Source organism: Dendrobates tinctorius, unplaced genomic scaffold (assembly GCF_039654945.1).
Source record: "Dendrobates tinctorius isolate UK_male_01 unplaced genomic scaffold, ASM3965494v1 ptg000165l, whole genome shotgun sequence".
NCBI classification, from domain to species: domain Eukaryota; kingdom Metazoa; phylum Chordata; class Amphibia; order Anura; family Dendrobatidae; genus Dendrobates; species Dendrobates tinctorius.
In genome coordinates, this window is record NW_027361832.1 from 1,263,244 (window position 1) to 1,335,332 (window position 72,089).

A 72,089-nucleotide genomic window follows, 5' to 3' on the forward strand; every position below is an offset into this window, starting at 1 on the left:
ACTGTCCGTCCTCTCCCCCCCCGCTCTCCGGACCCCCACTGTCCGTCCTCCCGACCCCCCCCGATCTCCGGACCCCCACTGTCCGTCCTCCCACCCCCCCCCGATCTCTGCTCTCAGACCTCTGTCCGGACTTGCCCTCTCTGCTCCGCAATGATTGACAGCTCCGCTTGTGTATAAGCCTCGCCGCTGGAGTCACGTGCGTTAACGACAGCCCGCCCGCTGCATCTGATTGGTAAACGGCCCCCGGCGACGTCACGGCCCCGATCAGCTGTTTGCAAACTGAGTTGTACAACAACAAAAGCTTCAGTTGGAAGAGGAGAAGCAACAAGAAAAGAAGCGTCCGCTCCCCGGCGCCCTGCAACCGCTGACACCCGCTGACAGGCGCCGAGTGCTACCTCACTAACGGTAAGCGGGTAACAACGGCGGAGCGGTGTGAGCGGTGACTTTCCTATCAGCTGCCGGACCAGTTATGTCTGACCCAGAGATGGAACCCGCGCGGAGATCTAGAACGTTTACCTCCAGAACGCACCGGCCGTTACCCCTCCTCTTCCCTCTCTCGTGTCCCCCCCCCTCTTCCCTCTCTCGTGTCCCCCCCCCTCTTCCCTCTCTCGTGTCCCCCCCCCCCCTCTTCCCTCTCTCTAGTGTTCCCCCCCCCCTCTTCCCTCTCTCTAGTGTTCCCCCTCCTCTTCCCTCTCTCTAGTGTTCCCCCTCCTCTTCCCTCTCTCTAGTATCCCCCCCTCCTCTTCCCTCTCTCTAGTGTTCCCCCTCCTCTTCCCTCTCTCTAGTATCCCCCCCCCCTCTTCCCTCTCTCTAGTGTTCCCCCTCCTCTTCCCTCTCTCTAGTGTTCCCCCTCCTCTTCCCTCTCTCTAGTATCCCCCCCTCCTCTTCCCTCTCTCTAGTATCCCCCCCTCCTCTTCCCTCTCTCTAGTGTTCCCCCCCCCTCTTCCCTCTCTCTAGTGTTCCCCCCCCCCTCTTCCCTCTCTCTAGTGTTCCCCCTCCTCTTCCCTCTCTCTAGTATCCCCCCCTCCTCTTCCCTCTCTCTAGTGTTCCCCCCCCTCTTCCCTCTCTCTAGTGTTCCCCCTCCTCTTCCCTCTCTCTAGTATCCCCCCCCCTCTTCCCTCTCTCTAGTGTTCCCCCCTCCTCTTCCCTCTCTCTAGTGTTCCCCCTCCTCTTCCCTCTCTCTAGTATCCCCCCCTCCTCTTCCCTCTCTCTAGTGTGTTTCCCCCCCCCTCTTCCCTCTCTCTAGTGTGTTTCCCCCCCCCTCTTCCCTCTCTCTAGTGTGTTTCCCCCCCCCCTCTTCCCTCTCTCTAGTGTGTTCCCCCCCCCCCTCTTCCCTCTCTCTAGTGTGTTCCCCCCCCCCTCTTCCCTCTCTCTAGTGTGTTCCCCCCCCCCTCTTCCCTCTCTCTAGTGTGTTCCCCCCCCCCTCTTCCCTCTCTCTAGTGTGTTCCCCCCCCCCTCTTCCCTCTTCCCTCTCTCTAGTGTGTTCCCCCCCCCTCTTCCCTCTCTCTCTAGTGTGTTCCCCCCCCCCCCCTCTTCCCTCTCTCTCTAGTGTGTTCCCCCCCCCCCTCTTCCCTCTCTCTCTAGTGTGTTCCCCCCCCCCCTCTTCCCTCTCTCTCTAGTGTGTTCCCCCCCCCCCTCTTCCCTCTCTCTCTAGTGTGTTCCCCCCCCCCCTCTTCCCTCTCTCTCTAGTGTGTTCCCCCCCCCCCCCCCCCTCTTCCCTCTCTAGATCTCTCCTGTTGCTAGTACTAGTAGCTGCCCCTCTCCATTGTGTGACAGTCATTATGTTGTGGTTGTTAGGACTCCACCTCACTGCTGCAGTGTCCTGTAACTGGTGACGTTGTGTAGTCAGTGACGTCCCGCCTGCACTCCTCCTGCTTTACTTTGACCCTCAGGCTATGTGCACACGTAGATTTAGGCGCTGCGGATTTGGAAAAATCCACAGGTGATTTCTCAGGTCAAAAGACCTGCGGATTAGCCTGCGGTTTAGCTCTGCGGTTTCACACTCTACAATGGAGAAGGTGTGAAACCGCAGCGGAATCCGCACAGAGAATTGACATGCTGCGGATTTGAACCCATAGCAAAACTGCGCGGAAAAATCTGCAGCATGTGCACAGCGGTTTTCAGTTTACCGTTGAAAACAATGGTACTGTACAATGCACCTAAATCTGCTGCGGACCCGCAGAGCCTGAAACACTGCGGATCCGCAGAGGAATCCGCACCGTGTGCACATGGCCTCAGAGCTCTACTATAGGTCACAGCGCGTTGTCTTGTTAGTTGTGAGATCCTTGACCTTACTAGTGCTTGACTTTGTCAGCATTTATCTAGTGAGTATCTATATGGCGACACTTCGGTTACTTTTATAAAGTTTGCATTGTGACATTGTATCCAATGATACGGCAGCATGGTGGCTCAGTGGTTAGCACTGCAGTCTTGCAGTGCTGGGTCGTTGCTTAAAATCCCACAGCGCTGTGGAATATGATGGCACTATATAAGGAGCATAATTAATGATTGACAGTGTATAATACCGCCATGACACTGAAGAATCCAGACCCGGTGCATAGTAATGATAAGAGTGGCGCTACCGCAAGTTGGAGACAGACTGCACACAGTTTTGGATTCGTGAGATGACTGTGTCGTAGCTTTTTCTTCTACTTATTACTGACACTGACAATGTTTGTATTCCTTGTGATGTAGACTCCCGGCTCGCAGAGCGGCCTTTCTTCATTGTATCCTGCGTGGACATACATGACGGTGCGGTAGATGCCGTGTAGTCTCATAGACTCCTGCAGTGTTTATTGGCCTCCACCAGAATGTCTGCGTGTCTTGTATTTACTCATTTCTACATGTGCGGGATGTAAATCTAGAGATCTGTGGATGTGTCCAGTCTGGACAAGTCCTGGATAGATGTAACACGAGCGAAGAATCCTCCTGATCCCAGGCTTTTACTTCCCAAATCGCAACTCCTCGGCTACGTATAGCAGATATCTTTGGAAACAAATCGTCTTTCCGCTTGTGGAGACTTCAGACCGATGTTATCTTTGGACTCTATTGTTTTGTCTTATGTAGACAGGGGATTTTCAGGAAAAACAACAAACCTCATTTAGCTGGAAACTTTTCTCGCCCAGTTCACAGCTCATTCTTAAGGCCCCATCTCGCATAGCGAGATCGCTGAAACGTCACAGGTTTTGTGACGCAACAGCAACCTGGCCAGCGATCTCACTACATGTGACATAGCGGCGACTGGCCCCCCGCTGGATATTGCTGATCGTGCTCGAATGTTTCTGATCGTCTGTGTCCCGCTGGCCAGCACGCATCGCTGTGTTTGACGCCGACGAGAGACCTCGTTGGCGACACAGAACTCAGGGATGCAGGCGGGAGTCGTCAGAATAGCTGCTGTGTGACAAGGTACTAACGACCGCTGAGGTCGTTAGACGGATCGCCGGATCGTTGCTGCGTCGTTGAATAGATCTGCCTGTTTGGCAGCTTACTAGCGACCATGTAGTGACGCACCAGCGATCCTTACCAGGTCTTATCGTTGTCGGGATCGCTGAGGCGTCGCTATGTGAAACGGGCCCCTTAAAGAAGTCGTCCTCCTCGTCCTCACAATTGCTCATTTTGCCTTTCTACCCAGTTAATTGTTCTCTTTTTTTAATAGGACTATGACACTGACTGACTAGCTAATTCCTTCTAAGCTCTATGTAGAACCAGAAGGTCAATTTTCCCTGCATGAGTCATAAGTTATGGCACAAATCCCTGGCAGCGTCCAACCCACAGCATCCAGATGTTCCAGCATAGTGGATGGGATTTCAAGAAATCCCATCTCCACTCTGCATGCGCATGCACATACACTTGCGGAGACTGACATGCGGCGCGTTTCTCCAGACGACAGCATGTCTATTTATCATGCGGAGACTCGATTCTCCGCAAGTGAAATTTTACCCGTACAATGTATAGGATGCGGTGAATCCGCACAGTTCAGTGAGCACATGCGGATTCACCTGCGTTCAATAGGCGGCAGCACTTTGGACTCAGCGAACTTGCTGCGCATCCAATTCTTGATTGATTGCCCATATCCTTAAAGAGGGGAATGGTAAATACAGGGACAAACTTCCTGTTTCGAAATACAGAAGAATTAGTTGGGTAGAAAGACAAGATGAGCAATTGTAAGTACACAGTGCTAAAAACAGGTAATATGATTGCAATATATTAAGAGGATATCTACTTTGATGGCAGTACTTGTTTAAGGCAGATATCTTTCCACTTATATTCAACAATAAAAGGCTTTATTCACACATTGCTTTTCCACTGCAATAAAACATTTTTTTGGGGAAAAGGCAATTTGATCACATTATTTAGGGGAAATTTATTTTTATTCTTTTGATCAAAACAGCTGTATTCACATATGGCAGCCTTGAACTAACGTTATGAAAAAGGTCATGAAAAAATACACCATTTAAAATGTAAAAACAGCAAGGAAGGTTGAATTGGTCGGGCGCCGTTTGCTTTTGCACACTGGTCGGGCGCCGTTTGCTTTTGCACACTGGTCGGGCGCCGTTTGCTTTAATACAGATCACTAATTAATTTAATTAAACTGTACTTGGAGTCAGGATAAACAAAATCAGTGGGTTTCACATTCTGTTGTACCTGCATTTTCTACACTAAAGTATGCAGAAAAAATTGATGGCTGCATTTTTGCACTTATTGCTTTCTATGGGTGAACAAATGCTGAACGAATTTACATGCAGCAGTTTCCCAATTCACTAAGGAAAAAAAACAAGCATGTACATGCGTTTTATGAAATTTCATAGCTTTTGCTGCTACTGTAAAAAGCAGCTTTTAATTTGTATTAAAAAAAGTAGCGCAAAATGGAACATGTGAACACAGCCTAACAAGTCGATCTGTGCTGTTTTAGGGCCCCTTTGTTTGGGTTGATGCAAACGAATGATATTTAGAGTAACTGTTTTTTTTTTTTTGTTTTTTTTTCATAAATCAATATTCAACATTAAAATAAGCAACTTTGTAATATGTCTTCTCAGAGAAATCTACTTCTTTCTCCTCCTGGATTGATCTTTCGCTCTCATTTCATGCGTAAACTGTGTAGTCACATTTTCTTATTAATGAGATGACTGTTGGTGCTTATAAAGTTCTATGAAGAGAGGAAGAGCTAGAGGCGGATACGGTCTGTCATTTACAGTGCTCCATAGAATTTTAAGAGCACCAATTGTCATTAGTGGGAAAATCTATATTTACTGAAGATAAACGTTACCTGTGAAATGAAAGCTCAATCCAGGAGGAGAAAGTGGATTGTTCTAACAAGATAAAATCATTTTATTTTCACATTTACTATTGACTTATTATGAAAAATAAATGACAAGACTGATACTCTGCTAAAGGGGATTTCCACAATCAGAAAATCCCCTCCCCCCGGCTGTTTGTGTAAGAAAAGCAAAACGGAGTTTCACTCGCCCTCCGCAGGGCCAGCGCTGAGCCGCTCCTAATGTCTGCAACCAAAAACTGCACTCAGCAGCTCTGCCCAATTTCACAGCACAAGATGCTGAGCTCACTGATTGACAGCGCTGCAGCCAATGTGATGTCTGCACTGGAGATAACAAGGCCACGTTCACACCTTCAGTATTTAGATGGGGTGAAAGATATAGAAGTGGTGTTTCTAATATACTTTTTCCTCTGATTCTTCCACTCCTGGTTTTGGCTTACAAATAGACGTGTGAATGTGGCTTTAGACATCTGGAGACCCGGTGTCTGCCCATGGGAGGGTGCGTAAAGCATAAAGACCCATATAGAGATTCCCCTCTCTTCTCAAGTAGCACAATACTGAAGTTATTATGCGGTGCTAACATGACATTTGACAGGGGGCATGTACAGGGTGGCAGATTAAACTAATTATTATTATTATTATTTATTGTTATAGCGCCGTTTATTCCATGGCGCTTTACATGTGAGGGGGGTATACATAAAAACAAGTACAATAATCTTAAACAATACAAGTCATAACTGGTACAGGAGGAGAGAGGACCCTGCCCGCGAGGGCTCACAATCTTCAAGGGATGGGTGATAATACAGTAGGCGAGGGTAGAGCTGGTCGTGCAGCGGTTTGGTCGATCGGTGGTTACTGCAGGTTATAGGCTTGTCGGAAGAGGTGGGTCTTCAGGCTCTTTTTGAAGGTTAATTACTATTTCCGTTACAGATGTGATTGATGACATCTGGTGGTTACAGGTGACACTTGAACATTGTACAAAGAATTGTGCGTTGGAAACGCAGAACTCAACAAGTTGATCACTTTTTCGGATCTGTGCAATAATCAGGGCTGTGGAGTCAGTATAAAATGGACCGAATCTTAAAATACACTGCACAAAAAATAAAGGGAACACTTAGGCTGAGTTCACACGTGGCGGTTTTTTCGCGGCGGTTTTAACCGCGCGACTTTGCTGCGAAAACGCAAAAAATAAGCATCCCATGCATTCCTATGGGATTCTGCAATGCTGTGCTAATGCTGCAGTTTTTACCACGGCGGAATCGCTTCGCGGTAAAAACCGTAGCATGCTCATTAATTTGCGGAATCGCGGCGATCCCGCACCCATAGGAATGCATTGTTCCGCTTACTTCCCGCATGTGGCTGTGCAAACCATGCGGAAAGTAAGCAGAACATTTGCGGATGGTACCCACGGTCTGGAGGAGAGGAGACTGTCCTCCGGGCTTTGGGTGCCATATCCCTATAAAAAATATTGTTATTCTCACCCTCCGACGTCCCGCGCAGTCTTCCAGCTTCTCTCCACGCTCTCGTTCCCAGTAGTCTCGCGGTCATTCGTGCGACGTCATCGCGAATTACCGCGAGACATCGCGATCCCGCGAGAGCGGACGTCATCGCGGGCATTTTCGCAAAGGATTACTGGGAACGGATGCGCGGGACGTCGGAAGGTAAGAATAACACCATTTTTAATTTTTATTTTTTTTTTTTTTTTTTTTTTTTTTTTTTTTTTTACATTCTATCTTTTACTACTGATGCTGCATAGGCAGCCTCAGTAGTAAAAAGTTGTTCACACTCGTCAAACACTGTCAATCAGTTCTCCAAGCGATGCTACAGATCGCTTGGAAAACGCTGGCATTTTGCAAGCTAAATACGCTTGCAAAATGGTAGTTTATCCACGGGAAAATCGTGGGAATTTAAAATGCGATTTTCCCACGGACTGGAATTCCGGAATTCGCGCGGTAATTTCCGCGAGTTCCGGTACGTGTGCACTTAGCCTTAAAGAACAGAATAGAACTCCAAGTAAATCAAACTTCTGTGAAATCAAACTGTCCCCTTAGAAAGCAACACTGACTGACAATCAATTTCACATGCTGTTGTGCAAATGGAATAGACAACAGATAGAAATTATTGGCAATTGTCAAGACACCCTCAATAAAGGAGTGGTTCTGCAGGTGGGGACTACATCTCAGTACCAATGCTTTCTGGCTGATGTTTTGGTCACTTTTGAATGTTGGTTGTGCCTTCACACGTGGTAGCATGAGACGGACTCTACAACCCACACAAGTGGCTCAGATAGTGCAGCTCATCCAGGATGGCACATCAATGCAAGCTGTGGCAAGAAGGTTTTCTGTGTCTGTCAGCATAGTGTCCAGAGGCTGGAGGCGCTACCAGGAGATGGGCCAGTACACCAGGAGTAGTAGAGGGGGCCGTAGGAGGGCAACAACCCAGCAGCAGGACCGCTACCTCAGCCTTTGTGCAAGGAGGAACTGGAGGAGCACTGCCAGAGCCCTGTAAAATGACCTCCAGCAGGCCACAAATGTACATGTGTCTGCACAAACGGTTAGAAACCGACTCCATAAGGATGGTCTGAGGGCCCAATGTCCACAGATGGGGGTTGTGCCCACAGCTCAACACCGTGCAGGACACTTGGCATTTGCCACAGAACACCAGATGAAAGCAGATTCACACTGAGCACATGTGACAGACGTGACTGTCTGGAGAAGCCGTGGAGAGCTCTCTGCTGCCTGCAACATCCTTGAGCATGACCGGTTTGGCAGTGGGTCAGTAATTGTGTGGGGTGGCATTTCTTTGGAGGGCTGCACGGTGTTGCCCATCTGTGGATGTCGGGCCATCAGACCATCCTCATGGAGTTGATTTCTAACCGTTTGTGCAGACACATGTACATTTGTGGCCTGCTGGAGGTCATTTTGCAGGGCTCTGGCAATGCTCCTCCTGTTACCTCCTTGCACAAAGGCTGAGGTAGCCATCCTGCTGGTGGGTTGTTGCCCTCCTACGGCCCCCTCCACTTCTCCTCCTGGTGTACTGAGATGTGGTCTGTGGCCCCCACCTGCAGAACCACTCCTTTATTGAGTGTGTCTTGATAATTGCAAACAATTTCTATCTGTCGTCTATTCCATTTGCACAACAGCATGTGAAATTGATTGTCAAACAGTGTTGCTTCCTAAGTGGACAGTTTGATTTCACAGAAGTTGATTTACTTGGAGTAAGGATTCTGTTGTTTAAGTGTTCCCTTTATTTTCTTGAGCAGTGTATATAACTGGGCACAGTAGTTCAGTGCAGGATCTGCTGTTAACCCCTTAGGCCAAAGGTTGGTTTGCATGTTAATGATCGGGCCAATTTTTACAATTCTGACCACTGTCCCTTTATGAGGTAATAACTCTGGAACGCTTCCATGGATCCCGGTGATTCTGACACTGTTTTCTCGTGACATATTGTACTTCATGTTAGTGGTAAAATTTCATTCAAATAACTTGTGTTTATTTGTGAAAAAAATGGAAATTTGGCGAAAATTTTAAATTTCGCAATTTTCCAACTTTGAATTTTTATGCCCTTAAATCACAGAGATACGGCACACAAAAAACTTGATAAGTAACATATCCCACATGTTTACTTTACATCAGCACAATTTTGAAACCAAAATTTTTTTTTTGGTAGGAAGTTATAAGGGTTAAAAATTGACCAGCGATTTCTCATTTTTGCAACACCATTTTATTTTTACGGACCGCATCACATTTGAAGCCACTTTGAGGGGTCTATATCAAAAGTGACACCATTCTAAAAACTGCACCCCTTAAGGTGCTCAAAACCACATTCAAGAAGTTTATTAACCCTTTAGGTGCGTCACAGGAATTTTTTCAATATTTAACAAAAAATGAATATTTAACTTTTTTCACAAAAAAGAAACTTCAGGTTCAATTTTTTTTATTTTACCAAGGGTAACAGGAGAAATTGGACTGCAAAAGTTATTGTGCAATTTGTCCTGAGTACGCCGAAACCTGATGTGTGGGGGGGAACCACTGTTTCGGCGCATGGTAGACCTCAGAAGGGATGGAGCGCCGTTTGACTTTTTCAATGCAAAATTGGCTGGAATTCAGATCGGACTCCATGTCACGTTTGGAGAGCCCCTGATGTACCTAAACAGTGGAAACCCCCCACAAGTGACCCCATTTTGGAAACTAGACCCCCCCCAAGGAACTTATCTAGATATGTGGTGAGAACTTTGAACCCACAAGGGCTTCACAGAAGTTTATAACGTACAGCGGTACAATTAAAAAATCATTTTTTCCACAAAAATGATCTTTCCACCCCCAATTTTTATTTTTCCAAGGGTAACAGGACCCTAAAAGATATTGTGCAATTTGTCCTGAGTACGCTGATACCCTACATGTGGGGGTAAACCACTATTTGGGCGCATGGCAGAGCTCGGAAGGGAAGCAGCGCCATTTGACGTTTTTGGCTGGAATTGAGATCTGACATCATGTCGCGTTTGGAAAGCCCCTGATGTACCAAAACAGTGGAAACCCCACACAAATGACACCATTTTGGAAACTAGACCCCCCCCCCCCCCCCCCCAAGAAACTTATCTAGATGTGTGGTGAGCACTTTGAACCCCCCCCCCAGTGCTTCACAGAAGGTTATAACGCCCGGGCGTGAAAATTGAGAAATCGTGTTTTTTCCACAAACATGATCTTTTAGTCACCAATTTTTTTTTTATTTTCCCAAGGGTACAAGGAGAAAGTGGACCCCAAAAGTTGTTGTCCAATTTATCCTGAGTACGCTGACACCCCATATGTGGGAGAAAACTACTGTATGGGCACACGTCGGGGCTCGGAAGGGAAGTAGTGACATTTTGGAATGCATACTTTGATGGAATGGTCTGCAGGTGTCATGTTGCCTTTGGAGAGCCCCTAATGTACCTAAACAGTGGAAACCCCCCACAAGTGACCCCATTTTGGAAACTAGACCCCCACGGAACTTATCTAGATGTGTGGTGAGCACTTTGAGCCCCCAAGGGCTTCACGGAAGTTTATAACGCCTGGGCGTGAAAATAAAAAATCATTTTTTTTCCACAAAAATGATATTTTTGCCCCCAATTTTTTATTTTCCTAAGGGTAACAGGAGAAATTGGACCCCAAACGTTGTTTTGCAATTTGTCCTGAGTATGCTGATACCCTATATGTGGGGGTAAAACACTGTTTGGGCGCATGGCAGTGCTTGGAAGGGAAGGAGCACCATTTGACTTTTTCAACGCAGAATTGGCTGGAATTGAGATCAGACGCAATGTTGCATTTGGAGAGCACCTGATGTGCGCAAACAGTGGAAACCCCCCCCCCCCCCCCATTATAACTCCAACCCTAACCCCAACACACACCTAGCCCTAGCGGGAAAATGGAAATAAATACATTTTTTTTTTTTTATTTTTCCCTAACTAAGGGGGTGATAACGGGGGGTTTGATTTACTATTTATGGCGGGTTTTTATGTTTGGCAGCTGTCGCACGCTAAAAGACGCTTTTTATTGTAAAAATAGTTTTTGCATCACCACCTATTGAGAGCTATAATTTTTCCGTATTTTGACCCACAGAGTCATATGAGGTCTTATTTTTTTGCGGGACGAGTTGACGTTTTTATTACTACCATTGTCAGGCATGTGACATTTTTTGATCGCTTTTTATTCCAATTTTTGGGACGCAAAATGAACAAAAACCAGCGTTTCATGAATTTCTTTTGGGGGGGTGCGTTTACATCGTTCCGCTTGCGGTAAAATTGATAAAGCGGTTTTATTCTTCGGGTCGGTACGGTTACAGCAATACCTCATTTAGGTCGTTTTTTTATGTTTTGTCGGTTTTATGCAATGAAAACAATTTTATATAAAAAATAATTATTTTTGCATCGCTTTATTCTACGAGCTATAACTTTCTATTTTTTTGCGGATGACACTGTGTCGGCTCGTTTTTTGCGGGACAAGCTGATGTTTTCAGCGGTACCATGGATATTTATATGCGTCTTTTTGATCGCGCGTTATTGCGCTTTTTGTTCGGTGGTATGATAATAAATCATTATTTTTTTGCTTCGTTTTTTATTTTTTAAGGGGTTCACTAAAGGGGTTAACTAGTGGGATAGTTTTATAGGGCGGGTCGTTATGGACGCGGCGATACCAAATGTGTACTTTTATTTATTTTTTTTTTTATTTTTTTTTATTTTCAAAAAATGAATTTATTGGGGAATATTTTTTTTATTTTTTTATTTTTTTTTTTTTTACTTTATTACATAGTCCCAGGTGGGACATCACTGTCCTGTGACAGATCGCTGATCTGTCACATCACAGATCACTGTGACACATCAGCGATCTGTCACAGGCACTACTGCAGACTTCCTCATGCCTGCGCTTTGCAGGCAGTGAGTAAGTCAGCTCCATACAGGCCCCCTTCGCCATCTTGGATCTGGGGGCTTGTATGGAAGGAGTCCCCCGCAGCAGCGCTGCACATTGCGCTGCCGTGGGGGGCTCAGGGAAGCAAGGAGGGAGCCCCCTCCCTTGCCGATGCTTCCCTTTAACCCCCGGTACACCGCGATCGTGTTTGATCGCGGTGTACAAGGGGTTAATGTGTCGGGGGCGGTCCGTGACCGCCCCTGACACATTGTGCCTGGTGTCAGCTGTGATAATCGGGTGACACCCGGCCGCGATCAGCGGTGCTCACCACGTGGGTGCCGCTAATCGCTATGACGTACTATCCCGTCCCTGGGAATTAAGTCCCAGGGCACATGGACGGGATAGTACGTCTAATGGCAGAAAGGGGTTAATAATTTCATAAGAATTTGGGAAAGTTATGAAATGTTCTGTTCCTGATCTCTGCTTTTAGATGAGATGAATCTGTGCTGCACTTTATGGGCGTGCTCATGAATCTGTGCTGCACTTTGTGGGCGTGCTCAGTAGTGACCAGCGCTGTGGAGTTGGGGAAATTGAGGAGTCTGAAGCTTGGCTTACCAACTCCACAGCCCTGGCTATAATATTTCACAAATCCACTAAGAGTCAAATTACATTGACGGTAGTTGTTGGCTTTTGTAGGGCTGTTCCGGTCTCATCGTACTGATCTGCCTCATGTTCCCATGGGTCCTGGCGACCATTAATTCACTACTCTTCTTAAGATTACACTCAATTACCCTGAGGCACAAAGTGCACACCTGCCATCTGTATGTGACTGGAGGATGTCTCCAGATCTGGGTGGTCTGCACCGTACCCATTGTAATATGGACAGGGGCTGTCTCTCTACTTATGGCCCACCTTCCAGTTGAAAAGTTGCGATACAACAGCACACTAATCTGAGATCTTCACTTGGTGGAGTTTCAAGATTACACAGGTCATTGTTGGCTTCACAGCATAAAGTTTCTTCCAAGTTGTCTGTCACCTACAGTGCAACGTTCTCCGGAGGAGGGTCACTCCCCCGACACTGGCTGATCACTAGATCATTATGTGCTGGAGACTTGGCCAGGTCAGCGAATGTCCCTCTGTGACCACCACCTGTCCTTGTTGTCCTGTACTCTCAAGCACATCTAGTCCTTTGGGGGTGAAGGTTGACAACTGTTCAGCAATTCCAGGACTGTCCTTCAAAGTAATACAGCATTTTTTTTTATTTTTTTTTTTCCCCCGGTCTGTTAATTATTTTTCAACGTCCATGAATTTCTTAAGCTAAACAAATTTACACCAATTATTTTGACTGTAATTATCGTTACACAGTTTACAGTGACTGCAGCTGATGTCTTCATGCCAGAATTATGGGCTGTAGACCTGAATTGCTTCTAATCATAATGACTTATGGTTTTCCAATGTGTTCCCAAACAATTTTTTTTTTGCCTCTCCCATGATTCTTTTAACTTTTTAGGTTTTCTGGACGGCTTAAGTTGGCAACCCTGTTGGGGTCACTGACTATTTAAAAGGCTACCCTAGCTCCTCTTGCTTTAACTTCTATGTCACTGATGAACTCCTTGATGGACCAGCCTATAAGGTCTCTGTAGGATAATGGCAGATGTCTCTGGTACCTCAACTTGTCTAACCACACCTATATCACTGTCATGGTCCTCCCGGCCCCCTCACCCTGATGATTAGAGGGCAGTAGCATAAAGGGCCTGTCACACTAAGTGATATCGCTAGCAATATCGCCACTGGTTTATGTGACGTTATAGCGATATCGCTATGTGTGATACTTACCTCTGACCGCTCCCCCTCTGGTTATCGCTGATCGCGCGAGAACGGCCTGGGCCGTTTCTCATCGTCGGCTTCCTGTGGCGCCGACTAGCGACGTGTGGACGCGGGCGGGAGGACGCAGGATCGCCGCATCTGACAGGTAAGTAGCGACCCCCAACCACTGCTATGTCGCTGGTGAGATCTGCCTGTTTGGCAGCTCACTAGTGACCACTTAGCGATGCACCAGCGATCCATATCTTTGTCGGGATCGCTGGTGCATCGCTTAGTGTGACAGTACCCTAATACATCAGGGACACCCAGTGTCTACGGTAGTATTTAGTGTGTAAACAGTAATGCCATATAGTATCTAAAATAAAGAGATAATGGTGGTACCATAAAATGCACGGATCATGCCAAAACCTGTGGCTGTGACAGACTTCTATAGACATTATCATACAGTGTGCAAATAATGTCCTCCAGGAGCCGCTAGATAAGAGGTCAGTAATGCCCGGTATCTGATACAGGATGGAACTGACAGCTGGGGAGAAGGTGGCGATCAGGAGAGGTCAGTCCTGGGTCACATTAGTTTTATGATGCTAATTTGTTTTATTATAACTTTATAGAGATCTGTGGATTTTTTTTTTTTATTTTTTTTTTTTTTTTCTGTCACATGTTTATAGAGAATACTAGCTGAAGATCCCGGCGCTGCCCGGGCATAGTAACTAAGTGTGGTTAGTTATAGCAAAGTATAATTATCCTCCATCCCATAGTCCCGTGCCCATATACCCATCACACATATCCACGATCCCATAGGCCCGTGCCCATATACCCATCATACATATCCTCCATCCCATAGTCGAGTGCCCATATACCCATCACACATCCTCCATCCCATAGTCCCATGCCCATATACCCATCATACATATTCTCCATCCCATAGTCCCGTGCCCATCATACATATCCTCCATCCCATAGGCCCGTGCCCATATACCCATCATACATATCCTCCATCCCATAGGCCCGTGCCCATATACCCATCATACATATCCTCCATCCCATAGTCGAGTGCCCATATACCCATCACACATCCTCCATCCCATAGTCCCATGCCCATATACCCATCATACATATCCACCATCCCATAGTCCCGTGCCCATCATACATATCCTCCATCCCATAGGCCCGTGCCCATATACCCATCATACATATCCTCCATCCCATAGGCCCGTGCCCATATACCCATCATACATATCCTCCATCCCATAGTCCCGTACCCATCATACATATCCTCCATCCCATAGGCCCGTGCCCATATACCCATCATACATCCTCCATCCCATAGTCCCGTGCCCATATCTCCATCATACATATCCTCCATCCCATAGTCCCGTGCCCATATACCCATCATACATCCTCCATCCCATGACATTCATCCACTCAATGCCGACTTTTATTCCCCATTGACTTGCATTGGGGTCGGGTTTTGGACGAAACTCCGACTTTTTTTTGTTCCCCTAGTCGGACCAGTTTCATCCGACTCAAATTTTGTTTCATGAAACCCGATCCGACCAAAGTCGCTCAACTCTAGTGTACATTTTTAAAGGGATTTCCAGGCATGCGGAGGTTGGACAGGAGCACACTGCCAGTTAGAGCGTAGAGCTAGTAACGCCAGGGCCGCAGGCTTAATACCAGTTACAGCTTTTTTTTTTTTTTTTTTTTTCAAGTGTAAAGTGCTGTGGAATATGTTGGCGCCATATGAATAAAATTGACAATAAATATATATATCATAGCTGCTATCCATCAGAAACTCCTCTGCCCCTGTCACAATTGTGTTATATTACAGCTAGGCTCCATTCATTTCATTGGGGTTTACTTGCACTTCCAGACTTTTTTTTTTTTTTTTTCTTCTAACCTATTGAAGACTTTATGGCCCATTTTAGACCGTGTAATCGTGGCGTGTACATATCCCGATCCACTATATCAGGGTTGATCGGCGCTTGTTGGCACGAGTCATCCCCAACCAGTGGGAATAGAGCGATCTTCAGGCGATGTGCTGCCGATATCGATCTCGAACTGACAAATGATCTGGAAAAAGGAATTGGAACTGGAACAGAGATATTCTGTACACTGTGGTCGCTGTGCTGTAGCTCCGCTCCTCCGCTTCAACGCGCGCGGAGCAGGTGTGGCACCGCCACCGATCTGAGGCCATGTTCACACGTTCAGTATTTGGTCAGTATTTTACCTCCGTATCTGTAACCCCAAACCAGGAGTGGGTGATAAATGCAGAAGTGGTGACGACGGGTTTCTATATTTTTCCTCTGATTTTTGCCCTCCTGGTTTCGGCTTACAAATTCTGAGGTAAAATACTGAATGTGGCCTACAGCTGTTATCATCAGTACATGATCTGCTTGAATAGAATACCCAATAATGTGGGGTTTTTTTTTCTCTCTCCTTCATAGCTGCTTTCGAATGGTTAATTATTTTGCTGGCATCATTCCTGCATATGAGGCAGTAGCTGCCAGAGCAGGAAGGTGATTTCTCCACGGCCAATTTAATCCTTCTGCTTAGTAATTGTTCAAGTCAGACATTTTTTTTTTTTTTTTTTTTTTTTTTTTTTTACTTCTGTATTTGCACTGAAGGGAACAAGGTGTCCTAGAAACTAGAGCCAGCCTTATAACCTGTGACGTGCTATTTATTTTTGTTTTTTTTCGAATTACTGCATTGTCAGACATCGCCAATCTGCAGCCACATAGCCTGACTACACAGATTTAGCTTAAAGGGGTCCTCCCATCTCCCAAGATCCTATCCCAATATGTAGTAGGTGTTATATTTATTACCCTCCAATTAGAAATGTAGTGTAATTTTTTCTGATTCGCTATGTCTTTCCTCATGTGCAGATATTGCAGGACCTTAGGTATCCATGGTTACGACCACTGATGGTGACAGCTAGTTGCTAGTGGTCATAACCATGGATACCTAAGGTCCTGCAATGCCTGCACATGAGGAAAGAGACATAGCGAATCAGAAAATCTTAACTACATTTCTAATTGGAAGTTATTAATCCCCTTTAACCCCTTTCTGACCTTGTACGCAATAGTACGTCCAAGGTCAGATCCCCCACTTTGAGGGCTCCGGCGGTGAGCCCGCATCAAAGCTGGGACATGTCAGCTGTTTTGAACATTAGTTAAATGGCACTGTCAAACACTGACAGCGGCCTTTAACAAGCACTTCTGGCTGCTGGGCAGGAAAAACGCGCGTCGCTGACCCCCGTCACGTGATCGGGGGGGTCATCGGTTCGTCAGTATAACAACTAGTGGTCTCCTGGAGACCTCTATGGTTGTTGATTCTGGATTGCTATGAGCACCACCTGGTGGTCGGTGCTCATAGCAATGCAGTAATTTGGCTACATATAGGCGATCTGCTCATCGCCTATAAGTAGCAGAGCCGATCAGGTTATGGCAGCTTCTAGCCTCCTGTGGGAGGCTATTGAAGCATGCCGAAAATTTTTTTTTATATATATTTATTTTACCGGGGTTGGACAAAATAATGGAAACATCAACAAAAGTTAGTTTAATATGGTGTAGGTCCACCTTTTGCAGCGATTACAGCCTCAATTCTCTGAGGTAAGGATTCATACAAGATGTGAATTGCTTCCAAAGGAATTGTAGCCCATTCTTCAGTTAAAACACCCTCCAGTTCTTTGAGCGACGATGGTGGCAGAAATCGACGTCTAACTTGAATCTCTAAAATCGGCCATAAATGCTCAATGTTGAGGTCTGGGGATTGTGGGAGCCAGATGAGATGCTCAACTTCATTGCAATGTTCCTCGTGCCATGCTTTAACGATTCTAGCTGTATGAATTGGTGCATTATCATCCTGAAAGATGGCGTTCCCCTCCGGGAACAGTGCTTGAACCATAGGTCGCCCAAATGCATAAATAATCGCGGCTGTTAATTCTTCCATGAAGGGATATCATTGGCCCGGCGGATCTCCACGAAATAGCACCCCAGATCATCACAGAACCTCCACCATGTTTTACGGTTGGGAGAAGGCAGTCTGGATGGAATGCTTCTTTCGGCTGTCTCCAAACGTACACTCGGCCAGAGGTCTGAAATGGGGTAAACGATGATTCGTCTGAGAATATCACATGTTTCCACTGCTCGAGGGACCAATTCTGGAGGTTTCTACACCACTCTAAACGCTTGGAAACATTTTGTCATTGAGAGCAGCGGTTTTTGAATTGCAGCTCTTCCATGGAATCCAGATTTGTGCAGCTCATGACGAACAGTTTTCGTGGAAACTGTGTTCATTGAGCTCAGCAGTGATTTTCGGAGCCGTGGTCTTGCGATCCTCTCACAATTCGCTTTAGAGTCCGACGGTCTCTCTTGGTCAACTTCGACTTTCGGCCGGACCTGTGCTTTGCTGCGGACGTTTTTCCTTCTCTTTCAAACGCAGTCATTACTTTGGAGACAGTACCTCTTGACATGCCAAGCATTCGGGCACTTTCTGTTACACTAGTGCCTGCCATACGAGCACCAACAATTTGACCTCTTTGAAAATCCGAGAGGTCTTCCATTGGTGTATCAGGTTTTCATCAATGTTCTTACAATTCTGCAAAACAGCTAATTTACATACACATATCACATAACATAAATCAACTACAAAACATTACCATATGTCACGGTTTATAACATGTTTGAAGATTATGATGCCAAAATGTTAGGTGTTTCCATTTTGTCCAACCCCTGTATATACACATTGTAAGGTAGCGCTGTCATTCAAGGTTGGGGACACTCGCTTGGCAGCCAAATAATCAGATCCAGCACAGGTTTTCCATAAAACAGTAACAATCCATACAGTTTATTCAGGCATCATAAACCCACAGCAGCAACATAAAGTTCATATAATCAGCATAGCGTTCATGACAGAGCTTCCCTCTGTTACCCTGTTGTCACACAGGTTACGCAATGTCCAGTACTCAGGCTCTTCAGCCTCACAGATATCTCACCCCGTCAGGGTTACCTCATGGCTGCTTCAGCTCACTGCAGACGTTCATTCCCTCTCCCTGGGAACTGTCAGACACTTGCAGCCATTACTCACCGCATTGACGTGCTGTCAGGCAGGAAGCCCCATCTCCCAGCGGGACCTTCCACAACGGACCAACTGGGTCCAAGCATTCACTCCATGTGACCTACCCTGGTCACCTTATATCAGGGGTCTCAAACTCTCGGCCCTCGGTCCAACTGCGGCCCTTGGGACAATAGCTTGCGTCCCTCACCTCGGCTGGGATCACACATGCGAGAAATACGGCTGAGTCTCGCATGTGAAATCGCAGTCACACGTAGTACCATTCATTAAGGTCATGAATATGGACGCCACTCCACACTCATAAGCGTGGCGCCCATATTCATGAGCTTAATGAGCGGTACCACGTGACGTGTGACCGCACGCTCATACAGGAAGAAGATGTCGGCGCTGGACCATTGGAGCTGCAGCAGGAGGAGGTGAGTATGATGATGGCTAGACAGTCACAACAGCCTGCTGTCAGCAGGCAAGGCGTATGAGTCACACTCACAACACATGCAGCAGGAGTAGCCGAGCAGGCACCGGACCGCACCACAGACTCGGGTGCACCGGGTTCAGAATGGGCGGTGGGGTGTTGCGGTTTATTGCTCTAGGAGGCGGGACATTAGCCGACCTTAGTGCGAACTTGCACCATTACCCCGGGCTCAGAAGCGGAGGCGACCACGGAAATTGCTGCTCAGCGTGACACAAAAAAAGCGGAAAAGACGCATCGGCTAACACAAACAGTGACACCAAGTGGAATTATCTATTACACAGCCCCAAACATGTCATTTTCAAAGCCTGCAGTGAAGAGAGGTTGGTGATGAGCACAGACAATTTCAGGAAAAGTGGGAAGTGCAATGTTTCTTTGAGCACAGGGGCATCCCGACTTGTCTTATTTGCACAGAGAAAGTTGCAGTGCACAAAGAACACAATTTGAAACGTCATTACATAACTAGACATGCTGAGGAGTATGCAAAATACCAGGGAGATGAAGAGCCAACCGGGTTGCTAATCTTAAAAAGATATCTACTGAGGCAACAAGACTTCTTTGAGAAAGCAACCAAAGAGAATGATGCAGCAGTCGAAGCTAGCTACAAGGTTAGTGAGGCCGTACTGGGCCGCAGGCCATCGAAGGGAGGACGACATGACAGGGTTGAGGGGAAACTATAGGGAAGGTTACATGGAAGGGGTTAAGGGATTTGAATGATAGCGAGGGGACGAGGCTCCAGGGTGGTAGGAGGGGTCATTTGGGGGGGGGGGGGGGACTATAAGAAGGCGTAGCCATTTTGGTGGGGCAACCATTTTAGGTGCCCCATTACAGTGAAACAAGCTGTGACCGTACGTGAGCGATGGACGTTGAAGCGATCCTTCAGCAACTAAGAGTAGCTGCTAGCTCCAGGGGTGCAGGAAGGCTACAGGCTTCCCTTCAAGGCCTGTTGCCGGATGGGGGGACCACACAGTCTCAGAGCCAGAGTGATGGGCGACGACCTCAGAGAGCCAGGCCTCCGGAGAGCCTCAGCCCAGAGGTAACCCCCCCCCCAGGTTCCGGGGACCCTCCGGCTGGGGCCTCGTGCCGCAGGCCTAGGGCTCGGGCACCGAGAGTCGGGAGGAATCCTGTATCGAGGTGGGACCTGCAGCGGGGGGAGGTGACGGCTTCCCCCTCGACATGCGCGTCTGTGGCCGCAGTGGAGCCAGGAGCAGGTGCGGCTGGTGCCCAGCCAGGAACGGGCCCAGCTCTGCAGGATCAGGAGGGAGCACGAGGGCCGGCTTATTGGGCGCCTTCACAAAGGAGCTGACGGGGGGAGTTCCGCCCACGCAATGGCTGCGTACCTGGACCAGAGCGCAGAGGCATCAGGACCACCCAGCGTGCACGCTGCTGCACGGCTGAACAAGGGCACACCAGCGGTACAGGCATCAGAGCGCAGAGCGGTTGGTGAGTGGCAGCGTAGTAGTCCCGCCCACCTGCCGGCTGCTGCTGTGTATCAGGAGGACGGGCAGAGTAATATGGCTGCATAGGACAGGTCAGGGGGGGAGGGGAGGGGTGCAGGACATCATAGGGGTCTTCTGCCAGAAGGGGGGGGGGGATGGCGCAGCTGGGAGGGGGGCGGGGAGTTACATGGCCCCTGGGCAGCATTCTACACACCCTGCGCTGTCAGGAGGACTGGACGTAATACAGCAGCGCTTGATGCCCACGGACGCAGCGGTCAGTCCTGGCCGGCTGTACGGAGCTCCCGCAGATGCGATTCCCAGGAGCAGGGGAGAATCGAGCACGGACCAAGCACAACAGGATTCTGGACTGGCGGCCGCTGGGAACACAGCACCCAGGCAGCTAGGTGAGAGGAACTCCATAGCTTACTTACAACCGTCATTAGCCTCATTTAAATGCACAGGGGGAATCGTCTGCTGGGTGGGATAATGCCGGCATGGGTATGGTTTTCCAAGGTTTGAAAGAATTGGTTAGGTCGTGGGAAGCGGGGAGAGGTCAGGGGGGATCGTCACCGCTGTCAGCCTGGTTAGGGTCGGTAAGGGATAGTGGCCTATTGGGGAATAGTGTGCCGCCGGTTCCGTTATTGGGGAGTAGTGGGACGCCGGGTTCATTAAGTACGATACCAAGCACAGTACCGAGGGAAGCATTGATGGGGGACGAGTCGGTGGGAAGAGGATCTATAGGCGAGGGGGGTGAGAGAGATGAAGCAGTGCGCCTGGATGATGCTGCAAAAGGGGAAGTGTACATTTGTTTCGAAGGGCCTTCTGGGGGTGCACTTGAAGCAAGAGGTTAGGGAAAAGATATGGAAAGGGGAGTATGTAGAAATTTTTTCGTTACTTCTGCTGGATCGCTTTAATTTGGATAGGGTTCGGAGGGATGATTCAAAAAAGGAGGACGAAGAAAAGAGGAGGTTTCGGCTCATCCACCGAACATTCTCCAAATGGTTACAGGCATTTGCTATACTAGCTAGTGTGATTGGGGGAAAAATCACCGGAGAGTTGTTCATCCCTTTTTTGTTATATGGATGCAATTGGGGAGGCAGTTTATGGGGGGTCAAGGTTGGCTTAGATATGATGAACAATTCCGTCAGCGGAAAGCAGTTAGATCTAGCATCCGCTGGGAACATAAGGACATTGCACTATGGATGAGAGTAACGGCTCCGGTCAGATCAGGGCAGGGATTGCAGCTTTTTTCCGGGGGGCTCGGGACAGTCAGGGCACTCGGTGGCGTTGCAAAAGGGACTGCTTTTCCATCAATGATGGTGCATGTAAATTCGGGAAAAAACGTAAGTTCAAACATGAATGTTCTTCCTGTGGAGGTAGTCACGGGGCATCAAAGCGTTTTAAGGGAGGGAAACAAAGAGGGCCTGAAGGACTTGAAAAAAGGGGTGACTCCAGTTCGCCTGTCAGAGATGGATCGTTTTCTAAATGGGTACCCAGATAGGGAGGCGGCGGTCTTATTGCACGATGGATTTAAGGACAGGTTTTGGATTCCTTTTGTTGATGAGTTGAAGTTATCAACCAAGAATTTAAAGTCTGCCAGAGAATTCCCTGAAGTGGTCACGGAAAAATTGAATAAAGTGGCCTTAGGTAGAATGGCTGGACCATTGGGTCCCCTCCAGTGGATAATTTGAGAGTTTCACCATTGAGGGTAGTACCAAAAAAAGAGCCTAACAAATTCAGGTTGATACATCACCTCTCATTCCCAAAGGGTTTGTCGGTTAACGATGGGATTGACCCTCAGATGTGTTCAGTTTCGTTACACATCATTTGATTTGGCGTTGACTTGGGTCAGGGAGTTCGGCCAAGGAGCTCAGTTGGCAAAAACAGATATTGAAGCGGCTTTTCGCCTGCTGCTGGTTCACCCGGACAGCATGCATTTGTTGGGGTGTTTTTGGAATGGGGGTTTTTACGTGGACCGTTTGCCAATGGGGTGTTCGCTGTCATGTGCGTATTTTGAAACGTTTAGCACATTTTTAGAATGGACGGTTAAAGAAGTGTCGGGGCTTAGTTCCTGTATTCATTACCTAGATTTTTTGTTAATGGGTTCAGCGCAGTCGACTGCTTGTTCTGTTTTGCTTCACACAATGGAGAGTGTGGCCAAAAAAATTTGGGGTCCCATTGGCGGCAGAAAACACGGTGGGTCCAGTCACGTCACTAAGTTTTTTTGGGTATTGAAATTGATTCCATCGCAATGGAATGCAGGATTCCAAAGGATAGTGTTGGATATGAGGGCTACGGTAAGCCGGATATGCGGCTTGAAGAAGGCAACTTTGAGAGTGGTTCAGTCATTGCTGGGCAAGCTAAATTTTGCTTGTCGGATTATGCCGATGGGGAGAGCTTTCTGTCGGAAGCTTTCTTTGGCTACAGTTGGGATTACGTCGCCTTAGAATTTTATACGGCTGAAGAAAGAGTTAAAAGGTGACCTGAGAGTTTGGGCGCTTTTTTTGGAGTCTTACAACGGGAAGTCAATTTGGATTGCTCCGGTGGTGTCTGCTTAGTCACTGGGCATTCTTGTTTCAGCCGGTGAACGAGGTTTTTGCATGTTCTTTAGCGGTATGTGGTTGGTGGAGCAGTGGCCATCGGAGTTGGTAGCCAATCGGGTGCTGTGCGAGGTGTTCCCGTTGGTTGTGGCTCTGTCATTATGGGAAGGGTTGGTACATGACAGAAAAATTTGTTTCAGTTGCGAGTCGATGGAGTCACTGAGGGCCATAAATTTGTTGTCCTCCTCTGATCAAATCGTGGTGAGTCTTACAGCACCTGGTATGGGTGGGTTTGAGTTCCAACCCGGGTTACAGCAGAAATCCAGCCTGAAAAAAATTACCCTATTCTTGAAGCTCCTTTTTTTTTTTTTTTTTTTTTTTTTTTTTGTTCGCAGTGGGATCAATTTCGGGAGCTGGCACCTCAGGCGGAATCCATGGGGTTTGCATGTCCGGAGGAATTATGGAATCTTCTGTCAGGGCAGTAAGAGAATTGTTTTCCAGGTCGTTGGCGGCTGGAACGTGGTCACACTATTCTAAAACCTGGGGTATTTGGGAAGATTGGAAGTTAAAGTTAGGGGGGGAGTTGGAGGATGAGAGCAAGTTGCTATTGTTATTAGGACATAGTTGGAAATCGGGTTGGTCGGTTCCGAAGCTTAATTTTTTGTCAGGATTGGCTTTAAGTTTAGGGGGTTACGGGATTTAACTAAGTCATTTTTGGTTCTGCAAGCGGTAAAGGGATGGAGAAGAAACTGGAGGGTTTCGGACAAGAGGCGTCCGGTGTCCTATGAGGTACTGTTGGTTTTGGGCGAGCATTTGAGAGACGTATGTGCCTCCCATGGGGAGGTTGTTCTATTTAAATTGGCCTTTTCTCTAGCATTTTTTGGGGCTTTTCGGTTTGGGGAATTGGTGAGCCCTTCCCGTTTTTTAAAAAAGGGGGGCTGCTTAGACAGGATGTGGATATGTATGGGGATCGGTTAGAAATATTTTTGCGTTCTTCTAAGACGGATATGGAATGTAAGGGTTGTAAGGTGGTACTTCTCGAGCTGAGCGGGTCTCCTTTATGCCCTGTGAGCTGCATGAGGAATTTCAGGTCAAGATGGGGAACGATTACTGACCCGTTGTTAGTTCATGAAGATGGCTCATTCCTATCTCCTTTTCAATTCATAACAATATTCAGGTGTTTGGTAAAAGGGGGCATTCCAGCAAAGGATTACAGCGGGCACTCATTTCGGATTGGGGCAGCTACGGAGGCTGCCTGGAGGGGACTGGGGGAGGACATGGTAAGGAGGATTGGTCGCTGGGAATCTGAGGTTTCGTTCATATGTACGCCCAAATTTGGTCTAGTGTTGGTCCACAGGGTCTACTTGATGTGGTTATGGTATTTTTGTTTTCTTCTTTGTTTCAGAGACGGGACAGCTGCTCGTTTGGATTATTGGTCATTCCTTTGTCTTCTGGGCAGCGTTGAGAGCGGACGTTCATCCGGATGGGAGGCAGCTTGGTGTACCAAGGACTTTAGCAATCTTGAGGTGGATCGATAAATGGGGTATGGTGTGGAAGCAACTTTTACCTGAATTTCATAGGTTCGTTCGCCTAGATCGGACTCCGGATGTATTGCTTATCCATTTAGGTGGGAACGATTTGGGTAAACGACCGTGCAGGGACTTAATCAAGGCTATTGAGTTTGACATGTTTAGGCTGTGGTCCATGTTTCCCAAGCTTTTGGTGGTCTGGTCGGACATCATTCCCAGGAAAGTGTGGTACGGGGCGAGATGGGTCCGAGGTGTAAATAGGGCCAGGATAAAATTAAATCGAGCAGTGTCCCGTTTTATGGTAAGGAATGGGGCGATAGTGGTGCGCCACATGGATTTGGAATCGGGCGAAGGGGAATATTGGAGGAAGGATGGTATCCATTTGAATGCGATCGGATTGGATTTATGGTGTTTGGCAATTCAAGAGGGCATCGAGAAATGTTTAAAGTGTGGCGGGACACAAATGTTTGAGGGGGTCAGAACATTCGTGTTGGTGTGGCGGGAGTGGTCCTCGAGGTTGGTGGTGCCAGGAAATGGTGGTTTGGAGGGGGTGGGGGGGGTCTATAAGGTCCTGGAATCCCCCCCTCCTTGGGTGGATTAATGTGGCATGGAACATAATGGTCACACCGAGGAATAGAATCGGAAATACGTGGGTATTTCAGGCGGATAGTGTCCGGTCGAGTCTATTAGTGTCTCTGAGCTGGTGCTTAGCGGCTAGAGGCACGACTTGTCTTGGGGACAAGGTTTCTGGGGTCACTAACATGTGGCGGTTACAATTCTTGGGCCTCGAGGACCGCCCCTCCTTTGTGGGCATTGTTTTATAAATGTTATGTTTAAAATGTTAATAAAAGGCTGCTGTGGCCAATTTATCCAATAAAGGTGTGCGAGTCATAACTTGGTGGGTATGGCAATCTTAAAGTAGAGGGGGAGGAAATCTATAGGAATCGCGAATACCCATTGTCATGCTAAAGAAGGAAAGCCATTCAAAGAAGGTGAACTTGTAAAAAAAACTGCATATTACAGGCTGCAAGTATTCTGTCCAGAAAAGAAAGGTCAGTTTAGCAACATCAGCTTTTCTGCCAGAGCTCTGCTTGCAGAACACATTACTTATTTTTTCCCAACTTCTACATTACACCACATGAAGAAAAAAAGGCAACATAGTGTCACTCTACACAGTAATAGGACCGCCCCCCCATTTAAAACAGTATACTCAAAAAAAAAAAAAAAAAAAAAAAAAATCACTGCAGTAATATCCCTTAATTAGCCCCTATGGTAATAATACCCCCATCCTGACCCCCGTGTGTCTCGTTCCTGGCTTCAGCAATATGTTCTCCCATCCCGCCCTCATGAGTATCCTTTGTGCCCCATATGATCTCCCCTCCTGCCCCATCTGTCTGAATCATATCCATCCTGCCCCATGACCCTGCCCCATCTATCTCCAATCATGCCCCGTGTCTCACATTCTGCCCCCTCCTGTGTCTGTCACATTCTGCCGCCATGTCCAGCATTCTGCCCCCATCTCAGTCTGCCTTGGGCCCCCCGGATCGCCGCTCTAAAAGCCAAAAAAAAAATAAAAAAAAATTCTTCTTACCTTATCTGGCCGCGCTCCAGCGGCGAGGCTCCCTCCCTCTCCCAGTCCCACGTGGCACCCTGCTTGAATGAGCAAGTGGAGGAGCAGAGCAGTGTGATGTCAGGTGAGGGCGGCGCTGTGGCTGGACCATTGTGCAGGGGAGGGGATTGCGGCGCTGGCTGGATCATGGTGCAGGGGGGCCTGCCCCGGGGGCCCTGCAGGCGCTGGGTCTTCATTTAAAATAAAGCTGCAGAAGCCTGAATAAAATGTAGGGAGGCCCTATTGCAGACCAGGCTGCCAGCGTGGTTGGGGGGGCCCCCCTAATCACTGGGCCCCATACACATGTAAGGGCTGTCATGCCCTGATAGCGGCCCTGATAGCCGCATATTTGATAGGGCATATTTTGTGACACTATAGCCCTAATATTTAAAGTAAAATCAGTTGTCATATTCTAGGTTCTTCAAAGTAGCCTCCTTTTGCTTTGATTACTGCTTTGCACACTCTTGGCATTCTCTTGATGAGCTTCAAGAGGTAGTCACCAGAAATGGTCTTCCAACAGTCTTAAAGGAGTTCCCAGAGATTCTTGGCACTTGTTGGCCCTTTTGCCTTCACTCTGCGCTCCAGCTCACCCCCAAACCATCTCGATTGGGTTCAGGTCTGGTGACTGTGGAGGCCAGGTCATCTGGCGTAGCACCCCATCACTCTCCTTCTTGGTCAAATAGCCCTTACACAGCCTGGAGGTGTGTTTGGGGTCATTGTCCTGTTGAAAAATAAATGATGGTCCAACTAAACGCAAACCGGATGGAATAGCATGCTGCTGCAAGATGCTGTGGTAGCCATGCTGGGTCAGTATGCCTTCAATTTTGAATAAATCCCCAACAGTGTCACCAGCAAAGCACCCCCACACCATCTCACCTCCTCCTCCATGCTTCACGGTGGGAACCAGGCATGTAGAGTCCATCCGTTCACCTTTTCTGCGTCGCACAAAGACACGGTGGTTGGAACCAAAGATCTCAAATTTGGACTCATCAGACCAAAGCACAGATTTCCACTGGTCTAATGTCCATTCCTTGTGTTCTTTAGCCTAAACAAGTCTCTTCTGCTTGTTGCCTGTCCTTAGCAGTGGTTTCCTAGCAGCTATTTTACCATGAAGGCCTGCTGCTTAACAGTTGTTGTAGAGATGTGTCTGCTGCTTGAACTCTGTGTGGCATTGACCTGGTCTCTAATCTGAGCTGCTGTTAACCTGAGATTTCTGAGGCTGGTGACTCGGATGAACTTATCCTCCGCAGCAGAGGTGACTCGTGGTCTTCCTTTCCTGGGGCGGTCCTCATGTGAGCCAGTTTCTTTGTAGCGCTTGGTTTTTGCCACTGCACTTGGGGACACTTTCAAAGTTTTCCCAATTTTTCGGTCTGACTGACCTTCATTTCTTAAAGTAATGATGGCCACTCGTTTTTCTTTACTTAGCTGCTTTTTTTCTTGCCATAATACAAATTCTAACAGTCTATTCAGTAGGACTATCAGCTGTGTATCCACCAGACTTCTGCACAACACAACTGATGGTCCCAACCCTGTTTAGAAGGCAAGAAATCCCACTTATTAAACCTGACAGGACACACCTGTGAAGTGAAAACCATTTCCGGTGACTACCTCTTGAAGCTCATCAAGAGAATGCCAAGAGTGTGCAAAGCAGAAATCGAAGCAAAAGGTGGCTACTTTGAAGAATCTAGAATATAAGACATATTTTCAGTTGTTTCACACTTTTTTGTTAATTATATAATTCCACATGTGGTAATTCATAGTTTTGATGCCTTCAGAGTGAATCTACAATTTTCATTGTCATGAAAATAAAGAAAGCTCTTTGAATGAGAAGGTGTGTCCAAACTTTTGATAGAGAGAAAATAAAATATATATATACGCCTTATCGTGTCTGTAACCGAAATTGAGGGCCAGTGATTGGTCGGCCGCCAGGCCGCGACCCAATCAGCGGCAGGCGCAGGCCTTAATCTGTTTCGGACGAAACTCCGACTTTTTTTTTTTTTTTTTTTGCCGTAGTCGGACCTGTTTCATCCGACTCAAATTTTGTTTTGTTTCATGAAACCCGATCCGACCAAAGTCGCTCATCTCTAGCTGTAAATGCTGCTGTATTTTGCCCAAGTTTCACTTTCTTCCATCTTAGCAGGAATGGAAAAGCAACCAAATACCTCTATGGCTATGTTCATGTTAGGGGGTGGTGTTATGGACAGTAAGAGACACGCTGCCACTTTAATCCACACCCCCCCCCCCCCCCAAGATTGCAGAGTTTAAACTGCCAAGAGATCTGGTTTTGGCTGCAGTAAAAGCAGCAGAAAAAGCTTGTGTGAACATGACCTGTAAGTGAGCTGCAACATTACTGGTGTGTTTTTTTTTTTTTGTTTTGTTTTGTTTTGTTTTTTTTTTTTTTTTTGTTTTGTATTTTTTTCCCTGGTTATAGCAACAGGAAATGTGCTTCCTGGAAGGGGTTGTCCACTACTTGACGTATTAATGGTTTATCCTAGAATAGCTCATTAGTATTGTGTTTTGGTGGTCCACAAAATAAACCCACCCCGATACAGCACAGCGCCGTGCACTGTGAAGTGGCTATTCTCGGTACTGCAGCTCAGCACCTTTTTGATGTGAACGGTGTCAGCTATATCAAGCCTTCTGGCTGCCGTGATTTTGCAGCTAGCCTCTTAGGCCTGTTTCACACTTCCGTTTTTTCAAATCCGTCAAAATCCGTTGTTTTCCGTAAAAAAACGGATCCGCCATTTTTTTGCAGGATCCGTTTTTTTTTTGTCCCATAGACTTCCATTACGGTTACCGCGGATCCGTCAAAAAAACGGAAACGGATCCGTTTGGCGGACACAAAAACGGAAGTGTGAAACAGGCCTTAGAAGCCCGATCTTTTCTGTGGTTCATCGGAGATCTTTGTCTGACATAAGCCCTTTTAGCTGTGGCCTTGCTGCTTTTGTTTGGGTTACTGTGGACGCCATTGAGACCAATTATGCTCTGGTTTCTGCCCGGCCTCCCTCCTGTTCTGGCCTTTATGTAAATCTACCATAATTGTTGTATAATTAGTTCTGCCTATAATGTACCCAAATCCACTCCCAGGTTCTTTTTTTTACTGTCTGGATAAGAACAAGAAAGTCTACATTCACAGCGATCGGAGCAAACAGGCCTGCGGCTCCATATTGCTTCCACCTTGAGCCTTCCATCCGGTGTAAGACGCTGACGTCTGCAAGTGCATAGGCAAATGTCGCCCATTGGACCCTGTAGGAAAAAAAAATATTTGCTGTAGAATGAAGGGAAAAAAAATCCAGCCCTTGTGTATGTGTGGGGAAAACAAACCAACCATAGACGCATTCAGTGCGAGGGCCGGGACCTTATTTGGTGAATATTCTGACACCATTACTTCTGACATGTCCCAGATGAGATATTATATGGATCCAGTCTGGGTAGTGAACACTTTTTTTGTTTAAATTAATTTATCCATGAATCATTTTTATACCAAAAGTCCTGAAAGTTTAATATCGTTTTTAAATGACTTTATATTTATGCTCAAATCAGGTGTTGCCCCTTTGTGCTGTGTGGGGTGGACTCTGGACAGAACCTGACTCCTTCCCTAGGAGCTTTCGAGAAAGTAAGAGTCTAAAATGGCCAGTGTGAAATTTGCAAGATTATGTTTGTTTTTTCCTTTTTTTTTTTTTGTTTTTTTCTTCTATGTAATCTGAGAGCAGCATGATGTATTGACAGAGACCCTGATTCTAGCTATGTATAACTTACTAGGCTTCTCGCTGTCATTTTCATACAATCCCTATTTTCTCTGCTTTGTATAAGCCTGCCCACATCACAGGTTGGCAGCTTGCTAACTATGTACAGCAAGCTGCCAATCAGTGATGATGGGGGGGGGAGTTTGCACGGATTAGCTGGACTTCCTGGCACTGTGAGGATGTTCCAGGAGCAGGTGGTCACGTGACCGCAAGTGCGCCACTTGTATATTTCTGGCCACATGCTGCCTGGACTGTTTCCAGCATCATACAGTGGGGCCATTTGGTAAATTCAAAAAAGTTCATTTTTATTTTTCTCATTATTGTACACTCTGCACCCCTTCTTGACTGAGAAAAAAGTAGAAATTTTTGCAAAGTTATTTAACAAAAAAAAACCACCCTGAAATATCACATGGTCATAAGTATTCAGACCCTTTGCTCAGTATTGAGTAGAAGCACCTTTTTAGCTAGTACAGCCATGAGTCGTCTTGGGAATGATGCAACAAGTTTTTCACACCTGGATTTGGAGATCCTCTGCCATTCTTCCTTGCAGATCCTCTCCAGTTCCGTCAGGTTGGATGGTGAACGTTGGAGGACAGCCATTTTCAGGTCTCTCCGGAGATGCTCAATTGGGTTTAGGTCAGGGCTCTGGCTGGGCCAGTCAAGAATTGTCAGAGTTGTTCTGAAGCCACTCCTTTGTTATTTTAGCTTTGTGCTTAGGGTCATTGTCTTGTTGGAAGGTTCACCTTCCTACAAGTCTGATATCCAGAGCACTCTGGAAGAGGTTTTCATCCAGGATCTCTCTGTACTTGGCTGCATTCATGATTCCTTCAATTGCAACCAGTCGCCCTGTCTCTGCAGCTGAAAAACACCTCCATAGCATGATACTGCCACCACCATGTTTCACTGTTGGGATTATATTGGGCAGGTGATGAGCAGTGCCTGGTTTTCTCCACACATACCGCTTAGAATTATCACCAAAGAGTTCAATCTTCGTCTCATCAGACCAGAGAATCTTATTTCTCATAGTCATGGAGTCCTTCGTGTGTGTGGTTTTTTTTTTTTTTTTTTTTTTTTTTTTTTTTTATAGAAAACTCTACGCAGGCTTTCATATGTCTTGCACTGAAGAGAGGCTTCCGTCAGGCCACTCTGCCATAAAGGCCCGACTGGTGGAGGGCTGCAGTGATAGTTGACTTTGTGGAACTTTCTCCCATCTCCCTACTGCTTCTGTGGAGCTCAGCCACAGTGATCTTGGGGGTTCTTCTTTACCTCTCACCAAGGCTCTTCTCCCACGATTGCTCAGTTTGGCCGGACGGCCAGGTCTAGGAAGACTTCTGGTGGTCCCAAACTACTTCCATTTAAGGATTATGGAGGATTACAGAGTGTACATTGAGAAAAATGAACTTTTTTGAATTTACCAAATGGCTGCAATAAAATAGAGTGAATTATTTAGAGTGGTCTCAAAACTTTCTGTACCCACTGTATAATTAATTTGCATTGAGTGAGGCTGGGTCCATCTAGTCGGCACATGACCGCATGTATGCTAATCACATACTTGTGGTCATTCGCCTACCGCTCCCAGCACTGGCGAGACCTCGCAGTGTGCACTGTGAGGATTTGCAAGCCTGCAGTTGGAGTGACTGCAGACTTGTACCCTAAGGCCGGACAACCCCTTCAACAACGCACACTCGATTGGCTGTAGACCACTGTAAAATTGGTTCAGTCATAGGAAGTCTTGAACTTAAAAGGGCTGTCCACCACTCAGACAACTGCCATATTTCCCCCATGTAGAATACCAGCTAGACTCTCTTCAGATGGGCGCTATTCCAGAGATATTGGTATCTGCTCTCCGGGGGCTTTGATGACGTTGGGTAACGTGAGCCCTGCAGCCAGTCAGCGGCCGCTTCACTAAATTCCACTTTTGCTGGAGCGGTGCTGGAGAGGGGAGTATACAGTTAGGTCCATATATATATTTGGACAAAACATTTTTTAATTTTGGTTCTAGACATTACCACAATGCATTTTAAACAAAACAATTCAGATGCAGTTGAAGTTCAGACTTTCAGCTTTCATTTGAGGGTATCCACATTAAAATTGTATGAAGGGTTTAGGAGTTTCAGCTCCTTAACATGTTGGTCCCTGTTTTTAAAGGGACCAAAAGTAATTGGACAGATTAAATAATTGTAAATAAAATGTTTATTTCTAGTATTTGGTTGAAAACACTTTGTTGGCAATGACTGCCTGAAGTCTTGAACTCATGGACATCACCAGACGCTGTGTTTCCTCCTTTTTGATGCTCTGCCAGGCCTTCACTGCGGTGGTTTTCAGTTGCTGTTTGTTTGTGGGCCTTTCTGTCTGAAGTTTAGTCTTTAACAAGTGAAATGCATGCTCAATTGGGTTGAGATCAGGTGACTGACTTGGCCATTCAGTAATATTCCACTTCTTTGCTTTAATAAACTTCTGGGTTGCTTTGGCTTTAGATCATTGGTCGTCGTTTCATACTACAGATGGACAATCAGTTTGCCTGCATTTGGCTGGATCTGAGCACACAGTATGGCTCTGAAGACCTCAGAATTCATTCGGCTGCTTCTGTTCTGTGTCACATCATCAATAAACACTAGTGACCCAGTGCCACTTGCAGCCATGCATGCCCAAGCCATCACACTGCCTCCGCCGTGTTTTACAGATGATGTGGTATGCTTTGGATCAGGAGCTGTACCACGCCTTCGCCATACTTTTCTCTTTCCATCATTCTGGTAGAGGTTGATCTTGGTTTCATCTTCAAAGAATGTTCTTCCAGAACTGTGCTGGCTTTTTTAGATGTTTTTAGCAAAGTCCAGTCTAGCCTTTTGATTCTTGATGCTTATGAGTGGCTTGCACCGTGCAGTGAACCCTCTGTATTTACTTTCATGCAGTCTTCTCTTTATGGTAGATTTGGATATTGATACGCCTACCTCCTGGAGAGTGTTGTTCACTTGGTTGGCTGTTGTGAAGGGGTTTCTCTTCACCATGGAGACTATTCTGCGATCATCCACCGTCTTTTTGCACTAATGAGTTCACCAGTGCTTTCTTTCTTTCTCAGGATGTAAAAAAAACTGTAGATTTTGCCACTCCTAATGTTGTAGCAATTTCTCGGATGGGTTTTTTTCTGTTCTTGCAGCTTGAGGATGGCTTGTTTCACCTGCATGGAGAGCTCCTTTGACTGCATGTTTCCTTCACAGCAAAACCTTCTAAATGCAAGCACCACACCACAAACCAACTCCAGGTCTTTTATCTGCTTAATTGAGAATGACATAACAAAGGGATTCCCCACACCTGTCCATGAAATAGCCTTGGAGTCAATTGTCCAATTACTTTTGGGCCCTTTAAAAACAGGGTGGCACATGTCAAGGAGCTGAAATTCCTAAACACTTCATCCAATTTTAATGTGGATACCCTCAAATGAAAGCTGAAAGTCTGAACTTCAACTGCATCTGAATTGTTTTGTTAAAAATTCATTGTGGTAATGTCTAGAACCAAAATTAGAAAAATGTTGTCTGTCCAAATATATATGGACCTAACTGTACATGCTGTTATTGTGCATGACAGGGAGACAAGGTGACTTGAGAAGGGGTTGTCCTACAAGTGGACCACCATTTTTAACAAAAGTGATGACATTTGCTAACTGCCCATTAGAAACCTGACATTAATTCTCCTGTGACGCACGTCTAAGTAAAATGACATCGCTTGGTTTTCTAAATTCTTTTCTACCAATCACACCACATTAGTTATTCGCCTTTTGTCTTATTTCAGATCAATTCTGGTTTTAGAAGGGTCATTTGCACTACAAAAGCGAAACATGACTCCCACAGTTGGGAAACCCTATATCCTGTATTTTGGCTGGAGAATAGCAGATCCGGGCAAGGGTTGGGCACTGATAGTTATGCTGTAACGGATGTGCCCAGCAGTTTACCCAGCCGTTGCATGGAAAGAGGCAATGTGGAGCGAGCGGAGCGGTCACACTACTAATTACTGTTTCTGCATTGTGCGATCCAGTTATAACTCAGAAGTGTTTTGGATACATTAATGTGAATGTAATTACGCCAATGTTTCCTCTGTGCATATTTTATTTATTTATTTTTTTTTTTTAAAGGACATATGGGAAGAGTTAACCTAATCGGAGACATGCTCGCCTTTCAGCTCTCCCGTGGTTCCAGCATAGGAGGCTCTGGATGTGGTGTCAGCCTTGTTTAGGAAGTCTGAGCATCGCTCCTGCCAATGGCTGCATTACTCGGGTAACTAGAAGAGCGCATCGGACAAAAATCTGACCTGCTCTTTTAGCCATCTGACCGCTGCAGCCAATGACTTTTTTTTTTTTTTTTTTCTCCTTCGCCTCATTGGGGGGCACGGGTACTGTGGGTGTATGCTACCGCCATCTGGAGGCTGACACTAGGCAAACACAAGGTTAGCTCCTCCCCTGCCGTATACACCCTCGCCCTGAATGTGGGCGGAAACCAGTTTGTTGCTTAGTGTCTATGGAGGCACACGTCTGGTCTTTTTCTCCAGACTCTTTTTCCATGAAGATTAGACAGGGGCAACGAATCCTATTGAGTCCAATTTCCCCAAACCATCAACGGGCGAGTACGTGCGAGTATCCTCTCCCGCGCCGTGGGACATGATTCCGGACCTAGCCCTGACCACCCCTAGGTATGGAAGCCATGTGGCTGTACAGAGGCACAAGACGGTCCGAGCGGCCCCCACTGCTCCACCAACGCTAGACGAAGGTGCTGCAAGGCAGTGGACGGTCCTTCTCCTCGGCCTCGGAAGCTGGATGGATTGAGGGTGCCTGCACCGCCGGGATTCCCCCCCCCCCCCGCCTCCGTGATGGCTTGCATACCTGTTGGCGAAGGTACAGGGCGTGGGTGAGCTTGGGTCCGGCTAGGCCGTGCGTGGGGCTCCTGGGCAGCAAGAGAGATGCGGCGCTGCAGGCAAGAATAGGCTCTCCTTTCCCGTTCCTCTCCTCCTGTGACGCTGGGTAGGATTAGCACAGGAGCATCGCCAGCGCAGTTGCGGCGCGGGCGGGTGTTAATCTAGCCCGCGGCTTCGACCGGTAAAGTGGTCGGCCTGCCCCACAGAGAAGCACAGACGCCGGAGCGTTGGCGTGAAGGGGACGCAGGAGCAGTGAGTGCAACCAAGTCTGCGGGAGCTTGCTAGGACGCAAGGGGTGCCCCCCTCTATATAATAAAAAAAAAAAAACCAGCAAAGTGCCTGGCAGAAGCAATATGGCCGGGAAAGGAAGGATGCACTCTTTCCTCTACACTGCATGCATCTCCTGTAAGGCTGCGTTTCCGCGTGCGCAGAGCAACAAATTGTGCGAGGCCTGCGATTCCAAACGTGCCCAGAAGCCCCCCCCCCCCCCCCCCCCAGCAGCTGAGTCAAAGGAACAAAATCCTCCGGAATGGGCCCTATCATTATCCCAATCTATGGTATTGCTTACAAGGGCGATTGAGTCTCTTCGCGCCCCGAATGGAGGCAAGGATAGTGCCTCGCTTATCTGGGAGGGGTCCTCCACCTCACAAGAGCCTTCGGCCTGCAGGGGCTGCTCTCATGCCAGGCAGGTGCGAAGGAAGCGGACCCACACGAGGTCTCCCGGTCTATATGGTCCTTCGGAATCTGGCAGTCCAGCATCTCGCTCTCCCTCACCAATGTTCGGGAGTAGGCAGTGTTCGGATGGTGACTCAGACGGGCCACTGGACCTTGATACCTCAGGGAGTCGAGAGACAGTGGACAGCCTCATTGAAGCTGTCAATCAGACCCTGGGGGTAGAAGATGAGGTTACTTTGGCTTCGAGCCATAAAGTAGCCTTTAAACGGGCCAGGGACCCCACAGAGTGTTTGGTACTCACCCGGAATTTGAGGATATAGTGCAGCGGCACAGAACGCCCAGATAGGTGTTTTTCGGGCCAAAAGACCATAGAGGCAAGATATCCATTTGCCCCGGAACTCCGTAAAGGATGGACGGAATCGCCAGTGGTGGATCCGCCAGTGTCACGCCTGGCCTCGAAGTCTCTGTCGGTACCGAGTGGCTCATCAATTAAGGACCCCACTGATAGACTCATAGCCTAGCTCGATCAGTTTTTGAGGCATCAGGGTCCGCGCTTGCTCCCTCGTTTGCGGCAACGTGGGTAGCCAAGGCCATGATGTCATGGTCAGAATCATTGAGTAGGGCCTTGCAGGCTAGAGATCATTGCTTCCTTAGATGCGGCCAATTGTGCGGTATCTGCAGTCGCTAACGCGGTAGCAATTAGCAGAGCCCTTTGGTTAAGAACTTGGCGAGTTGATTCTGTCTCCAAGAAGTCTTTGACTTCCTTGCCCTATCAGGGAGAAGTTGGATCAGCTCATCTATGACGCGACAGGGGGAAAAAGCAGCTTCCTCCCGCAGCAGAAAGTTAAGCAGCCTTTTTGCCTGGGCCCGGCACGGTTTCGGGCCTTTCGCAATACCGGGTGGACGACTGCCACCAGTTGGGCTGGCCCAAATCGCTCCAACCAGGATAGGGAGCGACAGGTCTCATATAGACCCAATCCATTGGGGAGGATGTGCGTGCGCCAGCCCAGGTCGAGAGGAACCAGGCCGCAGAAGTCCTCAGCCAAATGACTCGCAGCACTTTGTAGGCGATATCAGCAGGGTAGGTGGCCGCCTGCTTTTCTTTTGCCATGTCCAGGTCAACGTAGCACACAACTCATGGGTGGCGGAACTGGTGTCTTCGGGGTTCAAGATAGTTTATCAGGTACCCCCCCCCCCCCCAAGACGTTTTTTTTCTGTCCCGACTTCCCAGGGTGAAGTCCCAGGCGAAGGCGTTGCTAGGGGCCATCGATTCACTCCAGTACAACGGGGTCATAGTTCCCGTACCAGAGCATGAGAGCTCAGGGTTTTTATTCCAATCTGTTCGCAGTCCCCAAAAAGGACGGGACGGTCAGGCCTATTTTGGACCTGAAGCCCCTGAACAAATTCATCAGGGTCAAACATTTCAGGATGGAATCTCTCCGTTCAGTTATTTCGGCCATGGGGCAGGGAGAGTACTTAGCCTCTGTCGACATCCAGGATGCCTACCTGCACGTCCCCATTTTTCCACCTCATCAAAGGTTCCTTCGATTCGTCATCAATGGCCGTTGAATCTTGGATTCTGACCCAGGCTGGGTTCGAGCGTGGAGTGGTCGCTACAATGGTTAGCGCCAGGAAGTCTACCTTGGCAAGAATCTACCATCTCACCTGGAAAATTTTCTTCGCTTGGTGCCGAGAGCGGGGGTTTTTGCCCCTAACATTCTCTATTCCCAACATCTTGGCCTTTCTCCAGTCAGGCCTAGACGCGGGACTGGCCAAGAGCTCCCTTAGGAGACAGATTTCGGCGTTGTCCTGGGACCTTAACCTGGTCCTGAGTGTCCTGCAAGAAGCTCCTTTTGAGCCGTTAAAGGATATATCTTTATCATTCCTCTCTTGGAAGGTGGTATTTTTGGTGGCCATTACCTCCATGAGGCGAGTGTCGGAGTTGGCGGCTCTGTCTTGCCGAGCACCTTTTCTCGCTTTTCACAAGGATAAGGTGGTGCTTAGACTAGCTCCCCCTTTTCTTCCGAAAGTGGTGTCCTCTTTCCACATCAATGAGGATATTGTCTTGCCCTCGTTCTGTCCGGCACCGGTGCATCGCGTGGAGAAAGCTCTTCACACCTTAGACCTGGTGAGAGCACTCAGAGGTACGTGTCGTGGACGGCACCTTTTCGCCAGACGGATACGCTGTTCGTGCTCCCTGAGGGGCGCAGGAGGGGACTCGCGGCCTCAAAAGCGACCATAGCCAGATGGATCCGTTTAACTATTCAGGAGGCTTATCGCATCAGAGGTGCGCCAGTTCCATCAGGGATGAAAGCGCACTCTACTTGGGCAAAGGGCGCCTCTTGGGCGCTTCGGCACCAGGCTTCGGCGGAACAGGTATGTAAGGCAGCGACCTGGTCCAGCCTGCACACGTTTACTAAACATTATAGTTTCCATACTCAGGCTTTGGCGGATGCGAGCCTGGGTAGAAGGATTCTCTAAGCAGCGGTGGCGCACCTTTAAACAGGAGGTGCATGTAGCTTGGATCAGTGAGTCAATCTCCCACCCAGGGACTGCTTTGGGATGTCCCACAGTACCTGTGTCCCACAATAAGGCGAAGGAGAAGCATGGATTTTTGTGAGTACTCACCGTAAAATCCTTTTCTCCGAGACTCTCATTGGGGGATACAGCACCCACCCTGTTAGCCAAGTTGGCTCTCGTTTATTTAATGTATGTTCTTTTGTGAATGTCAGGGTGGTCCTTTGCCAGACATATTGTTTTTCTGCATTAAGGTTGATTGTTATTGTTCTACTGCTTTTGCACTAAACTGGTTTCCGCCCGCATTCAGGGCGAGGGTGTATACGGCGGGGGAGGAGCTAACCTTGTGGTGTTTGCCTAGTGTCAGCCTCCAGATGTCGGTAGCATACACCCACAGTACCTGTGTCCCCCAATGAGCATCTCAGAAAAAAGGATTTTACGGTGAGTACTTACAAAAATCCATGTTTTTGATTGGAACGGACTCTACTTCCGGAGCCACCGCAGAACTATAGAGCCGCCCTGGATCCGTAGGGGTGCAGGGCGGTGACGCTCTCATTATTTTTAATCCATACGTACTTTTTTTTTCTTATGGAAAAATTATACTGTAAATTTTTATTTTACTACAGAACAACCCCTTTAACCACCTGAATTGGCTTTGGTAGCCCTGGCATATCTCTCTACATAAACACAAAGTTAATAAAGCTCTGTATACTGGTGCCTGGGTCTGTGGGGATATGGTGGTACTTCGGAGACTGCATTGGTTTATGACCTCTGCCATGTGTCGCTCATTCATTTCAGCTGCCATAAAGTGCATACTCCTCGCTGGACTGTGGACACTGTGCTGTTGTGTTTGTGTGTGTGTGTGTGTGTGTTTACAATATGGCCTCTACCAGGGACTCAAGATGGTAACACTTTATAAATCAATAGTATGTGTGAAAATAAGAAACTTCTGTACTACATCTTATCAGAGAAATCTGCTTCTTTCTCCTCCTGCACTCATCATTCTCAAAGTTCTCAATTCAAGGTTAAAATGTGTCATCAGTGAATCCAGACCTTCCCATTACTGAGATAGGAGGTGGCAGTTGGTGCTTGTAATGTTCTATGGAGAACAGTAATTGTTTCTGGAAAACTTCCAGCACAATGTCTCTCTCTCCCTCTTGCTCCTCCTTCCCTCCATACAATTATAGTAGCACCAACTGACATCTTTTTATTCTGAGTAATGGGGAAAATGTGTCTTCACTGAAAGATTTTGCCCAGGGATTTAGAATAAAAGATCAGTCGAGGAGAAAGCAGATTTCTCTTAAGAGATATATTACAAAGTTTCTTATTTTCATGTCTACTATTGATTTTGAGATGACGAACGTACAGAATGTCTGTCTAGCTCATTAATTCTGCTTCCCTCTCCATAGAACCTTATGAGCACCAACTGACATCTCCTATATCCATAATGGATATAGTCTCTCTTCACTGAATGCAGATTTTACCCGTAAATTGTGTGTAAAAAAAATAAAAAATAAATAATAAATAAAATTGGTCCAGGAGGATAAAGGAGTGGATTTCTCTATAAAGTTTCCTATTTCCTTGTGTACTACTGATTTATGCAATAAAAACTAAAGCGATGGTTACTCTGTAAATCTAGTTGCTGCAGATTGTGGCTAGTACATGAGACCTTCCCTTTAAGTGTTTGAAATGGCAGCTATGCATGGGAGAGACTTATGTCCAAAAGATGGTGGTGACTATTTGAGGTTGCTGAGCATTTTCTATAGTCTGTGGAGATTAAATATAGATAATCTTATTTTTTTTTTTTTTTTTTTTTCCACTGTCTTCCTGGTTTTGTACAGCCCTGAGACCTTTCCTGTGCTCTTCTGTGCCGGACCTTCTGCACTTTGTCACTGCCTGTGCCACCTTGCTAACCCTGAGCAACCGCTGTGCCCTGTGACGGACTGGCAGGAGGAGACCCTGCTATTGACCCGGGATGTTCCAGAAGCTGAACAGCATGTTTGTAAGAGACGTCCCCGGCGTCCCGGAACCGGAACTCGCTGAGAAAGATGATGACGAATGGATTGTGGTAGACTTCATAGGTAAGGATGTGCGGTCTCGTGGCCCACCGATGTTGTGTGGGTGAGTACAGTGGTCCGTGGATGCGGTGCCCCCCCCCCCCCCCATCACGTTGGTAAGTGTTTTTGGTGTTGGCAAGTGCACAGTGCACCCCTCCTATCGTTTTTGGTGGCTGCCAGCTGTGTAACAGCCTTCTAAATCCCAATTCCCATCCTACTTCCAAGAATGATTCCACAAGGAGCTGATGTGATGCTCTTGCAGCCAGGGACTTGCTGTAGGCCTCTGTCACTGCCATCTTGGTGCCGGAGATTTTTTTTTTTTTTTTTTTTCGCCATTGACCTGACTGTAAGAATCATGATATTTTTGAATCATTTTCTTCCCCAAGGGATGGATACTTTACAGTATCAGTAGCGGAATTGCATTTTATTTTTCTCATTTCCATTTTTCAGTATATTATATTGTAAAATGAATGGTGTTATTCCAAACTACAACATGTCCTGCAAAAATAGAGGGGGGGGGGGGGGATACAAACAGCCTGATATTGCCAGGCTGGTCAGGAATGGGTATAACTGTTGGAATTTTATCTATAATTTCATATCCTAATGTATTTTTCGTCTTTTCCAATAAAGTCAATAACTGCACTAGAACACCAGAAGAAGCCTCTTCCTTTGAAGAAATCGACCGCCCACATGAAGACCCCGTCTTGACTTGCGCACCAGGTGCCTTTGAACAGTTTGACGACATTAGCGACTCTTTTTATGTCCATTTTGATCCGTGTCCTTTGGAGGAAAGTTGGTTTGTTACTCCACCGCCCTGTTTTACCGCTGGAGAGTTGGCCACTACGGAGGTGGAGACGAGCCCGCTAGAGAACCTGCTCATCGAACACCCGAGCATGTCCGTCTACGCCGTTCACAACCTTTGCAGTAAGCAGATATGCGACTCAGAAATTCATAATGCAAGTTCTTTACGGTGAGTGATCAACTGTTTTGTCCACGGAGCTCCTATTTTGGGGTTGGGTCTTCTCTCCTCTTGCACCATAACTGGCAGATGCTGGCTGCATTGCACAGGCATTTCCCGGTTACTGCTAGGGCTGGCACTGATTGCTGCTGTAACCATTTTTAAACGCCACTGTTGATCAGTGATGGTGGCAGTTAATTGGTGAGATTGCCAGTGTGTGCGTGCACCAATCCATATGTGACGTGATCACGGGATGCCAATGGGTTGTGGTTGTAGGCAAGGACATACTAAAGGAACCTTGGCTGCAAACCTAGTCCCACCCCAGCCTGTGTTTTTACGGGGGAACGTCATTTTGACTATATACTGCAATAAAGCTGCATTGTAATTTTAGAGGCGCAATCCAATGAACACAGGTAGTGATGATCGAGCGTGCTCTGATAAGGTGTTATCCGAACACTCATTTATTAATTGAGTATTTTCGGCATGCTCGAGTCACCATGGCTACATGTCTCGCGGCTGTACGACAGCCGCAACACATGCAGGGATTGCCTAACAAGCAGACAATCCCTGCATGTGTTGTGGCTGTCAACGCGGGCACAGCAGGGTGTGTTGCAGTCCGCGCTGCCGAGGTTCACAAATCACCTGGGATACAAGATGTTGTAGCAGTGTACTCCTTTATTTCCTCCTACGCGTTTCGGCGCCCTTCCTGGCACCTTCCTCAGGGATATTCAGGTGCCAGGAAGGGCGCCGAAACGCGTAGGAGGAAATAAAGGAGTACACTGCTACAACATCTTGTATCCCAGGTGATTTGTGAACCTCGGCAGCGCGGACTGCAACACACCCTGCTTCCCACAACTTTCTGAAGGTTTTTCCACGTGCGAGTGGTTGGTGGAGGTCCTGCAGCAGCTGATTCTGTGATATGCTCTCAAGCCAGTTGTGGTTACACAACTGGAATAGGTGAGTGGAACTGTATTATACCACTCATACTTCAAGTGTCACTAGTGATAGGGCACTATTGCGCCTCTTGTTCCCCCCACCATTTTTTGTATTAACGCAGGCACTCAAGCATCCTTTTTTGAGCACGCCGAAAATCCTCGATTAGGACACGAGCATGCACCTTATCTAAGCACGCATGCTCATCTCTATTCACAGGTTAAAGTCCCTTTAGGAGACTAAAAAAAAAAAATAGTATTAAGGAAAAAAAATCCGAAATACAGTGGGAATATATCATTGGCGCACACTAGACAAATGTCAGCCATATTGATGACTTTAAGTGGCACTAACTTACTGTGAGCAGGAGTTTATCAATATTCCCTGATGGCAGATTGCTCCTTCTTTCCCCTGAAGTCACTTTTGATTTCACAGTGTCCCATCCTTTTACTCCAGCAGCTGCCATAGGTGTCTGATCAGTGACATTATTCCCTTGGTCCCACAGAAAATCATGTCTGGGGGATCGGGAGAACAGGCTGTGGATTGACTGCTGTCTAAGGAGCATGATCCTCCTTTAATCACGGACCCCTTACTAATGGCATGGGTGCACTAAGATATTGACAGGGCACAATATGGCCATACGTAAGGTAACTACATAGTACGGCCAAAGTGGAAGTGTCCACTCAACTCCCTCCCTAAAGTTTTGCTTATATCGGCAGGTAACAAGATAAGATCGGTCCAGGAGAAGGAAGCAGATTTCTCCAATAAGGATATATTGCACAGTTTCTTATTTTCATGGCTACTATTGATTTATAGAATAAAACTTAAGATGCCGGTTATTCTTTAATCTTTTATTGCTATAACATTTTTTTTTTTTTTTTTTCCCTTCTATATTTTTCAGGTTGGATCCAGGTCATAGTAATATAGCTCAACACGTGCATTGTTTTGTAGCAACCCTGTCCACTCGGCTGAACCCGACAAAGACCGTTCACTTCTCTAAATTGTCAAAACCGCAAATGGAAAAAACTCTTCTCAACCGAAAGAGCCTTAGACGCCAAAATCGCATTCGAGGTTGCCGCTCGCACCAGGTCAAGCACAGCAGGGTCATCGTTCACCAGCCTTCCCAGCGTCGGTACAATTATTGAGAACATGTCTGACCACTTTTTGTTTCTTTCTTCCCCCCCCTCTCTTTATACAAATGATTCCGCACCTTGCGGAGTCCATGTTCTGTAGTGTCGGGAGCACAAGTCTCCAGTGAGTACTCGCCGATCTGGGTGCGGCGTCACGTCTAGATAGTTCCATAACTTTTTTTTTTTTTTTTTTGTCTTTCTGAAATGTCTTACATTTCATATTAATAAGATGTCTCGCAGACGGACACATTCCTTGTGATGGACGCAGTTACAAATGCTAAACCCTTAGCAGGTTGAGAATGGTTTCTGACAGCTCATGGTTGGCTATGGCTTTGGCAGCCGGCACAATCCCATTGGCACAGTTGGGCCCAAGTAAACCTTGTGGCGTATTTGGGGGCGAATGTCACCCTGCCAAAAAAAGCCATTCCTAAAACTTGAGCAGGAATATGAACTCCGGTCTCCACCAGTCCATTATGCAACTAGAAGACTGTACGAAGGCGTGTTATGAGACCTTTTTGATCCATTATCCTTGGCTGGAAACCAAAAAATGCATTTTTTTTTTTTTTCCCCTGAAATATAGGGGAAAAACTAATGATGCCTATTTATACTGTTTTCCTCTGTAGAGGGCTGCATTACCTCCTTGAGATATAACAATGATTGTTAATACCAGCAAACAACTGTTCAAGCTTCCACTGACGACCAAACTGGTAATTGATGTTACGTCGTCTTCAAACCGCCATGGATTTTTTTTTTATTTTTTTGGCAATTTTTCATTACATTTTTAAATCAAGGTTTTTTAATTTTTTTTGTAGGGCATTTTCTTGTATAGGAATTGCAATATAGCTATTGTGTATGTATATGGTATTCTAAAATGGAAATTATTTGTTTTTGTATTTTTTTGTATTTTTTTCACAGCATACTTTTGTCTGCCATTGATTTTGAAGGGTTAATGTATCTGGCCCTGAGCAGATGCAGTGTACATACCCTGACCTGAGCGGACCAGTCCATAGCTTCTTCTGCCTCGCTAGGTTAACACTTCACATGCATTGTCTTATCCTCCCATCTCATGATGGATTCCGGATGTAAAGCGGTGCCATTGTTGCGCCATGTGGATATGGTAAATGGCCCTCTATATTACAGGGCGTGGTACATGTGAGGCATAGTTTGTTCTTGAAGGCATTTGGGGGGGGGGGGGATTTCTGCTCCTGGTAAACCATTGACCAGTGTAAAAGGCCATCACACTCCAAAAGGAGGAATCGATGAGTTTCCCACTGACTTCAGCTGGAGTGTGATGGAGTGTTACTTTTGCAGCCACGTCATCACGATGGCTCTGACCCCTGGTATGATGGGATGCAAGCCTTGCGATCAATATTGTGTGGCTTATTTTTATAATTTTATTATATGGAGTACCAGTTGCCTTCTAATAACCCTATGCGGTTAACCATTTGTGGGGCACAAATGCTTCCACTGTTCGCTCAGCAGTGCGGTAGAATAATGCAAATGTTTTGATCACTTGGGACGATCTAGATCCTCCCCGTCAGTCACTCAAATGTTGATGAAATACTTGAGAGCTTTAGTAATTCTTCCTTGTTGTGTGTCTACAGTGTCACAATACAGACCTGTGTGTATATTGGTGTCCGATGCAACATATTGTTTCTTAAAACCTTTGTTTTGTGCTTGGCCGAATGGAGGCACAAAGGGTTTTGTTTGGGGAGGGAGTTTTCACAAATAACCATATGTATGGCTCCAAGCCGGCCGTTAACTGTGCAGCCGTCCCGACCTCGGTCATTTCTGCTGCTCTGTCGTGAATCCAGTACTAAACTCTATAGTTGTGCTCGGCTGTGATACAATGCCTAGACTTTGTGGTCTTTGTCATATATTTTTTTCTAAATCTGTGTTTTAAAGTGAATCTGTTAGGAAGCTTTCTCCCCGCACTCCTCCCTAAACAATTTGTGGCTGTTGAAGATGCATCACAATCTGTACCTCATGTTGGGAATGCCTTACACCATTAATCCCTATACACTCAGGGATGGAAGTACATTAAGGGTCATGTTGTACTTCCACAGCCTCATTCCCCATCTAGTGCCTCCTTTTTGCTTGACACCTCTCTGGCTGTGAAGGTAACTTTGTGCATGCCCCGTTCTCTCTTCTAATTGCAAATGCATGGTGTTCATCCCCTCCCGACTGGGCGCGTGGTCGGGGCTTCTCGCCTCCTTCTGTGTATTTGTCATCCACAAGATTTCCTTCACAGCCATGCAAAAACTTTATGGAGTGTTTATGTAGATTTTTATTTTTAGTTGTACCTATGGGCAGTGTCCAGAGTGGACACTATAAGGGTCAGGTCCACTGGCCAGTAGTGCTGTTACAGTAATAGCAGAATTTCAAGTTCTCATTCGCTAGCCTTGCATATCCGGCCACCTTGTTAATGCACAGATGCAAAGTGATTGTTTTGTGATTCCAGTCTTGGGCCTTTATGCTCATGGGTCTCTCTCAAAAAAAAATAATGTATTTCAGTGGGGCATTACTTACCATCTAATCAGCGGTAAACTTTGAGAGTTTATATGGGGGAAAAAATTATTGTGCGAAGTGTTTTTTTTTTTTTTTTTTTTTTTTTTTTTTAATAGAAAATCCCTTCAGCACTATTGGGGTGTGTGCTCAATCTCCTGAAAGTGTAAAAAAAAAAAAATAAATGTTTAAAATAATGACCAACATCAAAACTGCTTGCTGTGCGCTTCTTTTAACAGTTTCAGGCTTTGACGGTCATGAAGTATTTAATTTAAAAACAATCTTGCAGGAAGGCCACCGCAAAAAAGACAGAGGATGACAAAGTGGACGCTTCAGGGAAAGAAAAATCTCCAGCATTTTCCTGTTGCCTCTTCTGCTTCAAAACCTGTGGCTACACCAGCGTCTGTAAGACATGTGCATGTAGCTCAGGGTTTTTCCTCTTGGGCTACTTTCACATGACGAGCCTTTGATCCCTTTTTTTTGTGCATATTTTCGCCACGTCTTGCAGTTCCAGTAAAGTGGATGGGATTTATAGTTTATACTACTTTTTTATGCACTCGGTGCGTGTTTCGAATCCGCTGCATGCTGTTTTCCCTTGCGGGCACCCTGGCATTTCTCTGCAGATTTTTCCCATAGACTTGCATTGGATGCGGAAAATCTGCAGGTTAAAAAAAAAACAAAAAAACACGTGTGCATTTCGGCGGAAGAAATGTGTGTTATCCACACGTGACGATCAATAATGTTTTGTCAAAGCCAAATATCAGAAATTGTTTTAGATGATGCTGCTTTGTTTTTGATGACATGCCAGCAATAGACAAAAAAAAAAATGCAGCAATAAAAACCACACTGAACTTGATGGGCACAGAAAATCTGCAGCATGGAAAAACTTTCCCTTTTCTTTTTTCCCTCGAATATTCCTCACCAGTAAGATGTGTCCTTTACCATTTTCTGTCTTACATTTCTAGTGCAACATTTCACATTTTCTATTTTACGTAGATAATAAATCATCAGCTGTTGAGAAACTACAACTCTCAGCATTTCCTGGCAGAACGCACTCTGGGAATTTCATCCTCCAGTATTTTTTTTTTTTTAATTTTTTTTTTACCCTCCGGTGTAGGTGAATCTCTGCCGTTATGCATTGGTTTTTGGTGACCGTTTTCCAGGTCATTGAATTGTCCAGCACTATTTCTTTTTGGAGGAAAAGATCCTTGGCAGCTGCCAAGTTTGGTGTTTTAAACCTGTGCAGGATTTTGCAGCACGGCTGTCTGAGCTGCCAACCCGAATGGCTGATTGTAATGGCCATGCAATACCAGATGCTGCCAATAATCCAAGGGTGGCGCTGATTGTAGGGATCAGTGTGTAATCCCTATAAGGGCCTTTCTGTATTTACTTCTCTTCCCTTAATTCTTCCTCTGCCCATTATAACTCGGTTCAGAGTCCATTTCAAAGGATCCCACCCTTCAGGACACCGCCGTGATATTGGTGATCTATGTCTTCCATCGTTCTGGGGACCCTATGGAGCAGACTTGGGGAGAACAGCCCAGCCATAAGTTTTTCTTGCCTATAGTAATCAGTCACAGAGCAATTTTCCTTTCATATAGCTCACCTGGAAAATAAAACCTGGACTGTGATTTAGTTGCTCTAATGTCGGAAACCTTCTTACCATAAATCCCTATGGTCAGACTGCCAAACCGTACTGGTTTACAGCCGTCCGTTCACATATGATGGCTGGAAAATGCCCATTCAGCCAACAGTGGCTACAGTAGGGAAGTAGGAATCGAGCCAATGCTGGGATTTTCCAACAATGCCTGGCTGATTTCCTGGGAGAGTAGGATTGGGCATAATGAAGTCCAACATGCCCAATCCTCATTTCTTCTCCATCTGTCATAGATGGGCAGTCAGAACACCGTGCTCGGAGTTTAGTAGACTACATATGGAAGAAGAAAGGAAAGAAGAAAGCTCCGCTGCTGATTCTGAGCGGAAATCCGCAGCTCTAGTGTGCGCATGTGCTCGCGAGTCTGTTATTCACAGCTCTTGTCCGTGCGGGTGCAGATGGTTACTAAAGGCCTTCTCTTTGGAAACGTTACCAGTGCAAGCATGGCAAACTATCTCCCCTTTCCATATGATCCTTTTACCTGGATGATAGGAGTAGGTCTTGTTCTTGGCTCTCTGACCAGCCTTTCCATTTGTTACTTGACCGAATATTTTTGGTTTTCCTCCAATTCCAGATCTGTCACCGTTAAATGTCTTGAGTATTGTTTCATGATGTTCTCGGGGTTAAAGTGATTCAGCCAAACATATGAATAACTCCGTACTTAAAATGAGAGCCTAGAAGTTGTGGAAGGAGTTTGTTCTTTATTTGTTTTATGTTTTCTCCTTTTATTTATTTCCAACCCCCATAAAAGTGGTCAGTCAGATACTTTGTTTTTGGAGATTAAGTTAAACAGAAGCAGAAGATCTGGAGACTTAGTTTGAGGTCACAACATTTCTTTAGCTGGTGATTAGTGTGTGTGTCCTATTGATTGTCGTCCTACAGCAGATGTTGGGGTAAGAGATTGGCCCTGCTGGATTTCGGCATGCCCGATCCTATTTCCCTTCTGTGTCCTCTTTTGTTGTCTCAGCAAAGCTAGCATTTATGGTGGAGTCTGGACAAATGGTTCTTAACAGAAGGGCTGAGGTCCTATACCCATTAGATTAAATTCAGCTGTCTTCGGGATTGGCTCAGTCTGATGTATATGGGGGGCCGCACTACCCTCCTACCAGCATCTATTGGGGTTTGGGGCATTTTGAATCCAAACATTTGACCCTCTTGTCCTGGAGATGAGACGTCGCCCAGCTGCCAGGCCGCAGACTTCTTGGCTCTCCCAATTTCACAACCCATGCACTTTCAGCTGGGCATCTGTATGGGCTGCCAGCTGTCTTAGGCTAGTTTCACACTAGCGTTTATGAGCGCAGCGACGGCCTGCGCACGGCCGCCGCTAAGCCCCGCCCCCGCCGCGCCTCCGTCGGTAGCTCCGCCTACCGGCGCATGACGCTGCATGCGCCCTGCGTCCCCTATCTTTATCACAGGGGGCGCAGGCCGTGCGCAGTATGCGTTTGGCGGCGCATGCGCCTTTTTGACGGTGCGCCGACACAACCAAACTGCAGCAGGTTGCGTTTGGTGCAGGTCGGCGCACCGTCAAAAGGACTCATGCGCCGCCAAACGCATACTGCGCACGGCCTGCGCCCCCAGTGATAAAGATAGGGGACGCAGGGCGCATGCAGCGTCATGCTACGGGAGGAGGCGCGGCAGGGCTTAGCGGCGGCCGTGTGCAGGCCGTCGCTGCGCTCATAAACGCTAGTGTGAAACTAGCCTTATCTGGATGGCCAGTGTTTTGGCAGAATGAAGTTATTCCAAGTCAATTCCCAGCAGTATGCGTAGGAGATACTGAGGCGAGTGTGGTTGTTGTGAATTGATTTTAGTCTGGTGTCAACGCTGCATAGAGAAGAGATCCACACCAGGAATGGGAGGGCATCCATCTCTGCAGGCACTACAAGATACTCAGTGGTGTCCTTTGTTTCTGCTTTGTGTATTATATGAATTGTGCCCTACTAAGTCTATTGCATAATGTCTATTCCCATGTAACCTACTCGAAAAAACATCGTTACACACAGATCACCATCATAAAAGACTACCTTTTTTGTCAAATTTCTCATGTTGAACTGGAGACACAATGTAATAGTGGCTGCAGAGTGAAATAAACGTTTTTTTTGTCTTTTTTTTTTTTTCCCTCTTCGTTGTGGAGATATTAGCAGTGAGGTATCTGGAACCTAATGAGTTAACCTTAGTTAAATCTAAGTTTGTGAAATTACATAGGATTCACTGGGGGCGTGTACTTCTGCCTCCTGTATGATGCTGACCAATCATAACTAGGCTGCATCATAGAAGAGCAGAAGGACCAGTGATGTTCATAGGGTCACATAACCTGAGTTCACAGTCTCTGCCAGTCAGTGTGCAGCTTAAATATGCACTGGACATCTATTACACAGCACATAAGTTCTGGAACTATTAACTGGAGTGAATGGCTCCACAACTCTGTGCTGAGTATTTATTAGGGCTTATTTAGGCTGCACACTCCGGCTGGCAGAACCTGTAGACTTAGGTCATGTGACCCAGATGGCATAATCACTAGTCCTTCTGCACTTCTATGTTGCTGCCTGCTTATGATTGGCCAGTGTCATACAGGAGGCAGAGGTGCATGCCCCCAGTGAATACAATGCAAGAAAATCCACTTGAACTAAATATTTGCCACCCATTGAAGTTAACTTTAGCCGATCGGTAATATCTCCGCAACAGAGGCAAAATTAAAAAAAAAAAAAATAAAAAAAACTTTATTCTACTCCACAGCCACAATTGCATAGTGTCTAGAGTTGAGCTAATTTTTCAAAATTTGGTTCAGATTACGATCGTCTGTGAATATTATTTTTGCATTCGCTGAACACAGCCAAATGTCAATGGGAGTACAAATTACCGAATATGTTCGGAACCGATCATCAAACATAAATTCGGCCCGAATAGGATACCAATGTGGCACGAATTTGGCAAATTCAGATTCGCCGGCCGATTCCAAACATATTCGCTCAACTCTAATAGTTTCCAGTTCAAGATGAAAAATGTGTTTGAAAAGGCCTCTTTAAATTCTTGTTTACATTTTTTTTTTTTTTTTTTTTTTATTAATCTATGCTTTATGTGCATCTAACATAGAAGGAACCTTGTAGCCATGTTTTTGGAGCTTAGATTGTGGTGTAGGTTCGTGACTGTGCATCTGCTAGAAACTAAAAGGAAGTCCTGATTACAGGCCCTGTTACATATGTACCACAGTTACTTCCTATATGTAAGGGATGACCCAAAGCCTTCACACTGCAGTGCCTTTCTGTGCCAGCTTATGAGTACTAGAATGTGTAAGCCTCGCCGATGCCCAGGTTATTTGCCTACACTTCAAATTTACAAAGTGAAAAATTATAAGGAGCTACTGTAGATGTGCAAAACATTGCAATATACAGACTTGAGCCACTGGCGTCGCTTGCAGCTCGTAGACTCCGATGCAAATGGAGCGGGGTACTCTGTACCGGGCCGGTTGATCTTCTCAACGGGGGGTTGTCACGGCAGCAGTGACCCGGTCCGTGGCCCTGGGGCTCCATTACAAAAGGGGTTGTTTCAGTGTGCTTATGGTGATTGAAAGTTTATAAGTGAATGATTCGGGACGCCACCTGTGTGGTGTCCAGCAATGAAGATGTTAAGCTGACGCTGCAGACGGATCCTCTAGGACAGATGGTGTGGTGCAGCAATGATGTTGTGGCCCTCCACAGGCAGGGCAGTAGTCCCAGGGCAGTGTAGATGGAGAGCTAGTGAGTGGAGCGCAGTGGTGCAGTGTTAAGCACAGCGATGTAGCAGTGCTGAGTGTGTTTGCGCAGGAAGAAGTGGAGGACACCAGAGCATGTAGTTCCAAAGCTTTACTCAGTCTATTGTGCATACAGGTGCCCGCATCCGTGCCGTGTCCTCTGGGTCAGGAGCTTAGCCAACCTCCAGGCCAGATGAAGTACTCCTTTCCAACACTCCACCAACATATGTGCTTTTTCTGAACGTCTCCCTCTTAGCGCCTTTGAGTGAAGTACTCACAGTACTGAGTTACACTGGAGTGCCTCCTGTCCGATGTTCTTATGTAGGCAGACAGCTGTAGCCTACTTCGGGGACACCTTCTACCTAGTCCCGGCTCACTATCGTTGCTGTTGTGCCCCCAAGTCTGGTGTGGGAATAAAGTGGTCACTACTCCTATTCCTCCGGTGTCTGCTGCAGAACCATTAGTATCCATACAACCTCAGGGACCGGGCCCCGGCCTTGCGCTTAGAACTTGGGAAGGGTTCTCCTCCAACCCTGGTCCTTGTTCTTATTCTCCTCACGTTCCGTACTAATCCTTCTTTCTTATGGAGAATCAGGCTTTCTTTCAATGTCCCTTTCTTGTGACAGCGGACCCAGATCACTGAGGTCGGCTGCAGCACTTCCATCAATCCATCCCTCTCCTGGGGATCTCTCAAACTCTCTCTGACTGACCTAGTCCTCATCATCCCCCACCCTCTTGTGCAGACTAAGCTCCACCCACCTCCCAGCACGTTTCGTGTTGCAAGCAGGGAGCCACCAAGGGGTGCTATGCTACACTCCAAGCAGGGAGCCGCCGAAGGTGTTTTGCTACACTACTTTGTGGTGTGTGGTCAGGTGTCTCCACCTTACCTGGATAGTGGGGTACCACACCTCAGGAGGAGGTGCAGTACCTCTGTGGCGATTGAACCTTCAGGGGCGCCACACAAAAGCTCCAATGGGGCCCCCAATTAATGCAAGTCTTTAATAGAACTGTGCCAGATGGACTTTTTGGGCTCCTTAGGCTCCAGGTACTATTGCAACCCCTGCTGAGAGCTTACGTGCTCTGGACGGGCTATATTGAGTGCATAACAAGTAGCCTTCATGGATACGACTAGTGATGAGCAAGTATACTCATTCCTTGGGTTTTCCCGAGCATGCTCGGGTGTCCTCCGAGTATTTTGCCATGCTCGGAGATTTTGTTACTGCAGCTGCATGATTTGTGGCTGCTAGACAGCCTGAATACATGTGGCGATTCCCTAACAAACAGGCATTCCACACATGTATTCAGGCTGTCTACCAGCCGCAAATCATGCAGCTACGGCGACAAACTTAATGTCCGAGCACACCAAAATACTCGGAGGACACCCGAGCATTCTCGGGAAAACCCGAGCAACGAGTATAGTCGCTCATCACTAGATACAACATATGTACTGTGTGTATACTGCAATCGAATGCTATGTGGATTTGTAAACCACACATCGTATACAAAAATGTTCCCTAAGATATCATCTCGGGGACTGAAATTCTACTGTTTACAAAATGTCAGGGTAAAATAAACCTTTTAATAGGAATAGATTGCTTTATTCTGTAAAAGTATATAGATTAAAGCATATTAATTTCTTTTTTGTGTATCTTATCAAATTTGATTTTGCATGATTGTGAGGCAGTCGTATTGCCTGGGCTGCTGTAACAGCCCATAGTGTTTTTAGTAGGCATCTGCATTGCCACACCCAGAGATTTCCCTTGTGGATCACCTACAGTATATGTGAAACACCCACCCTATGGCGTTTTACTTACAAAATTAGTACTTATGACCCCATTCATCACACCTCAAAAGCCAAACTCGAGACCCAGAAACAAATCCAAACCACAGACATTAGTTGCTGTGTATTAGAAGGGAGAATAATGTATGTAGTAAAGGAGGGCAATATTCATAATAAGGGAGGACACTGCTTGCAATAAAAAAATAAAAAAACTTTCTTTATAAATTTGTACTGTCTGAAACTACATCTTCCACTATAATAAGCAATAGTAAATGTCCATTTAGACTTCATGATGCACATCGTTAAACTACCGGCAAGGGGCTACACATTTGCCCTGCCGGTGGTTGTTTAATACCCCATTTCAGAAGCTCTCTGAACAATCCGTAATTGGCCACTGTGCCCCCCTAAACATATACAATTACTACTTTGCCCCTCCTCCCCGAATAAAAAATTGGCCAGTATACCCCCTGAATATATTATTAGCCACCACTGTCCTCCTAGATATAATATTACACGTCTGATTACTCCTCCCATTACCCAGTAGGCGTAATTCTGGGCATCTGAACACGAGTCAGAAAGACCCTTATTTTTATGGGAGGGTATTCTGGTGCTGTTTGTGTGCTATCAAAATATATCTTTTTTTTTTTTTTTTTTTTTGACTGAACTCAGACCAATAAATATGATGGTGTAAAGGTAGCCCAATGGGGAGGACCTCTTTTAACTGTTCATATTCTGAGCTGTATGTTGTAATGAGGTGTCTAGGACATGGGGATACATAGAGTTCATAGTGACCATCTTCCAGCCCAGGCTGCAGAGTTGACATGTTGCATCATCGTCTTTCTGATCCTAATTACTGCCGATCTGAAGGTTCTCATTGAGTCACAGTAGGGTGTCGAGATCTTCATCTGAATGTAGCCGAGCCGCCGGCCCCTTTGAATGGAGGGCGATTCTATAGAGCAGACTGTTCAGCGTAGATCTCCAAGCAGATGGCGGCGAGTGGAGGAACAAAAAACATCTGCACCGAAATTGAGGCTTCCAAATGACTGTGCTGCGCAGGCTTCATTCCCAAAATTAGACACCTTTTACTTGGGGGTTTAATGTTTTTGTTTTTTTTCTTAGAACATGAAAATACATATACTATTTTTTTTTTTTTTTTTTTTTGATGGGAATATGTGAGTTGCAGAAAAGCTAAGATGGCCATTTCTTAATGTCGGGGTAGGATAACACTAGACTGGATCCTGGTAAATCTTGCACTATTTCTGCCTACCAATGCTGTCTCTAGTAATATTAGCAGCTTTTCACGTCTCTGCAGAACTTCATGGCTAAACCCAAAAAGAAAAAAAGTCTACTATATAATTCTATTACATCCACTACTTACGCCAGTTCTTGGTGCTTCTCCGCTTTTTCTTGCACGTTTTGCTTTTTAGAATGTTGACCCCATCCCCCCACCCTCTCTATAATAGATATTTGGACTAGACGTACTGATATGGGAGTCGCCTATGGTCTCCCCCATCACGGGACGTTACATTTCACGCTTTTCTCCTCTGCTTACACAGTTGTGTATGACACCTGCCGACTGTCCGTAAAGTTGTAATGTCCCCTGCATGGCTAATGAGCTGAGCATCATAGGTGGCGGGAAGTGCGCGCTGACAGCTGTCGGAGCTGCACACTGCCTCTATACATGCCATTACCACGCAGACGTCCATTATGCTTTGTCATGTTCGTTAACCCCTCCGTTGCTAGTCAGATTTATATCCTCTTAAAAAAAAAAAAAAAAAAAATTGTGCCTGATTAATGTGATGTGTGGATTATGTTGCTTGTTGTGAACCCGATTGTGGTCCACTGTATTAAACGGTTTAGCCAGGGAGAGATCGTATAGGTAAGTTGCAAGGGAAAAAAAAAAATTGCCGTAAAAATTTTATATTGGCTTAATAAATTTGAACTGTCCTAAAAGGTTAGAAACTGAAGTCCTACGCCTCCTAAATTACAATTGTGGTGCAAATCGAGTGTGATAAAACTGCTTAAATGTTGGCCGCATCCTTATAGGAACACCAGGGATTGCATGTGTTGCAGCTGACGAACAGCCGGGAGACATGCAGGCGCGGGGATGCCAAAGACACTCGGTTAGCACCCGAGCATGGCGGATAACGCCTTATCCCAGCACGATCGCTCATCACTAATCATGTTTCCTGGGCTTATAATTGTGGTGGAGAGTTGAACACAGCATGGTGTGTTCTACTATTTATATTTCTACTATGCCTATATGTAGCATTTTCCTAACCTAGAATAGCATGGAAAGTTAACATTATTATATCTTGAATTTTTTTTTTCTAATTTAAGCCATTGTTTTCTGGATTTCCTATGATTTCAGATCGTATGATATTAGCCTCTCACCCAGAACCAGGAGTTTAGTGACATTGTCGGGATATTTATTCAGGCTCTGTTATATCACACTGGCAGATAACTGGCCTTTAACTCTTTGACGACTATATATGTGCTCATTAAGGACCATTTTCACCTAGCGGTCTTTGAAGGACGTTTATACGAACGATCATTTGTCCCCCCCCCACACAATCATTATCAGTACATCTCTGCTTATGCTGGAGGGATATGCTGACAACCAATGCAATATATAACATATTAGTGTCGACGTAGTGCTGGGGCTTTACTTGGGGCAATGGTCAATTCTCTGCCCAAGTAGAAGTTGTAGGCCAAATTCAGACATCCGTATAGGACGGTCCCAATACAGACAACACTTCGGGACTTGCCTTGGGTCTTCTAACTCGCGCACCAGGCCCATATATACCTATGAGGCTGTGGCGTTTGTTCCGGACACCCGCGGACTGTCTACAAATACGATTTGTGTATCGGAGCCTTCTGAATTCGGCCTTAGGGTATGTGCACACTTTGCGGTTTCTGCTGCGTTTCCACAGCGTTTTTGGCTCTGCAGAAACACAGCAGATTTTGCTGCGTTGTACAGTACCTTATTTCCTATGGAAATCAAAAAAGCTGTGCACATGCTGCGTTTTTTTCCGCGCGGTTTTGCTGCGGTTTACAATCCGCAGCATGTCAATTGTTTGGTGCAGAAACGCTGCGGTTTTACACCTCATCCATTATGAGGTGTAAAACCGCAGATAATCCGCAGATAATCCGCAGCACTTTGTCCTGCGGATTTCCTGCGGTCTTCTCTACGAAATCCGCAGAGACAAAAAACTATGTGTGCACATACCCTTACGGTCTTGTGTTGATCTGTGGTCCCCATAGATGGTGTCAATCTAATGTCTGATCCTGCCAGTTTGGTGGGGTTGTGAGTGGAGATTTAGAGAGAATCGGTCACCAAGTTTTACTACCTATTCTGAGAACAACATAATGTGGGGGCGTGACTCCAGCGACGTATTCAGCAGGAGATAATCACTAGAAAACTAGTAAACCTGCTGCCATGTAGTCCAACCCTGCCCCATCACTGACCTCTTTCTGCCTATGCACAGTGTACAAAAAAAAACTTTCAATCAGTGGAGTGGGTGGGGTTACAGAGAGCTCAACATTCAGTGAACTCCTAGATTTGCAGCAGAAAAACATTTCAATCAAAACTGCAGCAAGCAGCCCAGTAAGGGTATGTGTCCACGTTACGGATTTGCTGCGCTTTGGACGCAGCGGATTCCCTGCGCCGCCCCCTGTATGGGTGGTGATTCCGCATGTGTTCATTGAACACTCGCGGAATCATGGCATCCTATACATAGAACAGTGCTGTTTATATTGTGGCGACTGAGCGTCTCCACAAGATAAATGGACACGCTGCGGTCTGTAAAGACGCGCCACATGTGCATTTACACGGGTGTGCCATCTGCGTATTTGCACGCATAGTGGAGATGGGATTTCGTGAAATCCCCTGTACGCAGCATCCAATCCGCAGCAAATCCTGACCGCAGAAACATACCCTAAGTGACACATTATTTGAATCATTGTCTCTGCATACGTTTTGCTGCTCTCAGGGTAGCGATAACCTGGTGATGGATTCCCCCTTAAAACTTACACAGTGGTTGTGTCTGAACACAACCCATAAAGGGTGAGTACTTCAGAGTACTTTTTTCATTGATTTATACCAGGTGAAGCCCTATGTCTGCACCCCCTCCCTTGTTTTTTCCCCTTAAAATTTAGGCAGGGTATATCAGGTCAGGCTTTGATGTCCTCAGTTCTTTTTTAGGAAACCGCCCATCTTAAGTTGTCGATAACAACCAAAGCCTAGGACATGAGATTTCTCTGCTGACCATCCGAGTAATATTCTGTAACCAGACTGGTAGAAAGCAGGGAATGGAACTTTATTGAAAAGCAGTTAATAGAAGCTTATAAAGGCACATAAACTGGGAATTGAAGTAGCCGAGACATGGAAAGTTTGAATTCTCATATAATCAGCCACATTATACCACCCTACAAGCTCTATAGTCAGTCCAGCCTTAATATGGGACCAGTAGAAATCATCTATAGTCTCTACTCTACCTCCCAAATGCCTTAAGTTTTGCACACACAATGTAAAATTCTATAAATCTGGATAAAAATGGTGGCATATTTCATCAGGTATTGTGCCAAGGAAGCATTGCTCTGAGAGGAAGTTTGAGGTCTAATGTGCCATAGCAGGGCACAATTTGATGGCATGCATTGTGTCCATTGCGTTAAAATGGAACTCCATTCTGCGGTTCAGGGTCTGTGAACGCAACTGTGCATTTTTCTATATTATTATTTTTTTTTTTTTTTGGCGATCAGATTCTTTGTGAAAGACCTGCAGAATTCACTGTTGCCTAATCATGACCCAGCTAGGATTTTCATGCCTGTTGGAAATTACCGTAACTACGGTCTACTTGCGCATGCTATGCTCTTCCACTTGCACTAAATCTTTGCTCACAATTGTATTAATCTTTTTGTTGAGATTTTTGGGTATTTTTCATGGCAAGAGTAGCTTGGGCTGAAGCAATGTTCATCTGTGGTCCATCAAGATTCATCAACATCTGACTGAAAATGGATCCGGCCTAGATGCCATTACTCTATAGAAGAAAACCATGATTTTAGTGTGACAAAAGCCCAAATATGTGATTTGACCACTTGAACGGAGAGTGGGCGCTATAGGTAACCACATGTGGTGAACTCTTGGTGGAGAATAGTGGGATGTGGCCAGTTGGTACAGATGATGGTCCAAAAAAATGCAAATGTCGTTGTGTGGCGTTTTTGTATTTTGGTTTGACTAACTTGACTGTTATTAGTATGATATTTTTGGATTTTTACAATCTCATTACTACCTGTAAGAACTTGAAGACCTAAAAGGGATATTTCCAAGGATAACTGTGTGTGTTTGTATACCTATAAATGCAACTATGCATAGACGGCAGCTTTTGTTTTTGAGCCACATCCTCTTAAACGGTTGATTATGGAGTGTTTTCCGGAGTGTTTTTTTTTTTTTTGGTAGAGTGATTATGTATGGTTCTGTGAGTATATAAAAAAAATATGAAAAATACAGCACTTTGCCAAATAAAGTGTGTAGCATGGTGTAAAGTAACACAAGTGTATTGTGAATTTGTTGTCTGTGTTAAACTTGCCGAGTGTTATTTTTCTGTCAACGTCCTTTATAAGAATAAAATATTGTATGACTAATTTGTGTTGTGGGCGTCTTTATTTTTACTACCGGTACGGAAATACTCGCAAGAGAAAAAAGGAAACTTAGATGGTTCCTCCAATTTTGTTGGCCACCTCATAGTTGGGAAGGTGATTGATCCACTTGCTTGGAGACACATTACATAAAGATGGGGACCCAAGCTGGGTATGTGGACTTGCGCTGTGAGGGCGCTTCACCCTTGCAGGCCGCATATAACTGATGACTTTGGTTGGCCAGGACCAGATATTTGACAGGTAATTTAGGGAGACCACCAGTCAGGAAAAAAAAAGCATATACAGAATGGGAGGAATAGGGCTAAGCAACAGCACATGTGAAAGACTTGGGTATACGAATAGATCACAGACTGAATGAGTCAACAGTGTGATGCAGCAGCAAAAATGGCAAATGCAATTCTAGGATGTATTAACAGAAGCATACAGTCTAGATCACGTGAAGTCATTATTTCCCTCTACTCCTCTTTGGTCAGACCTCATCTGGAATACTGTGTCCAGTTTTGGGTGCCACATTTTAAACACATCAACAAACTGGAGCAAGTTCAGAAAAGAGCAACCAGAATGGTGACCGGTCTGCAAACCCTGTCTTATGAGGAAAGGTTGCAGGATTTGGGAATGTTTAGTTTGCAAAAGAGAAGACTGAGAGGAGACTTAATAGCTGTCTGCAAATATCTAAAGGGCTGTCACATTGTAGAAGGATCATCTTTATTCTCATTTGCACAAGGAAAGACTAGAAGCAATGGGATGAAACTGAAAGGGAGGAGACAGATTAGATATTAGAAGAAACTTTTTGACAGAGTGATCAATGAGTGGAACAGGCTGCCAAGAGAGGTGGTGAGTTCTCCTTCAATAGAAGTCTTCAAACAGAGGCTGGACAGACTTCTGTCTGGGATAATTTATCGAATCTTGCTGTGAGCAGAGGGTTGGGCCAGCTGGCCCAGGAGGTCCCTTCCAACTCTACCATTCTATGAAATAATCTTTTTACCAAACGATAACTTGCTGGGGATGATATACAAATTGAACACTTCCTTCACAAAACAGAGCATTTTACACACTGTTTCAGTTCCTTCCTTTTTACTCGTCTGTCCTGTAACTTCACCATTCCTCACTAATTCACCACAACCCAGCTCAGTACTACAGTCCAATTAGCAAGAGTCCTATTTTCAACCAGCAGTTCTGCATCTTTCCACCTCTGTTACCAGTATGGCCGGTACTTTCCTCATCTTACACTGACGATCTGGAACTTCCGTGTGGTGCATTTCCTTCATGTCACGCATTCTGTCCCATCTTGACCCATTATCTCTTGCAGTTTATAAACTCTGGGCCATACTGAAAGGGATCCTTCCCCTGGACTCGTTTCCGATCTGTTACTCTGTCACTTCTCCCCTTCCTTCTTCATCGCTATCTTCTGTCACGGTCTCCTGTCACGTGGCACTGATCAGACCTTGGGTTGTCTTTCTACACACACTGGGCCCTATCAGACAGGAAACTATCTGTCCCTTCACCATAGCCATTCCCACTCTGGGCTAGTCCCAAACTTAACTCTAACTCTCCCTACTGTCGGGCAGAACACTGCACCAAAACCATAACGCATGTCACAGTTCACATTACGCATCAAAGTACTTTTGCAACAATACACATGTTCTTCAAGGGGGAATGTGGGCAATATGTCAATCTCCTTACATGGGTATGGGGGGGGGGGGAAGCATGGAAGTTGGTCAAACATGCTCACCTAGGTTAAGAGTTGGCTTGATGATGGACATTTGGCTTTTATTTATAAACTTTACTTGAACCATTAAAGTGCATTATACAACAGCTGCAGGTGCTTATACTACCGAGGGACTTGAAAGACTGAGATTTGAGAGCATCTTTTCAGTTTTTGTGGTGTCTTTTATAATGTAAACTATAAGGCTGTGTTCACACAGTGTTTTTTTTTCGTGGATTTACCAAAAAATCCGCTCAAAAAAAACGGAAGCTTCACATTCATTTTAATGCATTTTTCACTTTTTGTGCATATTGATGCGTTTTTTACCACAAAAAAAACGCTTTGCGTTAAAACGCAGCATGCTCTTTAATTTTGCAGAAAATTCCTCATTTCTGGCTATTTTCTATGTGTCTAGGGACGTGTGGAAATGCGTGTTTTTGCACAAAAAGCGCAGAAAACGTGTGGAAAAACTCACGTTTTCTGGGAAGGAGTCATGTTTTATGCAGAAAATTTCTGCATACGTGTGCACATTAGCCTAAATGGTAGGCAGTTTCTAACAGGGAAGAGAGCGCCACCATAAATAGGGGTTCAACCAATAGTATACCACAACCTTACAAACAAATATCTAAGGGAAAAGTATAGTGGCACGTAGAAGTTTGAGCACCCCTGGACAAAATGACTTATTGTGAACAATTAAGCAAGTTGAAGATGAAATGATCTCTGAAAGGAAAATGGGCCAATGCAAAAGTTTGGGCATCCTGCATTGGTTAGTAGCACTTTTTTTTTTTTTTATTTATTTATTTTTTTAAGTATCACAGCTTGTAAACTATTTTTGTAGCCAGCCAAGAGTCTTGCAATTCTTGTTTGAGGGACTTTTTCCTTTCTTTCTTTGAAAAAGTCTTCCAGTTCTGTGAGATTCCTGGATCATGTTAACTACTATTTCTTAATTACTTTTCAAGGAAAAGGCAACCTGAAAACTCTTTGCCCTCTTATAGTCTTCTCCTGCTTTGTGGGCCTCTACCATCCTCATTTTCAGACTGCCAGGCAGCTGCTTAGAAGAATCCATGGCTGCTGTTTTTTTGGCACAAGTTTAGAGGACGCTAGTGTGTTTTTTTTGTTTAAACTGGGAAACTTGCATCACCTGACCTTTAATAACCCTAACAGGCTAAGGTCTGAAACCTTGGTAAAAGTTATCTGAGCACACATATCTTCAAGGGTGCACAAACTTTTGCATCGACCTGTTTCCCTTTTTGCAAATTTGACCAGGGGTGCCCAAACTTTTACAAACCACTGTGTGCAAAGAAAGGAACTTTCCAAGCAGAAGCCACGGGTCACTTTTTTTTTTTTTTTTTTTGTGGCTTTCGAAAGCCTGAAACATAAAAAAAAAGGCTCCAATAGAGGCAACGAATGCACAGTAAGTCATTTTAACCCCTCTCTGCCATTAGATGTACTATTCCATCTATGTGACCTGGGACTTAATTCCCATGGACGGAATAGTACGTCTTTAGCGATTGGCTGCACACACAGGGGGGTGAGTGCGGCTAGCTGACACCCGGCACTAAGTTCCAGGAGCAGTCACGGACCGCTCCCGGCACTTTAACCCCCAGCACACTATGATCAAATATGATTGCAGTGTTCTGGTGCCGGCAAAGGGGCTGATAGCCTCTCCGCCTTTGGATCGGCGACCCCGCGGCATGATGCGAAGTCCTGATCGCTGCTATGAAGACCCGAAGTTGTCATGTCCAGACCTGAGAGGCTTCCTGTCATGCGCAGTGATGATCAGGAAGTCTCTCAGGTCAGTGTAATAGAAACTGCAGAGCTGACAGCTTCTATACGAAGTACTAAGAGAACTAAGTAATAGACAAACCATTATTTCTTATATTTAGAGACTCTATAGCGACGGGGTCTGTTCCACAGGACTGGTGCATAGAAAATGTGGTACCAATATTCAAAACGGGCTCTAAAAGTGAACCTGGAAATTATAGGCCAGTAAGTCTAACCTTTATTGTAGGTAAAATATTTGAAGGGTTTCTGAGGGGTGTTGTTCTGGATTATCCCACTGAGAATAACTGTTTAATGCCATATCAGCATGGGTTATAAGGAATCGCTCCTGTCAAACCAGTCTAATCAGTTTTTCTGAAGAGGTAAGCTATAGACTGGACCAAGGTGAGTCATTGGATGTGGTATATCTTGATTTTTCCAAAGCGTTTGATACCGTGCCACACAAGAGGTTGGTACACAAAATGAGAATGCTGGGTCTGGGGGAAAATGTGTGTAAATGGGTAAGTAACTGGCTTAGTGATAGAAAGCAGAGGTGGTTATAAATGGTATATTGTCTAACTGGGTCGCTGTGACCAGTGGGGTACCGCAGGGGTCGGTGTTGGGACCTATTCTCTTCAACATATTTATTAACGATCTGGTAGAAGGTTTACACAGTAAAATATCGATATTTGCAGATAATACAAAACTATGTAAAGCAGTGAATACAAGAGAAGATAGTATTCTGCTACAGGTGGATCTGGATAAGTCGGGAACTTGGGCCGAAAGGTGTCCGATGCGGTTTAACAATGATAAATGTAAGGTTATACACATGGGAAGAAGGAATCAATATCACCATTACACACTGAACGGGAAACCACTGGGTAAATCTGACATGGAGAAGGACTTGGGGATCCCAGTTAATGATAAACTTACCTGGAGCAGCCAGTGCCAGGCAGCGGCTGCCAAGGCAAACAGGATCATGGGGTGCATTAAAAGAAATCCGGACACACACGATGAGAGCATTATACTGCCTCTGTACAAATCTCTGGTTAGACCACACATGGAGTACTGTGTACAGTTTTGAGCACCAGTGCGCAGGAAGGATATAGTGGAACTAGAGCGAGTACAAAGGAGGGCAACAAAATTAATAAAGGGGATGGGGGAACTACAATACCCAGAGAGATTAGCAAAATTAGGATTATTTAGTCTAGAAAAAAGACTGAGGGGCGATCTAATAACCATGTATAGGTATATAGGGGGACAATACAAATATCTCTCCGAGGATCTGTTTATACCAAGGAAGGTGATGGTCACAAGGGACATTCTCTGCGTCTGGAGGAGAGAAGGTTTTTCCACCAACATTGAAGAGGATTCTTTACTGTTAGGGCAGTGAGAATCTGGAATTCCCTGCCTGAGGAGGTGGTGATGGCGAACTCAGTTGAAGGGTTCAAGAGAGGCCTGGATGTCTTCCTGGAGCGGAACAATATTGTATCTTACAGTTATTAGGTTCTTTAGAAGGACGTAGATCTGGGGATTTATTCTGACAGAATTTTATAGGATGGACTGTCTTTTTTCGGCCTTACTATGTTACTATGTATAGCATGCAGATCTGCATGCTATAGAAGCGATCAGCCTGCACAAAATGAGTGTCCCATAGTGGGACAAAGGGAAAAAGAATAAAATAAAGTTTTTTAAAAATTGTGAAAATATTTTTTAACAATAATTTTAAAAAAATCCATTATTCAATCAAATAAATATTTAAATAAAAAAATCTAAACAATAAAAGTACACGCATTTAGTATTGCCGCGTCCGTAACAAGCCAACCTATAAAACTGCCCCATTAGTTAACCCCTTTAGTGAACCCCATAAAAAAAAAAAAAACTAAGGCAAAAAACCAATGCTTTATCATACCGCTGAACAAAAAGTGGAACTAGATGAACATTTCCTGAAGGAAATATATGGTGCTTGAACAGCGCTGCCAGCTTTACAGCAGTGTATCAGGTGTCGACTGTAAGAAAGTAAAGTTAGAATATGAATGTTGTGTATAGCCACTTTGGCACATTCGGCACCGCTGTAGCCACTTCGGCCACTTGGTAGCCACTTTGGCCACTTGGTAGCCACTTTGGCACATTCGGCACCTCGGTAGCCACTTTGGTCACTTGGTAGCCACTTTGGCCACTTGGTAGCCACTTTGGCACATTCGGCACCTCGGTAGCCACTTGGTAGCCACTTTAGCACATTTGGCACCTGGGTAGCCACTTTGGCCACTTGGTAGCCACTTTGGCACATTCGGCACCTCGGTAGCCACTTTGGTCACTTGGTGGTCACTTGGTAGCCACTTTAGCCATGTTGACACATGCTGCCACTTTGCCTTGAGGGCCACTTTGGTGCTTCGGGCCCCTCGGGGGCTATTTTGGAGTCCGACTGCAGTGATGGCGAACCTTGGCACTTCAGCTGTTGGAGAACTACAACTCCCAGCATGCTTCAACTGCCGGTTGCAAGGGCATGCTGGAAGATGTAGTTTTACAACAGCTGGAGTGCCAAGGTTAGCCATCACTGGGTGTGGCCTTTCAGAAGCCATTGGCGCACTGCGCCTTTTAAGACCTTGGATCAGCGATCTGTCAGCTTCTATTGGCTAATATGGGTCATGTGTGGAAGCTGCATTTGCATAGCTGCCATCTTTGTAAGGTCACTTCACCTGCGCTGTGGCTTCAATCCATGTCAGTTGGGGGTCATGGAAAGGTCGCCATTAATTCCTATGGGAAAATTTTTGCTTAAAATGCGATTGTTTGGGTTTTTTTTTCCTACAAATCGGATCAACTCCAAAAATAGCACACCTGTCCCCAACGAGGGCTTCAAAACGCCGCCTGAACGGGGTCTCTGCGCCGAGCGGTTCGGGCCGCATTAATTGCAGAAAATGCGGAGAAGATGTAGAATAATAACTAGATGTGTATTTCCTGAAGGAAGTACAGATAGTGCTTTGGAATGGCGCCCGGGCTGCCCCTTTAAGAGAGACTTGCCTGCTGCCACTGCAAGACTTTCAAGTCAAGGTTCCATTTTAACTGTGGGTGCCTCTCAGGGGCCACTTTGGCCTCAGGGTCTGACTTAGTGGGTGGGGCCCCTCAGGATCCGATTCGGTGGCCTTGGCTCCTCAGGGCTTGAATTGGTGGCTGAGATCCCTCAGGGTACGATTTGGTGGGCAGGGCCCCTCAGGGTTCGATTTGGTGGGCGGGGCCCCACAGTCTGATTTGGTGGGTGGGGCCACTCTGGGGCCGATTGGTGGACTGGGCCCCATAGGGTCTGAATTGGTGGGCGGGGCCACTCTGGGTCTGGTTTGGTTGGGGGCTCCATAGGGTCTGATTTGGTGGGTGGGGCCACTCTGGGACCGATTTGGTGGGCGGGGCCCTTCAGGGTCCGATTTGGTGGGCGGGGCCACTCTGGGTCCGATTTGGAGGCCAGGGTGGCTCAGCCTCCGATTTGTAGGCCAGGGTCGATCAGCCTTCGATTCGGAGGCCGGGGTGGCTCAGCCTCTAATTTGGAGCCTGGGGTCACTCAGCTTTCGAATTGGCGCGCCGGCCCTTTAAGAATTACTTTGGCGCGTCGGCCCTTTAAGACCCAGTTTGGCTCACTGGGCTTCTAAATCCACTTTGGCGCACATTCTCTCTCTCAGGGGCGTGCGTCATGTGATGAAGCTAGATTTGCATTTGTGCTGTGGGTTTCGCTTTAAGAGCAGAAATTATCTGACAAACTCTGTCCTGGGGGGTCATGTAAAGTTCGTAGGCATTGACATAGTAACTGGGTGTGCCTGCGCATATCAATGAGCTTAACTGCCATTTGCCACTTTGGCCTGTGGGGCCCCTCAGGGTCTGATTTGGTGGGTGGGGACCCTCAGGATCCGATTCGGTGGCCTGGGCTCCTCAGGGCTTGAATTGGTGGCCGGGGCCCCTCAGGGTCCGATTTTGTGGGAAGGGCCCCTCAGCCTCCGATTTGGAGGCCGGGGTCGATCAGCCTCCGATTTGGAGGCCGGGGTCGATCAGCTTTCGATCTGGCGCACCGGCCCTTTAACCCCTTTCTGCCATTAGACGTACTATCCCGTCCATGTGCCCTGGGACTTAATTCCCAAGGACGGGATAGTACGTCTAATGCGATCAGCGGCGCCCACGTGGTGAGCGCCGCTGACCGCGGCTGGGTGTCAGCTGATTATCACAGCTGACACCCGGCACAATGTGTCAGGGGCGGTCACGGACCGCCCCCGACATGTTAACCCCTTGTACACCGCGATCAAACACGATCGCGGTGTACCGGGAGTTAAAGGGAAGCATCGGCAGGGAGGGGGCTCCCTCCGTGCTTCCCTGAGCCCCCCACGGCAGGGCAATGTGCAGCGCTGCTGCCGGGGGCTCTTTCCCTACAGGCCCCCGGATCCAAGATGGCGACGGGGGCCTGTAGGGAGCTGACTTCCTCACTGCCTGCAAAGCGCAGGCATGAGGAAGTCTGCAGAACTGCCTGTGACAGATTGCTGATCTGTCACAGTGATCTGTGATGTGACAGATCAGCGATCTGTCACAGGACAGTGATGTCCCACCTGGGCCTATGTAATAAAGTAAAAAAAAAAAAAAAAAAAAAAGTGTAAAAATAATTTTAAAAAAATCGCTAAATAAATTAGTAAAAAAAAAAATATTCCCCAATAAATTCATTTTTTGAAAATAAAAAAATCCAAAACAATAAAAGTACACATTTGGTATCGCCGCGTCCGTAGCGACCCGCCCTATAAAACTGTCCCATTAGTTAACCCCTTTAGCGAACCCCTTAAAAAATAAAAATAAAAAACGAAGCAAAAAATGATTTATTATCATACCACCGAACAAAAAGTGCAATAACACGCGATCAAAAAGACGCATATAAATATCCATGGTACCGCTGAAAACGTCATCTTGTCCCACAAAAAACAAGCCACCACACAGCATCATCAGAGAAAAAATAAAAAAGTTATAGCTCGCAGAATAAAGCGATGCAAAAATAATTATCTTTTATATAAAATTGTTTTCATTGCAAAAAAACGACAAAACATAAAAAAAACCTAAATGAGGAATCGCTGTAACCGTACCGACGCGAAGAATAAAAACGCTTTATCAATTTTACCGCACGAGGAACGGTGTAAACGCACCCCCCCCAAAAGAAATTCATGAAACGCTGGTTTTTGTTCATTCTGCGTCCCAAAATTCGGAATAAAAAGTGATCAAAAAATGTCACGTGCCCAAAAATGGTACCGATAAAAACGTCAACTCGTCCCGCAAAGAATAAGACCTCACATGACTCGGTGGGTCAAAATACGGAAAAATTATAGCTCTCAATATGTGGTGATGCAAGAACTATTTTTACAATAAAAAGCGTCTTTTAGCGTGCGACAGCTGCCAAAAATAAAAACCGCCATAAATAGTAAATCAAACCCCCCATTATCACCCCCTTAGTTAGGGAAAAATAATAAAATTTAAAAAAGTATTTATTTCCATTTTCCCATTAGGGCTAGGGTTAGGGCTCAGATTAGGGTTAGGGGTGTGTTGGGGTTAGGGTTGGAGTTATAATTGGGGGTTTCCACTGTTTGGGCACATCAGGGGCTCTCCAAATGCAACATGGTGTCTGATCTCAATTCCAGCCAATTCTGCGTTGAAAAAGTCAAATGGTGCTCCTTCCCTTCCAAGCTCTGCCATGCGCCCAAACAGTGTTTTACCCCCACATATAGGGTATCAGCATACTCAGGACAAATTGCAAAACAACGTTTGGGGTCCAATTTCTCCTGTTAGCCTTAGGAAAATAAAAAATTGGGGGCAAAAATATCATTTTTGTGGAAAAAAAATGATTTTTTATTTTCACGCCCAGGCGTTATAAACTTCCGTGAAGCCCTTGGGGGTTCAAAGTGCTCACCACACATCTAGATAAGTTCCGTGGGGGTCTAGTTTCCAAAATGGGGTCACTTGTGGGGGGTTTCCACTGTTTAGGTACATTAGGGGCTCTCCAAAGGCAACATGACACCTGCAGACCATTCCATCAAAGTATGCATTCCAAAAAGTCACTACTTCCCTTCCGAGCCCCGACGTGTGCCCATACAGTAGTTTTCTCCCACATATGAGGTATCAGCGTACTCAGGACAAATTGGACAACAACTTTTGGGGTCCACTTTCTCCTTGTACCCTTGGGAAAATAAAAAAAATTGGTGACTAAAAGATCATGTTTGTGGAAAAAACACGATTTCTCAATTTTCACGCCCGGGCGTTATAAACTTCTGTGAAGCACTGGGGGGGGGGGGGGTTCAAAGTGCTCACCACACATCTAGATAAGTTTCTTGGGGGGGCGGGGGGGTCTAGTTTCCAAAATGGTGTCATTTGTGTGGGGTTTCCACTGTTTTGTTACATCAGGGGCTTTCCAGCATACTAAGGACAAATTGCAAAACATCTTTTGGGGTCCAATTTCTCCTGTTACCCTTAGGAAAATAAAAAATTGGGGGCAAAAATATCATTTTTGTGGAAAAAAATTATTTTTTTATTTTCATGCCCTGGCGTTATAAACTTCTGTGAAGCATTTGGGGGTTCAAAGTGCTCACCACACATCTAGATAAGTTCCGTGGGGGGTCTAGTTTCCAAAATGGGGTCACTTGTGGGGAGTTTCAATAGTTTAGGTACATCAGGGGCTCTCCAAACGCACATGACACCCGCAGACCAATCCATCAAAGTCTGCATTCCAAAACGTCACTACTTCCCTTCCGAGCCCCGACATGTGCCCATACAGTAGTTTTCTCCCACATATGAGGTATCAGCATACTCAGGACAAATTGGACAACAACTTTTGGGGTCCAATTTCTCCTGTTACCCTTGGGAAAATAAAAAAATTGGAGACTAATTGATCATGTTTGTGAAAAAAATACGATTTTTTTATTTTCATGCCTGGGCATTATATACTTCTGTGAAGCCCTTGGGGGTTCAAAGTTCTCACCACACATCTAGATAAGTTCCTTAGGGGGTCTAGTTTCCAAAAGGGGGTCATTTGTGGGGGGTTTCCACTGTTTAGGTACATTAGGGGCTCTCCAAAAGCAACATGACACCCGCAGACCATTCCATCAAAGTCTGCATTCCAAAACGTCACTACTTCCCTTCCGAGCCCCAACGTGTGCCCATACAGTAGTTTTCTCCCACATATGAGGTATCAGCGTACTCAGGACAAATTGGACAACAACTTTTGGGGTCCAATTTCTCCTTGTACCCTTGGGAAAATGAAAAAATTGGTGACTAAAAGATCATGTTTGTGGAAAAAATACGATTTTTGTATTTTCACGAACGGGCGTTATAAACTTCTGTGAAGCACTGGGGGGTTCAAAGTGCTCACCACACATCTAGATAAGTTCCTTGGGGGGTCTAGTTTCCAAAATGGTGTCATTTGTGGGGGGTTTCTACTGTTTTGGTACATCAGGGGATTTCCAAACGCGACATGGTGTCCGATCTCAATTCCAGCCCAAAACGTCAAATGGAACTGCTTCCCTTCCGAGCTCTGCCATGCGCCCAAATAGTCATTTACACACACATATGGGGTATCAGTGTACTCAGGACAAATTGCACAATAACTTTTAGGGCCCTATTACCCTTGGAAAATTAAAAATTGGGGGTGAAAAGATCATTTTTGTGGAAAAAACATTATTTTTTAATTGTACCGCTGTACGTTATAAACTTCTGTTCTCACCACATATCTAGATAAGTTCCTTGGGGGGTCTAGTTTCCAAAATGGGGTCACTTGGGGGGGGGGGGTTTCCACTGTTTAGGTACATCAGGGGCTCTCCAAACACGACATGACGTCCGATCTGAATTCCAGCCAATTTTGCATTGAAAAAGTCAAATGGCGCTCTTTCCCTGCTGAGGTTTGCCATGCGCCGAAACAGTGGTTCCCCCCCACATATCAGGTATCGGTGTACTCAGGACAAATTGCACAATAACTTTTGCAGTCCAATTTCTCCTGTTACCCTTGGTAAATTAAAAAAATTGAACCTGAAGTATTTTTTTAGTGAAAAAAAAGTTAAATGTTCATTTTTTTTTTTTTTTAAATATTCAAAAAATTCCTGTGACGCACCTAAAGGGTTAATAAACTTCTTGAATGTGGTTTTGAGCACCTTTAAGGGGTGCAGTTTTTAGAATGGTGTCACTTTTGGGTATTTTCTATCATATAGACCCCTCAAAGTGGCTTCAAATGTGATGTGGTCCGTAAAAATAAAATGGTGTTGCAAAAATGAGAAATCGCTGGTCAACTTTTAACCCTTATAACTTCCTAACAAAAAAAAATTTTGGTTTCTAAATTGTGCTGATGTAAAGTAAACATGTGGGAAATGTTACTTATTCATTTTTTGTGTGCTATATCTCTGTAATTTCAGGGCATAAAAATTCAAAGTTGGAAAATTGCGAAATTTTCAAAATTTTCGCCAAATTTCCGTTTTTTCACAAATAAACGCAAGTTATTTGAATGAAATTTTACCACTAACATGAAGTACAATATGTCACAAGACAACAATGTCAGAATCACCGGGATCCTTGGAAGAGTTTGAGTTATTACCTCATAAAGGGACAGTGGTCAGAATTGTAAAAATTGGCCTGGTCATTAACGTGCAAACCACCCTTGGGGCTTAAGGGGTTAAGAATCACTTTGGCGCGTCAGCCCTTTAAGAGCCAGTTTGGCTCACTGGGCTTCTAAATCCACTTTGGCGCATATTCTCTCTCAGGGGCATGCGTCATGTGATGAAGCTAGATTTGCATTTGTGCTACGGGTTTCGCTTTAAGAGCAGAAATTATCTGGCAGAAACTCTGTCCTGGGGGGTCATGTGAAGTTCGTAGGCATTGGCATAGTAACTGGGTGTGCCTGCGCATATCAATGAGCTTAACTGCCATTTGAATCGCCTCAGGGCTTGTTTTCCCTGTGGCAACATTTTCCCACTGAAATGCATTGAGGAAAATGTTTGTTCAAACACAAATTGCGCAAAAACTACAAATCCGATCGACACGAAAATTACTTGGCACACCATTCGTGGACGCTGGCTTCGAAACGACAACTCAACGGAGTCTGTGCGTGTAGCGGTTTGGGCCGCATTAATTGCGAAAAATCATCTGAATAATAATAACTAGATGTGTATTTCCTGAAGGAAGTACAGATAGTGCTTTGAAATGGAGCCCGCGCTGCCCCTTTAAGAGAGACTTGCCTTCTGCCCCTGCAAGACTTTCAACTCAGGATCCGTTTTAACTGTGGGTGCATCTCAGGGGCCACTTTGGCCTCTGGGGCCCCTCAGGGTCTGATTTGGTGGGTGGGACCCCTCAGGATCCGATTGGGTGGCCTGGGCCCTCAGGGTCTGATTTGGTGGGCAGGGCTACTCTGGGTCCGATTTTTGGCTGGGGCCCCTCAGGGTCCGATTTTGTGGCTGGGGCCCCTCAGGGTCTGATTTTGTGGGTGGGGCCCCTCAGGGTCCGATTTGGTGGACGGGGCCACTCTGGGTCCGATTTGGTGGGCGGGGCCACTCTGGGTCCGATTTGGTGGGCGGGGCCCCTCAGGGTCCGATTTTGTGGCTGGGGCCCCTCAGGGTCCGATTTTGTGGCTGGGGCCCCTCAGGGTCCGATTTGGTGGGCGGCGCCCCTCAGGGTCCGATTTGGTGGGCGGGGCCCCTCAGGGTCCGATTTGGTGGACGGGGCCCCTCAGGGTCCGATTTGGTGGACGGGGCCACTCTGGGTCCGATTTGGTGGACGGGGCCACTCTGGGTCCGATTTGGTGGGCGGGGCCACTCTGGGTCCGATTTGGAGGCCAGGGTGGCTCAGCCTCCTTTTTGTAGGCCAGGGTCGATCAGCCTCCGATTTGGAGCCTGGGGTCACTCAGCTTTCGATTTGTCACGCAGGCCCTTTAAGACTCATTTTGGTGCACCGGCCCTTTAAGAATCACTTAGGCGCGTCGGCCCTTTAAGAGCTAGTTTGGCTCACTGGGCTTCTAAATCCACTTTGGTGCACATTCTCTCTCAGGGGCAAGTGTCATGTGATGAAGCTAGATTTGCATTTGTGCTGTGGGTTTCGCTTTAAGAGCTGATATTCTCTGCCAGAAGCTCTGTCCTGGGGGTGTCATGTGGAATTCGTAGGCGTTGGCATAGTAACTGGGTCTGTCTGCGCATATCAATGAGCTTAACTGCCATTTGAATCGCCTCAGGGCATGTTTTACCTTCCCATT

At 46.1% G+C, this 72,089-nt stretch overlaps 1 protein-coding gene across 3 annotated transcripts; it reads left to right on the forward strand.

Annotated features, from left to right (window-relative positions):
- Positions 1-208: 208 nt before the first annotated feature.
- TP53INP1 (tumor protein p53 inducible nuclear protein 1) lies at positions 209-48,202 on the forward strand. Of its 3 annotated transcripts, none has more exons than XM_073550405.1 (5): positions 209-405; positions 24,412-24,549; positions 39,829-40,068; positions 40,675-41,014; positions 42,834-48,202. In XM_073550405.1, the coding sequence occupies exons 3-5, from the start codon at positions 39,963-39,965 to the stop codon at positions 43,075-43,077; spliced, it is 690 nt and encodes a 229-aa protein (XP_073406506.1). In that variant the 5' UTR covers positions 209-405; positions 24,412-24,549; positions 39,829-39,962; the 3' UTR covers positions 43,078-48,202. The 3 variants fall into 3 exon arrangements, with proteins under 3 accessions (XP_073406506.1, XP_073406507.1, XP_073406505.1); XM_073550406.1 differs by lacking the exon at positions 24,412-24,549 and adding an exon at positions 29,688-29,760; XM_073550404.1 differs by lacking the exon at positions 24,412-24,549.
- Positions 48,203-72,089: the final 23,887 nt, after the last annotated feature.

What these genes read in the sequence shown, in the direction of transcription:
- TP53INP1 (XM_073550405.1), top strand. Translation starts at nt 39,963, where the DNA reads ATGTTCCAGAAGCTGAACAGCATGTTTGTAAGAGACGTCCCCGGCGTC. An exon ending in GATTGTGGTAGACTTCATAG is followed by an intron (nt 40,069 to 40,674) that starts GTAAGGATGTGC and finishes TTTCCAATAAAG; the next exon opens with TCAATAACTGCACTAGAACA. An exon ending in CATAATGCAAGTTCTTTACG is followed by an intron (nt 41,015 to 42,833) that starts GTGAGTGATCAA and finishes TATATTTTTCAG; the next exon opens with GTTGGATCCAGGTCATAGTA.